Here is a 72,089-nt window from a genome sequence, read left to right as displayed (position 1 = left end):
TTTGTCTCTTCTTTTGGAATATACATTCCTTGAGGTCAGTGACTATTTTAGCCTTTCTTTATACATCCTGAACTTAGAACAATGTCTGGCATAAAGTAAGTGCTAAATAAAAGCTCATCCACTAACTGATTTAAGATCATATTCTTATCACCACATTTTAAAATTTCACTAACTTTCAACCTGTTGCCAAAGAGTTCCAATTCTTCATACTTCTGAAAATGGGTATAAGAAGAAAGGGGACAGTATATATGATTTCATAATTTTATTGAACTCTCCAATCATCTAATAGAATATTTCTTAATTGTTTAATTTTTGTCCTTGTATCACATTAAGCATTAAGTACCTAAAATATAGCATGTAGTTAATAAATGCTTGTTGAATAAATGGCATTTAGTCTTAGAGAATTACCTTGGAGTAGTAAGAGATTAAATGTTTTGTCCAATTTTGTCCAACTAAGTGTCAGTCAGCATTTGATATTATTAGCCTGGCTCCAAAGCCCATTCTTTATCCACTATGCCATAGTACCTAGATTTACAAAAAATAAATAAAATAAAAAATGTAAGCATGTACATAATTAAATTGCTTTATGAAAATTAAAAGTATATTTCTCAAAAAACTGGTGAGGTAACAGATATTAATATCCACATTTAACAGATGGGGAAAATGAGGTTCAGAATGGGAAATGACATGTCCTCGTTGACACACTTTTACTTAGTAAATGGTTAAAGCGAGCAGTCTCAAATTTAGGTTTGCTACTGCTCTTTCCTCTTAATCAGGTGGCTCTTGCTTTCTTGATGTATCGCTATATCATATATAGAATTTGATATTGTTGTACCAGAGCTGACTATTCAGTTTGTGGATTATCCAGGTTCACTACCATTTATTCTTTTATTTCATTTCACTGCTCATTAGCACTTCCTCCTGTAAGTGTACACACCCAAGGAAAATAAAAGAGAACATTTGAACTAGTTTATTCCCTTTCATCATCTCTGTTTAAAGGTCATCTGTAGAGAAGATAGAAACTGTTAACTCAAATGAAATTTAGGAATTATTTACATTTTCATTTTGGTACACAATTACTAAAAATCTATCTTTACAGAAATTCTTTTTAAAAAAACACTAATGTGATGCAAGCTTTTGGAAGTAAACAGTCTTTAATTCATACCATTATGCTTCACACTCACTGAGCTGAGATGTCCTAATTAGTGGCCCTTTAATTTTCTGGATTCTTTTGATGTTCTCACATTAATTTAACCAACTCTCAATTATCTGTGTTAATTGGGTGAAGCAGGGGTTCAGATAAACTAAAACTACTGGATAATCCTCAAACTCTTTATATTTGGCTTTGAAGTGCTTTATATGACTTGTCTGGCAGCAGATTTACCCTCCTAATTCTGTTTGGCTTAGCCTAATATTAAGATGTGTTTGCATTCCCTACACACAAAGTGGCTGTTGACAGAGGAAGGACAGTTTAGAAAGCATACTGGATGATAGGGAAAGTCAACTCTGGGATCAATAGTATGTTACAGAAAATCCACAGAATGAACAATTTATATGTGGAGAATCAAGGTTGCCAGGGGTTAAATTCTTTCTGAAAAACAAAAATAAAGACAATAGTATTGAATAGTAATCTTTCTAATATATTGCACTTACATACATGTAATCTATAAATCTGGGCCTGACTCTAAGGTAGGCCTTATGTTCAGACCCTGTTCCTTAAAAGATCAGCAAGTGCAATAGGAAAAAATATTTTCTTTTTCTCTATTTCTGTTTCCCTTCTATTTCCCTATAGAGCCCAATATAATATTCTGTTTCCAAAAATCACCTAGTAAATGTTGATGGCTCCTGTTTTCTATACAATCTTACTTGACTATCTACTATGTAGATAGTCCTACCAAGTAGACTTACTACAATGAATACGACTATATATGACCAATTCAATATTACTTGACTTAGGGAATCTGCCATTGATGCAGCTTTTAAAACCTCTATCTTTTTATTGGACAACCTTCATGACTTATACAAAGGTGTCCCTAAAATCTTACTCATTTTAAACTATTAAAGTTTAAAATCATTAAGCTATTAAGATTTAAAACTGTCATAAGACTTTTGGGACATCCTATATAGCACTTTAAGATTTATAAAGCATCTTACATATATTACCCTATTCATCTCTCACAACTACAAGGCAGATAACACAAATATTATTACCTCTATTTGCAGCTGAGAAAACTGAGGTTCAAAGACATTATATAGCGGCTACAGAGATAATTGTCAGAGGCTGGAATCAAACCTAGATCTTTTTTTTTTTTTTTTTCCCCTGAGGCTGGGGTTAAGTGACTTGCCCAGGGTCACACAGCTAGGAAGTGTTAAGTGTCTGAGATCACATTTGAACTCGGGTCCTCCTGAATTCAGGGCAGGTGCTCTATCCACTGCGCCACCTAGCTGCCCCAAACCTAGATCTTTTGAGTCCATGTCTAGCACATTATGCTAGAGGTGATTGTTCTTGTTTGTCCTTAGTTCTGGAAGAGGACCATGACATGGTCAGACAGGGGATGCCATGACATGCAAGTGAATTGGGTTTAAGGGAGAGAGGGCTGGGCAAGGTACCCTGCCTCACTTTCCCCTTCCAGAGCCCTCTGGGCCCAGTGACTACTTGTTACTACTAAATACCAAAATTTATGTTGTGTGGGTCATTTTTTAAAGTTGTGTCTAACTCTCCATAATCCCATTTTTCCAAGTTTTCTTGGCAAAGATCATGGAGCTTTTTGCCATTTCCTTCTCTAGCTCATCTTAATAAAGAACTGAGGCAAACCTGGTAAAGTGACTTCTGAAAGGTGACATGGCTAGTAAGTAAGTGTCTGAGGCTGCATTGAAACTCATGTCTTCCTGACTCTAGGTCCTGGTGCTCTATCTACAGAAGACCTAGCTGCTCTCAACAATATCAGCACAAAATAAATTATTTTGGTGATAAAATACCAATCAAGCTAGTCAAAAACAGACACTGGGTAGCCTTGGCTATATAGGCTGAAAAAATCTCATTACTCAGTGGTCAGTAGTCTGGTGATGTTCAAGTTTCTCCAAATTTAGCTAGGCTTGTTTGCTGATGACAGCTATACCTATGGTCCATTCCATTTCTGGGACTAAGTTCAAAGCCTTTCTTTTGTGGTAGGACCTGCCAGAGTTTATGTTCCACTGGCCTAGCCTTGAGATTCCAGGATCACTTTCATTCAGCAATAAGGTAGTGGAGGGTTCGAGTAGAGGTCTTATCCCATTTAGAAAAAAAAAAAAAAAGAAAAAAAAAAAGGAGTATTCATAAATCTTATCTTAAGGAGCTATAAATTACCTTCTTTAAGACTTGGCTGAAAAGACAAAGGACAATCAGGTACTTTTTACCCCCATAAATGCATAATAGCTGAATACCTGACTGATTCCCAATAGTCAAATAGTGTGTGCTTTAGAAAATTCTCCTAGTTAAAAAAAAAATGTTTTGGGTAATTTTTAACTGGAATTATGCCTACATTTTCATGATTTGCAAATTTCCTTTAAATATTAGATTGTAAGTCATAAATTTTGAAAATGTGCTTTTAGACACTTAATGACAATTTTATTTTTAAAGATGTTTGTATGGAAAATATGATTACATGTCTTGAGCAAATTTTTTAGAAAGTTGTGATCCAAAGTTTTGTGCTAGATGAACTTTGTCCCTTGTGAGATTAGGGAACATGTTGGAGATGTTCACATGTTTATTTTTATTTTTGAAAATGAAACTTGTGTTTAATGGCAACAGATTTAGGCCTTTCTATTTCTTTTGTAAGTATTTTTTTTTCCAAGTGAGCTGTTTAAAAAACAGGTAACAGCAACAAAGAAAGAAAGAAAAGAAAAGAAATTCTAACAATTTTAGTTAATACTTCCTCATGTTTCCATTTAAGAAATTTTTCTTTTAAGTGTGACTCAAATATATTTTTTAATTGGAGCAAAATGGTATAGCAGATTTAAGTTAAAAGTTTGCTTCTAGGACATATACTCACATTTCCATTGTTTTCCTAATATCACCTGGCCCTGGTAATGTGCTATAAATTACCTAAGCTACTACCCCTTAGAATTATCATGTTATTAGTATTTTCTGTAAAGAAGAAAAGAGATACATTTTTGTGAATTTTAACATGTGGAATATTCAAGCCATCTTACATCATTTGGAATAAATGTCCAGTTGTTGGGTTTTTCTTTTCTTTTTTTTTAATAGACAATAAAAACATCAGTTCGGTATTAGAAAAAAGTCTTATGAATGGATAGCCCTTTAACAAGGATATGTTTGCTCTTGGTCTTTTGTATCATGGTATTTGAAAGCATTACCAGGGAAAGAAAATACTTGTTTTTCATTTTAGTTTTTCCCTCTCAGTATTTATTTTTATTGTTTGACATCTTTTTATCACTAACAGATGTGCTCAGCTTTAAACTATCCCACACATTATTTGGTGCATGCTTTCAGTTTACAAAAGAATAATAACAGCAAAATAATAAAACAACAGTAGTGGAAAGGCCCATCTGGAATCAGATCTACAGGGAGAGATGCATTATGAAAATCCTTAGTTGGGAGGGAGGGGGTTCTTAATAAGCATTCCAGTATGTAACCCCACAGCAATCTGTGTGTGAGCTTTGCATGAACAATCATTTACAGACATGGAACAGAACTAACACATGGAACTGTCTAAATCTAACAGATGGAATATCTTGAAGGAGAATGCCAACTTGAGAGACAACATTTAGGGGCCAGGTTGGGGGTCCTTCCATTCATATTGACCCTTTATGCAGGTAGAGCTGTTAATTAGCTCCCTTGCCCAGCATTTGCTGCTAGAGGAGTTTCAGTTACAGTATTGTGGTGAATCATTTCCTTCTACAGCCTCTGGTGATCAATCATATGAGGGCCTCGGCTATATTTTAACACCAGTTTTAAGAGGAAAATTTCCTCATACTTAAAACAAATAAAAAAAGGACTAAGATTTTAATGCAAGGAACAGCATGTGCAGGGGATTAAATGCATGCTCTTACTTATTATTAGTAAACATTTGACAGAATAATAACAGTATTTAGACTATAATACAAAAATAAAGAAATCTTACTGAAGAATATGAAATATATTTCTAAAAACCTATATAAACATGGAGTGTAGTCCTTGGTAGTGATTTATGATAAGTAGTTTAAAAATCAGAAATACTGTCAAATAAATAAGAAGATTTCTCTTCCCCGTTTAATTTATAACAATGACATTCCTTCCTGAAGGCAGGATCAGGATGAGTGGGGGTTGGGTCTATTTGCATTTGCTGAGACTCACAGGATTTCACACATGGACTGAGTAAGTAGAGATTATGTGGAAATACTGGCACTTATATATTATTGCTTGTGCTACAGTGTTTTCTGATTGCCAAATCAATATCACATTGGCTGTCCTTAAAAAACACAACAGGTCTGTTTTTAATAGCTTGCTAAACTGAAGAAATTACAGCAGTTACTTAGAAAATGTTCACCTTTGATCCACTGATCTACTTAGAGAAGTGTGTAAGAATGAGTTTGTAGACTAAGAGATCATTTACAAATTAAGAGAAAAAGGAAGGGAAAACTGAGTTACAGAAATACAGGAAGTCTGAGGCTTTGTTTCAGTTGTTGAAACATTTGATATTGTTTTTTAGAAGTTTCAATTGGGGGTTCTTCTCCCCCTCCTCCAATAATATATTGCTTGTATTTAAAACACACACACAATAGCAAACACATAAGGGAGCAATACTAAAGTAAAATTTACAATTTATCATTTAATTTTGCAATGAGTAGTTTCTTAAATATATTGTTATAATCAATTTTGTTTTTTAATCTATGCAATTAATTGAAATTATATTTATTTCATTATTTTGCATATGACAGTAGTCACTTAGCTGCTGGGCCTTTTAAAGTTTTTTTTTTTTTTTTAATTTAGCAAACTTCCTTAGAAATTGTGATTATTTAAAAGTAAATGCCATTTTTTCTTTTTTTTCATTTTTATGGTGCTTTTCCTTTTTGAAAAAACATCCCCCCCCCAAATCACACAGCTAATTATGCCTTATATTGTACTTCCTGTAGGTCCCTTAGCTTTTTCCCATTTTTAGTCCCTAGACACAAACAATAGAATAGACTTAGGTAACTGCTACATAACTGAACCACAAAAAAGAGTAACTCATGCTCTTCTAACCCCTCCCCCAAACATGCATATACAAACACACAACCATGTAGGAAGCCTCATGATCTCAATCCCTAAACATTATAAATTCACAGACTGTTGGAAGGAGCCTGAGAGATCATTTATTCTAAACCCTTCATTTTACAATTGAAGAAAGGGGGACTGATAAGTCATTTGTCCAAGAATTATTAGCAGAGCTGGATATTCAGTGCTAATAGTCTAATAATCAGTCTTTTGCAGACATGTTCCTGTTTGTTGGTTTTCCTTGGTCCTTTTAAAGGTTTTTTTCTCTTTTGTTAAGGGGTAAACACTTTTTTCCCCTCCTTTTTTTTAACAAAGAAAACCAAAACCTAGTTATCTGTTTTTTTATTTCCTTGTGAATAGATATGGTTTTAAGCTGTTTGCTTATAGAAAAGCTAGTTGAAGAGATTCCACTTCATTGATTTTTAGCATGTAAATTCCAGTGTAGCATGCAAAGGCTGGGTACTGGAAAGTTTCTTTAACACTGACCTTGCCCCTTTAGCTATATGCCCCTATATAAATTCCTGCCAGGGGCAGCATAATTTGCACCTAATTCTGGTACTTTTGATGAAGATGTATAAAGGTAGAAATAACAGAAGTTCTAACACACCAAAAAAATCCATTCATAGCTGGCTCTAAAAGTAGTTTTTTATTTCAACTATTTAGATTAATAAATATTTTTAAAAGTTCAATCAAGAGATTTTGTGGATTTTTTTTTTAAGGAAAAATCTCACTTAAGTGGCCTGAAACATAGTTTAGATATTTAATAGGATTATAGATCTGGAGCTGGAGCTGGATGGGATCTAGTCTATGAGATTATGTAGTCCACTCCCTTCTCCTTCTCAAATGAGGAAATTGAGGCCCAGATAATTAAATCAGAATTACTTAAATTTTTTCCACTGGAAACCCTTTTTGTCCAAGAAATTTTTATGTGACCACAAGTATATAGGTTTATAAGATAGGTATGATATCAAACACTTACTAATAATAAATCATATTTTTGTGACCCCCCCCATATACAATTACAAGGCTCTAACCACAGTTTAAGAAATTGGAAATTAAATGACTTGCTTTAAAAACTTAACTATTAAGTAGCATAGCCAGATTTTTATCTTGGTCTTCTGATACCAAATCTAATGTTCTTTTCACTATGAGTGTTTGTTGAGTTTAATTGGAATTAACATATATATTGCCATGATACAGTTATTAATCTGGGGATTTTTGTTTCCATGAAAAAAGGCAAAATTCAATTTTGTTTTTCTTTTCCTAAATAATAGCTAAGCTAATCTTAATGGCTTGTAAAGGCAAACCTTTTAGTTTGTCATCCTTCACATTGTATTTGATTTAGAACTAGTTGACTCCCCAGAATAGTCTTTCATAACTTGGTGAGTTCTGTGATGTGATGCTCTAAGGATTGGTGTAGTTTTGTAGTTTTTTTTGGAGAGTAGATCTCCCTATCTCACTCACTTTGAAAATGCAACAGCCACTGGGAGAATTGAACTGCTCAGTTTCTCACCTAAGCTATTTTGCTCATTCTTAGGCACTCCAGTGGCTCCTTGATCAATGAGGGTCACCTTATTGGTACAAGATATAGTGCAGAGACCTGATTGTCTTGAGTTACTGCAGCTCAGAACTCCCAAGCTTCAAAAATCCAGCAGCCTCAGTGTTCTTGATAGCTGAGATTATAGCTGTGTCTACTACTATTTTTTTTATAACAATGATTTGGATGTAAATTGGAGGAACATGGGATGGTTTATCTCTCAGACTTGTAGAGGAGGAAGGAGTTTGTGTCCAAGGGAGAACTAGAGACTATTTTTGATCACAAAATAGAAAATTTTGATTATACCAAATTAAAAAGTTTTTGCAAAAACAAAACTAATGCAAACAAGATTAGAAGGGAAGTAACAAATTGGGAAAACATTTTTACAGTTAAAGGTTCTGATAAAGGCCTCATCTCCAAAATATAGAGAATTGACTTTAATTTATAAGAAATCAAGCCATTCTCCAATTGATAAATGGTCAAAAGATATGAACAGACAATTTTTCAGATGGTGAAATTAAAACTATTTCCACTCATATGAAAGAGTGTTCCAAATCACTATTGATCAGAGAAATGCAAATTAAGACAACTCTGAGATATCATTACACACCTGTCAGATTGGCTAAGATGACAGGAACAAATAATGATGAATGTTGGAGGGGCTGTGGGAAAACTGGGACACTGATGCATTGTTGGTGGAGTTGTGAAAGAATCCAACCATTCTGGAGAGCAATCTGGAATTATGCCCAAAAAGTTATCAAAATGTGCATACCCTTTGACCCAGCCATACTACTACTGGGCTTATATCCCAAGGAAATACTAAAGAAGGGAAAGGGACCTGTATGTGCCAAAATGTTTGTGGCAGCCCTTTTTGTAGTGGCTAGAAACTGGAAAATGAATGGATGTCCATCAATTGGAGAATGGTTGGGTAAATTATGGTATATGAATATTATGGAATATTATTGTTCTGTAAGAAATGACCAACAGGATGAATTCAGAGAGGCTTGGAGAGACTTACATCAACTGATGCTAAGTGAAATGAGCAGAACTAGGAGATCATTATACACTTCAACAATGGTACTGTACGAGGATGTACTCTGATGGAAGTGGATATCTTCAACATAGAGAAGAGCTAATCCAATTCCAATTGATCAATGATGGACAGAATCAGCTACATCCAGAAAAGGAACACTGGGAAATGGGTGCAAACTGTGAGCATTTTTTTGTTTGTTTGGTTTTGTTTCTCTTCTCAGATTATTTTTATCTCCCGAATACAATCCTTCCTTTGCAACAACAACAACAAAATTCGGTTCTGCACATATATATTGTACCTAGGTTATACTATAAGATATTTAATATGTATGGGAATGTCTACCATCTAGGGGAGGGGGTGGAGGGAAAGGAGGGGAAAAACTTGGAACAGAAGGGAGTACAAGGGATAATGTTGTAAAAAAAAAAAAAATTACCTATGCATATGTACTGTCAAAGAAAATGTTATAATTATAAAAATTAATTAAAAAAACCCCCCAAAACAATGATTTGGATGACAGTAAACAAGGCATACTTCTCAAATGATACAAAGCTATAAGGAATAGCTAACATGTTGAATTCAAAAGGCCCTAAAAGAATTGGACCAACTGAATAAAATGAAATCTAGTACAAATAGATGTAAAGTTCTACTTCAATTCAAAACATAACTTCACAATTCTAAGATAGAGAAGGTTCAGCTAGATAAATTCATTTGAAAAAGATTTGGGAGCTTTAGTAGACTGTAAGCTCAATATGGACTTAATATTTTCAAAGTGCAGAAAATTAAATTTCTTAATCATCATTTTATTGTTGTTATTTCTTCCTAATACCACTTCCATTTTAATCTCATATCTCTACAGATCCTTGTGAGTTAACAATGGTATTTTATAGATACTTGGTATTATATAATTATTACTTCATTTGGAAAGATTTCAATCTATATATCTACTACTTTCTTCTTAAAAAAATCAAAATAAATTTAAACAAACTACCTTTTTTTCTTTGAGAAAAATGATAACTAGAAAGAAACATATTTATTACCTCAATGTCAATCATCAGGATGAAATATTCATGAATAAATTACTCTGCTGATTGTCAGAAGCAGATTGAATCATAATTTTTTTTTAAAGCTATATTAGGTCCTCCCTTTTTTGGTAGGAGGAACTCTTTATGGAACTTTGCAGAAAGGGAACCTCTTCTGAAGATATTTATCCTAAGGTTCACTTTGATCATTATTTCAATTTTGCCATTGATTTATGAGTGATGATAAAGTGTATTATCTTATCTTTTTCTTTTTTTTAAGACATGTTATACATACATAAAAAACTTCTCCTAATTAAATTTCAGGATTTTATGCATAATTGTGCTCATCATCTTTATAAACTTTAAATATGCTATCCAAATCTCAAAAGAGTACATATAGAATAGTCTTTAGATTAAAGAGTTTTCAAATTACACAGGTAAAAAGGGAAATTTTCATTTGAAGACACTTAACCTAGTGTGTTTTCCCTTGGAAAGATTCTGTTATCATGTATTAGAATACACCAGAGGCCCATTTTTCATCAAAGTAAAAGGAATTTGCATAGGTCATTCTTATTAATGCTAATTAGATCTATAACTATAAATATATCAGGTTGGATAAGAGAACAAAAGTCCACCAAATTCTCTCTTATTTAATAATAAAATTTAGCTCTGTTAATATATGGCTTATGTTAAACAGTCCATACAATTAGAACTCGAAGGACCTACTGTACACATAATGGAAAGTATCATTAAATTACATTTGTTATAAGCATTTCTACATTCCACTTAAACAACTGGGTAAAGAAGGCCAGTTTTAATAAGCCACATAAGCTTCCATTTCACATCAATTGCATTGCAAAAGGTATATTTTCTCTATGTTGTTAAAATTTCTACCACACTATTCCATGTTGAAAATTTTATTGAAATTCATTCCAATACTGTTATTATTATTAATCTTATTAATTATTGTTCCCAATATTGAAATAATAATTTTCATTTGCATAATGCTTAAAAGTTTATAAAGCACTATGGGGGGAGCATTTATTAGAACTAACTAGAGCACTAATGCCTTAGTTTCTTTATCTTTTAAATTAAGGGGTTAGACTACTATGTGATGAAATGTATAGAATGATGGGCTTGGAATCAGAAAGACTCTTCTAAGTTCAAATCTGGCCTCAAATATTTAGGTGACCCTGGACAAGACTTTTAATGCTGTTTAACTCAATTTCTTATCTAAAATTAGTTAGAAAAGGAAATGGCAAACTACTCTAGTGTCTTTGACAATAATGAGGAGTACCCATGAAGAGTCAGACATGACTGAAAGAAGACAATTGAACAACAAAAAAGCTCAGTTAGTCTCTGGAGGCTCTTTAAGGTACCAAGCTATCAATAATAATACTACCTAACATTTAGATAAGACATTAAGTTTTTCAAAGTACTTCTTATATATTATCTCATATGATGCTGACAACAACTCTATGAGGTAATTACAATTATTTTCCTCATGGGGAAATTGAGGCTTGGAGAAGTTAAATAATTTGTCCATGGTCACACAGTTTAATAGGTATCTGAGGCATAATTAAGTCTACAGTTCTGAGCAGGACATCGGATAGCCTCTCAATTACACCATCCACAAGTATTTAGTAAGCACCTATTATGTACCAGGCTTTGTAGGTACATAGACAAAAAAGAAACCGTTTCTGCCCTAGAGGAGCTTAGATTCTATCATGAAAAATCAACATGTGTACATGTATACACATGTTTATGAATGTAAATATATAAAATAAACACAAAAATAAAGGGGGGGGTAGCATTGCATCGAGGTAATCTTGAAAGGAAGGTCTCATATAGAGAGCTGAGGTGAGTTTTAAAGGAAATTAGGTATTCCAAGAAGTGGAGATGATTGAGGAAAGCATTCCAAGCACGTGGGAAAGCCTGTATCAAGGTACTGACAGAGGAAGTGGAATGCTGTATGTGAGGAACTGCAAGAACATCATTTTGGCTGCAAAAGTAGATTAGAGACAGTTTGTTAAAGGGCTTTAAATGTCAAAGAAAGGTGTATTTAACCCTTAAGCTAATAGGGAGCCATTAGAATTTATTAGTAAGGGAGTAGGGAAATGATATGGTCAGGCAGATCTGTGCTTTAGGAAAATCATTTTGACAGTTATGTGGAGAATGGATTGGAGAGGAGAGAGGTTTGAGACACGGAGATCAATGAGGAGGCTATTGAAATAGTTCAGGCTGAAGGTAAAAAGGATCTAAACAAAGCAGCTTATAATATGAGCAAAGAGAAGGAAACAGATACAAGGATGATTTGGGGGTAGAAATGAGACTTGCCAACATTGGATGTAGTGTGGAGGAGAGTAAATACAGCAATGGAGAATGATTGTGAATTGATAATCAGGGTGACTAGAAAGATGATGGAGCCCTAGAAATAGGGAAGTTCTGAATTAGGGTGGGTTTGTAGTCTATGATCCTTAACTAGGGCAGGGCAATCAGAGCTTTGCCTTAGGGTATCAAAATCCAGACAACCAAAACTAGCACTTAGAAAGGACTGAGCTTAGCATTTATTCAACAAGAATAATTAGTTAAAAGAGGAAGTTATCCGGTGGCTTGCTGGTCAGCCACTCCCTAGGACTAGCCCAGCCCTACTCCCAACCCTGGTGAACTTCCCAGTGGCAGCTTCTTAGTATCAATCTTTTCACAAATTGGGAACTGTGTCCTGAACTCCAAGATGTCTTGTCGAAGTCCCCTTCTATCCCATGATACTTTTGTCATAGGAAATAGATGTGAGGGAGCCTTTCATGATGCCTGCCTCAAATGTATTTTGTCCCTTTACTCTGGTTCCTAAATTGTTTTCTGGGATGGAACATAAATAGGATGGGAAAATTTGGAAAGGCTGAGATTTATAGTTGCAAAATCAGTATCTATACCAATAAAAGTGCTTTAATGAATTCATCAAAGCAATCAGAACTCAGCTATTTGAGGTTCTCAATTAATTAGAATCTGTTTTCTTTTTTTTTTTAACTTTTTATTTACAAAATATGCACGAGTAATTTTTCAACATTGACTCTTGCAAACTTGCAAAACTTTCTCTTCTAAATTTTTTCCTCCTTTCCCCTACTCCCTTCCCCTAGATGGCAGGTAGTCCAATACATGTTAAATATGTTAAAATATATGTTAAATCTAATACATGTATACATATTTATACAGTAATCTTGCTGTACAAGAAAGGGAAAAAAAAAACCTGAGAAGGAAAACAAAATGCAAACAAACAACAAAATGCTATGTTGTGGTCCATACAGCTCTCACAGGCTTCTCTCTGGGTGTATATGGCTTTCTTCATCACTGAACAATTGGAACTGGTTTGAATCATCTCATTGTTGAAGAGAGCCACATCCATCAGAATTGATCATCATATAGTTTTCTTGTTGCCGGCTATAATGATCTCCTGGTTCTGTTCATTTCACTCAGCATCAGTTCATATAAGTCTCTTCAGGCCTCTCTGAAATCATCCTGTTGGTCGTTTCTTACAGAACAATAATAGAATCTGTTTTCTTCACTCATTCAAAGAAAATGGAGAAGATAGTTACAAAATAAACAGAAATCGGGGCAGCTAGGTGGCACAGTGGATAGAGCACCAGCCTTGAATTCAGGAGGACCCGAGTTCAAATATAATCTCAGACTTTAACACTTCCTAGCTGTGTGACCCTGGGCAAGTCACTTAACCCCAGCCTCAGGGAAAAAAAAAAAGAAAGAAAATAAATAAAATAAACAGAAATCCCACTGTACTATTAGGTGTTCATTTAAAAAAAAAAAAGGAACTTCCTACATACATCAGTATAGTTTACAGTCATCTATATTGTCTACTTCTGTCCATTCGATAATTCATATTCCAAACGATAGCATTATAAAAAGATGCATTACCAAAAAAAAAAAAAAAGAGGAATATTATATTTCAGAAAGATCTTCAATAAGAGTTCAGAGTAAAAGTTTTTTTTGTTGCTCTGTAATTAATAACATAATCCTTAAGTGACTATTTCAATTGAATGTGTTTTTATTAACTAATATATTAACCAAGTACTCAAAGTATTAACTAGAAATTGTTAAAAACATTTACATTTAATATTAATTGAATTTAATACTTAATGTTAATATATTTCATAATTGTATCATGTTTTTGAAAAATAAAGAAAAATCAGACTTACTAGCTGACCTAAAGACAGTGTCTTTACACTTTTTTATCTTGCAACACCTGAATTAACACATAGATTTACAGGAGATATAAAAAGGCAAGAATAAATTTTGGTACAGGTGTTAAAGCTTTTTTCTAGATAGTGTTATTTCCTGAGCCTCAAAGACAAATGCTTTAAAATTTACAAAGAACTTTACACACTTTATCTCATTTAATCCTTACAATATTTTTGAGAGTAAGGTACTACAAAATACTACTATTATTACCCCCATTATACAGATGAGAAAACTGGTTTTGAAAGATTAAGTAATTAGCTTAGGGTCCTAAATGTTCAATCACAGGAGCAAGATTCCAACAACTGGTGCTCTCCAGTTGCTATGTCCAATTAAATTCTTTCCATTATAGCTGTATCAGACAACAAATTAATAAGTTGCTGGCTAATGCCAAAGGAATGCATAATACAGCATTACAAAAGATGCAAGATTCCATTTCTTTTTCAGACAGTGACACCAAGAGACAAATTCAGAATAATGAGTTAGAATGGTGTTCTGCGAAAGGGAGCTTAAATGCTGCAAAGCTAGAACACCACATAATAGAACCAAGCAAACCTGAGTTCAAATTCTACTTGTAATGCTAAGTGTTAGTTATTTGAGTTTGGACAAGTTACTTAAACTCTGTGTCTCAACAATTTCTTGGGTTTTATTTACTACTAACTAAATCATAGAGGGAGGAATTTCCCCAAATTAATGAAATCATTAACTCTATAAGACAAGGAAGAAACCAGGGTCAGAAAAATAAATTCACCTTGCAATCCTGTACTAAAAAAATTTAAAGAGTTGGAATTATTAAAATTAAAATCTCACCTCTGGAAGATGAACTTTTAAAAAAGATTATGAAAATGGAATTATACACATAAAACATTACTTCTTTGTGTGTTCTGTAAAAAGGATATTTAAAGGGAAAGAAAAAAAGCAATTAATAGTGATCCATGACACTTGGCTAAGGCAGGACAAAGGGGATTTTGGTCTGGGTAATTTCTCATGGATACCAGTCACTCTCTCATCCCACCTTCATCCCTCTCCCATCCCCCTTCGGTGGAACTTAGGACTGTGATTTAATCACTATGGGGAACTCCCAGAGTGGAAACTCCCCAGCCTATTCACTTCAGCTACTCAGCAGTAGCTTGTAATCTTAGAAAATTGCCTGAGGGTACTGAGAGGTTAAGTGACTTGCCAAAAGTCTTTGTGTAACTAGGCAGGTTTTGAACACAAGATTTTCTCTCTCCAGGGTCGACCTTCTAAGTATTAAGCTGAGGTTAAAAATAACCTTCAGAAAAACTATAAAATCGCCATTTTAAAATCAAACATTTCATGAAATGTATTTATACTATTAGAATGAAGATTTATCAATTACAATCATTTCGTAAAGCCTAAGGAATTTCTATTCCTATTTACTAAGCCATCCAGAGGGGATAGCTTAGTAAAATGAGGCTTGAGAAAATTCAAATGAAAAAAAGAGGAAGAGAAAACAGATATATTAATAATCATATAATTTCTCTCTCATGTAAGTAAATGTTTTAGGCAGATTAAAAAAGCTGCAGGATTTCTAAACTAAGGAGTGAAAATGTACCTTTAATATACCTTTTGAATTTCATTAGTCAGAAACCAACATCAACTCAATGCTCCTAAATTTAAGGAGGCATAAATCATAAAATCATGGGCTTCCAAAGGAGCACACTCGATGTGGCATGAGTCTATGTCAGTCAAATTTCTAAACTTATATTGATTTGGCTCCAAACATCATTCCACCATCTGTAGTGTTCTCAAATGTATTAATAAAATAAATTTTTGAGAAGAAGCTGGGCCTACTTATAGACATTCAAAAGTCTTTGTGAATCTAGTCAATAATGATTTGTTAAGAGTCCACATATTTAGGAAAAGAGGAAGGAAAAACACAGCCTGTAATAACTACCTCACAGAATTGTTGTAGGTAGAGAGTGCTTTGTTAAATTTTAAAGAAATGCTAAAGAAATGTGAATTTTTTTATTGTTATTATTAAACTCCCACCACCTTCACCTTTCCTAGCCAGCTTTCTATGACAGGAAAAAAAAAAAAAAAAAAAAGGAAACCATTTCCAGGTTTCAGCATAACCATACAGGTTTATTTATTGTTAGCCAAAACATTTGTTTACTCTCCTGTGGACAAAGCCTTAACTTTTATGTCAGATTGTTCCTGACAAATGGAATGAGGAGTCAATATTTTAGGGCCAAACATAGAATGGTTTATTTGTAACACACGTTAGTCCAAGCTCTGCGGAGCTTTGGTCATACATATTCAATATCTACTTGGAAGACTGGTCTATCTATAGGACCACACCCAATGCTGTTCCACAAGAAACCTGGAAAAAATCCAGCTCCCTTGCCAAATTGTTGCTGCACCAGAACTGGTTAATCACAGGTTCCATAGAGGAAGAAGCAAAAGCTCACTTGTGGCTCAGTCCTGCAGGTGTGAATGTAATTTGGTGCCTTCAACAACTGTGAGTACAAAATGGGAGACTAACTCCTTACACATTTTGGCAAGCAGCTATTCTCCCTGGCCTTTGTCATAGCTGACTGCCCACACGCTCCAGAGCTGGAAGCAAACTTTCTGACAGCTTTCTGGATTGAGGCAGCTTCTGCTTGGCTTGCTGCATTTGCTTCTGGCACAGGTAAAGAAGCAGGAGAGAGAGAAAGGGCACAAGTAAATTTCGAAATCTTAGGCCATTTTGTGAATGACTCAGTAATTCCTTTTGGAAGAATGCAATATACTGTTATCAGAAGTCATTTTTAAGTGGTGAAGGGAACATTCAGGAGTGCTTTATGTTTCCATAATGCAACCTTCTGCTCCCTTTATTTTTATAGCTTAAAAGGAATTTCATTCAGCAGACAATATGTATTTGTTGAAAAATAAACTGTGATAAATAAACTCCCAACATAAGGAACAGGAAGTCTGGAGGAGGAAGTATAAGGGTTTGGTTTTGTTTTAACTTTATTTATATTATTACTAGCCTTTTTTCAGAGGAAAAAAATCTGCTCCCCCCAACTCCTCAATATACATCCTATGTAACACAATATGGGAATAATATAGGTGTGCTCTCCTCAGTTAGAGAATCTGACGCTCTGAATGTCTGAGAGTGTAACTAAGCATTTAAAAATCAATACCTCTAATCCAAATTTGGGGTGGGGAGGAGGAGGAAGGAGAGACAGGGCAGCACATATTTCAATTGGAGAATGTTGAAGTTTTTCTTTGTAACTTTTTTTTTTTGTATGACAAAGGATGATCTAAAGGACAATCTTGACATTTCTTAATGTAGAAAAATACCCATTCTCTATGCATTAGTCCTATGATATTCAATCTCTGAGTAGTAAACACAGAAGATGTCTCAGCTGATTCATTACTGGAATAAATGTTATTTCTCATGGTAAAGGCATGTAAATATGGTTTAATTGGTGAAGGAAGACACATTAAATCAGTAAATAAAGTTAAGAATGTAGCTGTGGCTACCTCATACTTGTATTTTCAGGCTGGTTTATCTTTCTTAAGGAAGGAAAATCCAAAATTTCCCCTCACATTCAAAAAATATAATTCTCATAATAAAGCACAACTGTTCAGCAAAGTTAACAAGTAAAAGTGCTTACTGTAGCAAAATGTGAAACACATTGAAAACAGTTTGTAAAATGTAGAGAGAAAACATGTGACTAGCCCCAGGTCATTTTTACCAAGAAAATTACACAATCAAACTTGTTGTCACTCATGTCTGTTGTGTTAGGGCAGTGCTGAGCCTGTTACTACTCCTGTTACAGAAGTCTGCCTTACCTTAATAGCAGAGGATTGTTACAGATGTTAGAAAAAGACATCCATGTTTTTCCACATCACCCAGAGTCAAATATATAGAGACAACTTAAAATAGCAATGAAAAACCAAAAGGAGAAAAAGCCAAATGGCACACGTGTACCCAACACCAAACATTGGAAGAACTTTTAATTCTATGAATTAAAATACCCACTCATTATCTTTGTGGAATGAAAACAATTATCCAGATTTCACAGCTTATTAAGATACATACTCTTAAAAAGCACTTTGGAAAAACATTTACTACAATATAATTGCTTATCCATGTTAAGGGACAATATTCCAAGGATGAGCAAAGTACATGCTTACTCATGATCAGAATGGATATAAAGAAATAGCTAAAGGAATACCAAAATTAATGTGTGTGAGTTATACTATGAGGAAATCATAATTTATCATTAGTAAAGTTTCATTCCTCTGAAACATATGACTTTCAGATTGAAGGCATTGTAGAACTCCCAGTTTCAATCAGGACCTACCTACTAGGGGCCAGGCACTGTGCTAAGTGCCATTAGGTCAGGGTATACCAGACACATTGACCTAGCTGGGTCTGCTCCACTTTGATTCTATTCCTTTTGATTCTACATATTTAAAACAAAAGCAAAAACAAAGCAAATGGACAAACAACAAAATGTTTACATTTCATTTAACAGCTACTTTTTGATTACAACTGAGGAAAAACTCAGAGACAAGATAGAGTAATTGCAATGAAGTGTTCTTTTTCAATTACTACACTGGCAAAGGCTGAATTCTCTATAGAAAGTGAAAAGGGAATGAGATAATTAAAAGAGCATGTTTAATAATCTTGGTCCAAAAAGAACAATAAAATAATTACATTTTTGACAGGCTTCATTTTTCTTCTAACTTGGATGACTTTTAAGAGGAGTTCACCTACTACTAAAGCTACAAATTTTCACACAAAGTTTGTGTGAAAATCATTTTATTTGTATGGTAGTCAGCTGCCTTGATTATGTGCTGCCAACTTCTGAGAGAAAAGGTAGTTAGAATAATTGTATTGATGGGTTCTAATTCAATCAGTAATAGTAAAGTTATTATATTTTTAATTTATGCTCCAGTTTTTAGAGATATTCTCCAAAATATATTTTTGGGTCTTTAGTTGCATCTTTTCAATACTTTTCAGTATTATTTTTAAACTTCTTTCAGAATGATAATTCCATGAGAATTATAGACCAAAAAATGTGAAAGATAACTTGAAAAATACTGAGTCCAATCAGTCATTTAAGAGAAGGGGAAACTGGGGCCTGAAAAGATGAGGTTACTGGGGACAATTTGGGAATTTTGCTTAATAATTATAATATATGCTAAATATTACAACATCTCCTCTAGTGATTTTTAATGATAATTTAATTTTTTAGAGTCCCTGGAATAGAAACATAGTGAGAGTATGAATCTTAATACAAGAACCTTCAATATTATTTTGTGCTTGAAGGGTTTTCACTTAATTATAGTGGTCTATACCACATTCTCTCTTCCATGGCATCTCTATAGATATAGTTCCAACACTTCTTCCCACACTGCTGGAAGATGCTACTCTAGGCATAACATGGTGCTGTGCACCCTGTAGGAGCTCTATAAATATTCATTGAATTGAATTAATTGAATGCTAATCTATTCTGTCTCACCAAACTTCATGCATGAAGTGGATCTGCTTTTGTTTAAGGTTTGGTCTTGATGTCTGTGATAAACCTGAAAATGAGTTATAGGCCATGTTCATCCTTCAATCTGCTTTTAAGATCCTTTCCAGAAAGATCTATGATAATGTGATTGATTTATCATCTAAATTTGAAGGTCATATTTTTAAACTTCTATGCACAAAACAAAAATAAGTTTGAAAAATAATTTTAATTGATTTTAAATTGTTCAGTGATTTTAACTCATGTATTCTTTAACAGGTACACATACATATTGATACATTTTGTTTTGATATAATAGGGACTTCACAAGAAATGTCTAAACAATGTCACTTAAATTATAACTTTTATAATATTTTCATAATTTTTGATGTTAACAAGGAAGTGAGGCATATTCAGCAGAGGGAAAATCCCAGTATTGTCTTTTAATAAAAAGAAAGGATGTGTCCTTAACTTTGGCAGTGTGGTGCTAATGTTGCCCATTATATTTTTTCAGAGTTTTGTGGCCTCTCAATAATGATTTTATTTACATTGTTATAGTCTTTGTGTAGCTTTTTCTTTTAGTTCTACTTTTTTCAATCTTCATCATTTCATGGAAGTTGTTCCATGTTTCTCAGAATTCTTCGTATCATCATTCCTTTATAGCACAATAGTATTGGGTTATTAATTTGTTGTTAATTTTAATTTGTTATTAATCTGTTGTGGTTTGTTCAACCATTTCAAAATTATTTGGTATATATGTTGTTCCAGTATCTTATCACACATTATGTTACTTGAAAATTCTTGTGTATATGTATTTTCTCTTTTGGTCAATAAGTTCCTTTAAAAAAAAAAATCTATGTATTTTTGTTTGTTATTTCTATAATAAATTGTGAACATTATTTTTTACTAATCCTCATTTGTACTCTTTCTTAATATCAAAGAGCTAAAGTAAGAAATTTATTCTATTTATTTTTTAAAGGTATAAATGGTTCTTGTTTTTATGTTGTACTTATTTCCTGAGTCCTCCCTTTTAAGTGGGAAAAACATTTAAGCAAAATTAAGTGACACTGAATGTCTGACATCATACACAACTTTAAGCACACTGCAGGCTCCCAATAGGAGAGAGGAAGTATATTTCATCATCTGTTATGCAGGACTGAGGTGTGTCATTGCAATTAATCTGCCTTTGGCTTCTTCTTAAGTGTAGTTTTTTCTATGTTTGTTTATCTTACTGCATTCCTAGCTTTGCTTATTTTTCATCAATTCATACAAGTATTTCCATGTTTCTTTTCATTCGTTTGATGATATTAATAAACTACAATTTCAACAATAAATTTAATTAATATTTAGAAATCATTTGCTATGTAAAAAAAGTATTGTTTTAAGTGATAGATACAAAGATGGGGGGAAAAAAATCTAGACAGCCACTGGATCTTAAGAAGTTTATAGTCTAATAGGGTATAACTATCCACTACCCACAAACATATACACACACATAAATATATTACATGTGCACACTATGGGGTGATGTGAGGATGGTTGCAGGGATACAAAGTTAAGATAAGTCTTTGTCCTTAAATGTATACATGTTTACATATGTAAATATGATGGGGCAAGGAGTATTGTAAGACATGTTCTAAGAAAAGTTGAAGAAAAGATTGATTTCAGCTGGGTAATCAGGAAAAGCTTTACTGGAGGAGGAAGCACCTGAAAACTGGGTTTTGGAGGCAAAGGATTTCAAAACAGGTGTAGAGGGAAGGATATTCGTTCTAAGTACCTAAGATGGAATGGGTGTATTGGTAGTGATGTAATAGGGAAGAAGACTGGAGAATTGCCGGTAGTCTAGTTAGCTGAAACTTGGAATATTTGGAAGTGAGTGAACATGTGGAGGAAAGGAATGAAATGAGGAATGAAATAAGGCCGGAAAGGCAGGCTGGAACTAGGTTGTAAGGAACTTTATATATCAGCTCTTCCAGATAATCATTGTAAACCAAAAAATGGTAAAGTAGGTGTTTTTTTTAATTTGAAAAAAAAGTCAGAATAAATACTATTATCTTTAAATATAGAAGACATTTGAATAAACTACTGGACTCCATGTCTAAGGAATTACAGTATCTAATGATGCACTGATAGACTTAAGAGGTAAAAAGGCATATCAAAAAGGTCAGCATGTCCCTTAGGACACTATCTATCAGTGTGTGGTATCAGGCTGCAGGCCAAGCTAAAAGTGGGGAGAGAGGTGGGTGTGACTAACCTATTTTAAATATTTCATGATTATTTCTCTGTATTAAGCATTGTCACATGTTGATATGGTAGTGTTTCTAACCAAATTCGGAGAAAGTTTGGTATTTTGTTATATGTTCAATTAAAAAAAGTGGAAAGAGAAAAAAATCTATGAGGACATTAGGAAAACTCAAAAAGTCAATAAGTGAATTAAAGACAATTTCAGAAACAAGTCATTCTTCATCATTCTTTTCATAAAAAATGTATATGACACATGCAATTATAAAATGGTTATTTTTTAAAAATAATAAGTTTTTGTTGGTACGTCAACATATTATTCCATGCTCTTCCCCCTTCCAGAAAGTCATTCATATGACAAGTAGGATTTTTTGGTTGAAGGAGGAAAAAAGTCAGTACAACCAACCAATAAATTGAAAAAATAAGAAAACACGTATAACGTGTTAATACTATGAACCTTCCAATTCCATGAAGGGGTTTGTTGGTGGTGTGTTCTAATATGTTTTCATTTAAGTCATATTTGATCATTATAATTTTGTTACATTTATTTCAGATTTTTTGGCAAGTCATTTATTAAGTAGCCATTGTGTGCACACTGTGGGGTGATGTAAGAATAGTTGCAGGGATACAAAGTTAAGTCTTTGTCCTCAAAAAATTTAGTCTAAAAGAGGGACTATCAATATTAATAACTACAATCAAATGATGTGAGGATAGTTGCAGGGATACAAAGTTAAGTCTTTGTCCTCAAAAGATTTAGTCTAATAGGGGGCTATCAATATTGATAACTAACAAATGATATCAGGACAATCCATCCAAAGTACAGCTGCATAATGTATAACATCACATAAAATGGTATTATTTGATAGGTACATTAAAAGGTTAAAAAAACAAGCTCCATGTGAGGTATACACAGGAATGTGTGAAAATCATTACTGACCTGAGAGAATCAAACTATGTTTCAATAGTGTTATGTTCAGAATGTTAAATAGGATTCAGGTTTCTCTGTACTTTCTTGATTAGAAAGATATCAAAGAAAAAAAATCTCAAAAATCATAACTACTAGAAAAATGGCTTTTAAAAGGTTATTACAGGGCAGATAGATGGCCCAGTGCATAGAGTACCAGCCTTCAAGTCAGGAGGCCCTGAGTTCACTTAAGACTGATCTGAGACACTTTAATACTTCCTAACTTTGTGACCCTGGCAAGTCACTTAACCCCATTTATCTCAGCAATAAATAAATAAATAAATAACAAAAAGCTTGTCTACATTATGACCAAACAGAGACTGTGCTGTGGTGGAAAGAGTCCTGAAATCAAGGATAGGAGAGATTTGAGTTTGTATAATGGCTGTGATAAAACTTAGGTGATAAAAGTATCAAACATCAATAAATGGAAATGTCTTCCTCTTCAAAATAGGGTCAATCATACTTGATATGCTTACTGCAGAAAATTATTAAATAAAGAGTACTTTGCAAGCCTCACAACACCATAAAAATATGAATTAATAAACTGAAAGAACATTGGATTAAGGATGAGATCTAGTATTGTCCTAAGCTTGGTCAATTATTGGCTATGTGAGTTTGGACAATTTACTTGGACTTTAATCTCTTTAATATGTAAAACACTTTGAAATTGACAAAGTGCTTGATGAAAACAAAGTTATTAATCTTGTCATCTTCATAGTGCTTTTGAGAGAAAAATAAAGAGTAACAAAACAAACAGAAAGATAATGAATTTATATGATTCAAAAACTAATTAAAATTCAATTATTTGATTTTTAGGTGATTTTATTACTTTGCGGTAAATACAAAACTGCTATCATTTTAAGAAGATATACTTTACAATATAAAAATAAAAAATTACTTTGTTGTTCTATATTATTCTATGATATAGAAGTTTCATGGATTTCTGTATGAATACATGGCTGAATTTGTCAGAGAAACAGAGATCCCAGTAGTATTGAGCTCTACCTCCATAAAAGAGGTCATGCTGATTAGCTTTTAAAAGAATTATCTTATCAAGAAATGAGAAGTCTCAATAGGGAGCTTAACAGAACACTGTACCAGTGCCTAATTATCTCTAGGGAGTCTAAATCCGAGCTTCCATTTATTTACAGGTATAGTATTCTGATAAATAAGGCTATATAGTTCAAATATGCAAGTTCTGTGGAAAAGAAGAGGAACAGGTCCTTGGCCACAAACTGGCATGCACTCCAAAACACACACACACACACACACACACACACACAGAAAACAAAACAAAATGGGAGAATGGAAGACACAAAAATGCTCTGGAGCAGTGGAAAGAACACTGTCCAAAAGGATAGGTTCACATACCAGCTCTGGTGCTGATTACCTGCATGACTTAGATCCAGTCATTTAACCTCTCCCATACTTAGTTTCTTCATCTATAAAATGAAAGGGCTTAACAGAGTAAGATTCTAAGTTCAAAGAACTAATTCTAGTAGACTGGGAGATAGAGACTTAGCAAACCAAGCAATCCTTTTATAAGCCCTAAAGGAAAAGCTATATTAACTAGTTTAAGTAATTTTCAGAATTTCTGCATCTGTTAAATACAATACTTAAATGAAAAATGATTGCTAATAACATTTGACATTTGACTGAGTAAATTTAAAATTGGGAAAAATTGCCAGTGTGTCCTTAACCATAATTAAATATGACAACTTTTAAAACAATGTTGTCTACTTCAGAAATTTAGCTGGTGTTTTCTCATTGTTTATAAGCAATGTTAGACTCCACCTAATAACTTTCATTTAAACAATTCACTAATAATAAGACCAAGTACAGTTTTATGAAACAAGGAAAAAACCAAGACAACTCTATTTTTAAGTTGGTGACCCCTTTAGATGTTCTGCTTCAATCTGTTATTTCATCTGGTAAATGATAATGTGAATATGACTGGGCCAACTCTGTAGTTAGAGAAAGGAAAATTCAAGCACTACAGGAAATGGTGCTTCATGATACTGGTAATTAAGTAATGTAGAACCCTTCTTTCTGAGTCAGCATGCTGCTATAGAGCTCTTTTGTTTCTGTGGTTATTATACATGAAGCTAGGGAAATCTCTTCTTCCCAACCCTTCCCCTTTTATTTTTTAACATTTCAAAATAATTTTTGACTTTAAAATTCCTAGATTGGTCATATTGACTAAATAACCAGACATACTATGGGCAGACCTGAACAAAGAGTTGGATCATCCACAAGCTTACATTTCAAGGCCCACAGCCCATTGAAAAGAGTTCTGAGAATTCATAGAATTTAAAAGGCTCCCTTAATCTTATCATACAGTAATATACTTTTCAAAAAAATTTTTTTAAAAGGAATCTTATATAATTATAAAAACATCTTCTATAAGATTGCTGAACAACAAACTAACTTTAATTATATAGGCAAACGGGTGCACTTGATGAAAATGTGGTAATGAGATAGTTACCAAGCCAGCAGTAAAGCACATTCTTGGTGGGGGATGGGTGCCTGTATTTCCACATTCATGTTTACTGATCATAAAGAAGGTAGGAAGAGGCCAACTTTCTCCTAGCTTCTTTTGTTAGTTTTCAAAAAAAAAAAAAAAAAAATGCGCTGTTATGAGCACTTTGTCTTCATTCAGTAGATTGGATCACACAAGAAAATACTGTTAGAAATATTCAACCAGGGGACTAGCTAAAAATTGTCTATGTCAGTAGCAGACATTTCCTGTAAATGTAGTAAGTACTATAGTTATGCTAACAGAGGCTTAAAGCTGAGAAACTTTAGCTGATCTAAAATTTTCTTGGCTTTGTTGAGGAAAGAACGCTGTTATTTGTAGATTTCAAGTAAAAGTGACTCAGAAAATGTTGGGTACTTCTACACTGAGGATTTTTACTTTCTTTTTTCAATAGAGCAAATACACTGACACATACATATGTGTGTTTTTACCATTCCTACTAGATTAGTTATTTCTGAAAATCCATCTGTATTAGCCCTGGAGGAGCTTACATGGAAGATTCCTTTTTTGGGGAAGTCTACCTCATTAATTTGATTTTTGCTGACATACCACGATGCATATTTAATGTAAAGAGAACACAAAGAAGGAACTCTTAAAAAAAAAAAAAGAACCAATATTAAATCTAGTATCTAAAAATCCAACCCCAAGGATTTTTAAAAAGGTATTGTTTTTTAAATATGCTAATTCATATTTTGTTTTCAAAACATTAATAGCACTTTCAGTTCTGAATGGTATAGGAGATGATACTTTTATTTACACTCACTCCTCAACTATTTTAATCCATGTGTTAACATGGCTGTGTTAAAATATTTACCAAGAGCAAGTGGGAACAAAAACATATTAATTTAGAAATATTTTTAAAAGGACATCAGATTGCTATTAGCAAGAATGTGTCAACAATATGTGCAAACCACGTTTAAAAAAAATCTGAGAAAGCAGTGGTGCAGAAGAAAGAGGAATGGATATGGAATCAAAGGATTCAAGTTTGAATTTTGATTCTGCTACTTATCATTTATATGACCTCTGGCAAGGCACTTAGCAACTCTAGCCTCAGCTTCCCCTTCCGATAAAATTCTGTAATGATCTGATGATCTCCAAATTGTTTTCTAGCTCTAAGTTCTATGATCATTTTAACTGACTGGTTAAGATGAAATGTTATCCTAAGGAAAGACATACAGAAGAATATGTTAAATACTATATATCTTATATAGTTCATGTGATAGAATAGGCTTATGTAGAGAAGTCATATATCAGCTTTAAGCCCTGCAGCTAGAAATTATTACTTTTTTTGGCTGTCTTCCAATAAATTATATCACATTATAACCTTTCTGCTTTATATGCATGTAACTATACAAGTACATGCATTTTTCTTCATCAGAATGTAAACTCCTTTATGGCAGAAATTGTTACATCTTTGTCTTGGTATCCCCAATGACTGGCACAGAGTAGGTAGGCACTTAACAAATGCTTAATTGAAACTGAACAAAAGATTTCTTTCATGATCATATCCTTAATCCTAAATTTTTCTGATTTTAACTGTACCAGTCTATTTAGTGGAACCAGTGATATGCTCATGTGTTAATTTTTTCAGGTTACTTTTTTATTGAATAATAAAAGGGACAAGAGAACCCAAAGTATGAACATTTGAAATTTGAAAGAACAAGCTAGAAAATGACATTTTTTTAGGATCCAATAAGTGAATTTTTGCTATATCGTTCAAAGAAGGAATAACTGAATAAAAAATATTTACCCTGTCAAGAATTGACACTTAGAATATTAATATAAATGAAACATCAAGGAGATTTTATTCTAATATAGGAAACCAGCACATCTAGGGGAATTGTGGCCAGGGAAAATATTTTGGTTTGGGAAGTCAGGGATGCTGAGTAAACTCATGGGGGAATTTGATTAACATGCCTTTTCCAATAGCATGGGAAGAGCAACAGAGCAACAATGGTAATTATGCTCACGTTGTGTAGTACAGAATCATAAGATTTAAAGTGGAATCATTGCTTGCATATTGGCTGGCACATAGCATTTAATAAATGCTTGTTAACTTGATTTTAGAGATCATTTAGTTTAACACTCATTTTACAGATAAGAAAACTGGGGTCCAGAGAAGTTGTGATTTGTTCAGAGTTTATGCATAGTAATAGAGTAAGAATTCAAACACAGGACTTCTGATTTCAAAGTCAATGCTTATCAAACTTGACTGTTTTCTGTCTTCCCCAGTCCCCTATAGTTCTGTCAATCTGCCGAAAACTCAGAGCTTTGTTTTTTCTTCTTATTTTTACTTTTAAGATGGGAATTGAGCTTTTCTTTCTTGCATTTTTTTTTTTTTTTTTTTGGCTATTATTATATCTGACCCAGTAAACACATTTGTGGTTTTCTTGGCAAAGATACTTGAATGTATAAGGCTGGATTTGAACTTATGAATCTTTCTGATTCCAAGCTCAGTGCTCTATATACTGTATCTCATATTGTTCTTACAAGTCCTAAAAAGATGTTATTTCACATGTTACTTGGCATATAGCTTTTTTTTTTTTTCTTGCTGAGACAATTGGGATTAAATGACTTGCCCAGGGTCACACAGCTAGGAAGTGTTAAGTATCTGAGATCAGATTGGTCCTCCAAACTTCAAGGATGGTGCTCTATCCACTGCACCATCTACTTCCCCTGCATTTTTTTTTTTTTTTTTAAATAAAGAATCCAAATCTCTGCTCTTCTCTTAATATAAAAGTAACCCAAAAGATTCAATACACCTGAAGCGTTTCATTTAAAGCTGGGTGCTCTGGTCTTGTAGTGGATGGAGTATTAGAATAAGGAAGACATGAATTCAAATTTTCTTTATGACATTTAGTATGTGACTATGGGAAAATCACTCAGTCTCTATGATAAGCCATATCTACATTGGTTGGTGGAAGTAATTCCCACCACAGATGTTTTGATGTATTAATACATCTTATTTACTGTGGTGCTTATTGTGAGTGCAACTCTTCATGGCTCTATTTGCGATTTTCTTGTCAGAAATACTGGATTGGTTTGCCATTTCCTTTCTCCAGCTGTTTTTACAGGTGAGGAACTGAGCTTAGTAAGCAAGGTGAAGTGACTTTCTTAGAGTCACAAATCTAGTTAAGAGTCTTAGGTCAGATTCGAACTGAGGAAAATGAATCTTCCTGACTTCAGACCTGACACTCTATCCATTGCAACATTGACCTATCCTTACTTACTTACTTAAATAAAGGGGAAGTGTTGTTGGTTATTATTTTTAATTAATCCTTTTTTGTTGCCAAGGGTAAGTTTTTTGAGGACAGGTCCTTCTTTTATAACCTACCCCCATATATTGCCTTTTACAAAAGAAGCATTAAATAAATATTTGGATGTTTAAATGGACATAATGAGTATGTGTGTATGCATATAATTCTAATTATTCAGATGGAGTAATTGAGATAAAAAGTCAATAAGGATAGTATCTTTTATTCCTGTTGGGGTATAGCCTGACGTGGTAGAAGATGTATTGGATTTTGACTCGGCAAAGATCTGATTTTAATTTTGCAATTGGAAGGCCAAGGACTATTTACCTAATCTCTTTGGTTCCCAGTTTTTTCAACTGTAAAAGGTGACAATAATACTTAACATAATCTATATCACTGGGTCTTTATGAAGATCAAAAGAAATAATGTATGTAAAGTACTTTGTAAGCCTTAAAGTACTATAAAAATATCAAGTATTATTGTTATTATTTGTTCTATAATGATATATTTAGCCCCCAAACTTACTGCACTCTAGTCACTTTTTGGATTGTAGTTCCTATGTGAACAAAAAAGGCTTATTGATTAGCTTGTGAGAAACCAGAACAAAAGATGATCAAATCAAACTTAAAGGGGTGGGTCAAGAGGAGGTGGGGGAAGAAGAAAGGGGAGGGAAAAGTTGTGAAATAATCACCTGCAAATGATTTGATTCACAGTGGGTCACAGGATGAGAAGTCTCCTGATTTGGAGGCCACTGTTTTCCAATATTTTACATCAGTAGTTCTTAACCTGGGATCTGTGAATTTTTTTGTTCTTAAATGTTTTAAAATATGTTTTTAAATATAATTCTTTTCCTTTGTAATCCTGTGTATTTTATTTTATGCATTTAAAAACATTATTCAGAAAAGGGACTCAAGACATATAAAAGAGGTTAAGAAGTCTTGTTTTACATAATGCAGAACCACCAGCCACAGGATAAGTCAGTAGGAATCCTGAACTCTAAGAGGAGAGAATGTCAGATTTGTTTTGAGCTTATTTCCAAAATGTTGGAGAAACATATGTACTCAGAAGCATCACTTGTGAGTCACTATACATCAAAAAGTTATTTCCCCATATGGTCAAGTAATGTTTTATCTGTTTATGAGACACAATTGTGTAAGTATTTTTGACATATATATTTTTTACCTCCCCAAAGAGACCCAACTGCCATCAAAGAAAAAGTGTTTAATACAAAAGAATAAAAATTTCCATCAATTTTCTCAACATCATCAATTACTCTAATTTTTCTGTTTGATGTTTGAGAAACCACTGATTTAGGGAGAGGAGGAAGAAAAGGATTTGTTCCCAGAGGGCAATAAATTGAAAAATTGGATGGAATTATAAGATTTAAATGGTTTATGTTCAATATTTCTCTATCAGTGTCCTTTATATACTATTTTGATAATTTAAAATTAAACCAACACAATCTATTAAAAGCAAATAATCCAATTAGCATATTTAGTGCCTACTTAATGTATTTATCCGGTAATACATAACTTTTTCTTTGAAAGTTTTCCCCCTCCCCATGATGATAAACTATTTAGGCAGAAACTGTGCATTTCTAATGATGATAAACTATTTGGGCATAAACTGTGTATTTCTATCTTCCTTTGACAATAATATTTAATTTGCTTATTTAATTCCAAAAGTGCTGCTATTTGAAAGGGGATAGGGACTGGTTTGGAGATTTCATTGCCATAGGGAACTCCTAAACAAAGAAACTTCCTCTCATAGGCAGGAACCTTCTTTGAAAACTAGTCTTTGAGAGAATTGTCTATAACACAGAGTGATTACATTACTTGCTTAGGATCATGCTGCCAGTTTGTGTCAGAGAAAAGTCTTGAAATGGTCTTACTGGTGATAAGGGATCCTTATCTACTATATAATAGTACTTCTTCGATCCTGAAAAATCAAATGATAGGCTCTCCTCTCTTCATTGGTTACATTTGTGCTAGTAAAGCAGTGCTAGTATCTAAATATTAAGAATCCCTGTGACTTTTTAGGAATACACTAGTGTCCTTTAAGGTGTGAACTTAGTTCTTTACTACTTGTTAAGTGTGTTAAAGTTGAAAGGCAAACTCTGGTCCCTCCCTTTTTCCTTTGCATTCAAAGAAGCTGCCCCTGGATGTCTTTTCTTCCATCTGCTGCATTGTTCCTGATACTGTTGTTGTGAGTATTTTGATTTTCCTTACTTCCAAAGATATTTCCTTTAGTTTATATGTATATGTGTCTGAGAGAGAGTGTGTGTTTTATAGAAAAGACTTCCAGTAAATGTTTGTTGAATGATTGGATGAAGGAGAAATTTGAAAAAAAAGGCTTTAGTGGCTCTCAATTCCCTTGTGTCCCATTTGTTAGTCCTGTCCTATTTTGGTGCATTCTGCTAGGTTAAAGGGTTGTCCTTGTTTCCTTCTCAAATCTTCTTTGTAGTTTTCAAACACTGGCTGGGTTTACCTAAGTTTCCATTTTGCTTTTTCTATTTCTCTTTGCTGCTTTTTAGCTTTTTCTATTCTAAACACTGACTTGCAAATTCTGTTCCTGTTTTGGCTATGTCTAAGGACTCTAAGGATTTAAACAGTTTCCAAAATATTTTCTGTGATGCTTTCATCACAAATTAAATATGTTAATATGCACACATGAGATTTTGTTCAAGAATGTAGTAAATTTTAAACGCAGCAAGTGGGCAAAGGCAATAATATTTTTTTTTAGATCCCAGCTTCTGTTCTATTCACTGCCTGGTGAGAGAACTATTATTCTAGCTAACCTAGGTTGCTTGGTATATCACAAGGGATAAATCACAGTAATGATGTGATTTCATAATCAACCCACATGCTGAAGTATGTCTTTGGGATTGCTTGTCTGTTATGAGTATTATGAAAAATTAGGGGAAACTGATACTTAAATCACATTTAAAAACAGAAACCCTTTTTACAGTAACTTCAGTAATTTCACAAGATGATAGAACTGGAAGGAACAGCTTAAAGATCTAGTTTAACCTCCCATTTTTATCAACAAATAGAAGCTTAAAAGGTTCAATGACTTGTTCCTTCTACACTAAACATTAGGCTTAAATGGTATTCTCTTAAAAAATCTCTGCCCTAATATCAGCTTTTTACTTCCTCAAAAAGGAATACTGACATTTTGCCATTTGTTCTATTTCTAAAGTACATATATCTGTTTATGTAGTGTTCCTATGGCATGCGACTGGTTTTAGAAACAGTATGGAAAGATTGACTATTTCAGTAAGGATTTATATATAATAGCTAATAATAGCTAACATTTAAAAAGTGCTTTAAGGTTTGCAAAACCCATTTATTTATATCATCTGGTCTTAAATAGCTCAATTTCCATTTTGTAAAAGAATAATGAAATGGGAATTCTTAGCTTTTTATGTTAAATTCTGTTTGGGGGATTTAATCTTAATTCTCATCATTAATGTTAAATGTTAAATCAATAATCATTTAAATTTGTGTTTAGTGAATCATACATTTCCAGATGCTGGAAGAGGCATGTGTCTTGAAAACTACTCCAGACTAATTGAGTTCTCTTTATGTCAGGAATTTGCTACTCTTCAGATACTGGCAGCATTTTACCATGATTTTCCAGTTTTATCAGGCACTACTCCCAAAAGAAGGCCCTTGGTGGAATGATATGGATCAGTAGAAAAAAAAGATAATTCTATTGATATGATTAACTTTCTATTTTAAAGGTCAAAAATCACATATATACATGTATTGGGGGGTAGGAAAGGTAATTTTTTAGTTACTAGGAAGACAAAAGAGTAGTTTAGGGAAGGGATAAAGAAAACAGAAGTGTTTTGCTCAGAAAACAGAAGTTTGGTTTTTATATTTAAATCATCTGTTACTTTATAACTGAAACAATTATTGATTACAAATCTTAACTCTGAAAAGTTTTGACTTGCTTTTTTGCTTAATTTTGACACCACAGTTCTCAAATACAAAGCACTGTTGTTTACATCATTTAAGGTTTCAGAGTTCAAAGGTTAGCCATTAATGCATAAAGTGCAGGTACACTTGTTATTATGTTAGGCCCAGTCTTGTTTCCCTTGTTTTTCACTTCCTTATATTGTAGTAATGCTTGTAGTTATTATTTTGGTAAGGTATTTTAAATCTCCATAGAAATGTTGTTCAAGCCAAATATCTTGTTCTTTCTGAAACTTCATATGACTTCATACAAATAGCAGCTTTAAGAGTGTGACTTCTAAGTATATTTACCTATGTAATAATTTTTATAATATAGTAGAGTGGATAGAAGTCCAAATTTAAAGTTGGAAAAATCTAGATTCAAATCTTGTTTCTGACATTGGGCAAGTCTTTTAACCACTAAATGCTGTAGGGGACTTTATTACTAAAAATTACAGAGAATCTACTTTGGTAGATCATTTCACTCATTTCACGAGAATTCCTTATATCAGTGAAATCATACATAGGCTCACTGCCTATGTTTCCCTTGTTTTTCACTTCCTTATATTGTAGTAATGCTTGTAGTTATTATTTTGGTAAGGTATTTTAAATCTCCATAGAAATGTTGTTCAAGCCAAATATCTTGTTCTTTCTGAAACTTCATATGACTTCATACAAATAGCAGCTTTAAGAGTGTGACTTCTAAGTATATTTACCTATGTAATAATTTTTATAATATAGTAGAGTGGATAGAAGTCCAAATTTAAAGTTGGAAAAATCTAGATTCAAATCTTGTTTCTGACATTGGGCAAGTCTTTTAACCACTAAATGCTGTAGGGGACTTTATTACTAAAAATTACAGAGATCTACTTTGGTAGATCATTTCACGAGAATTCCTTATATCAGTGAAATCATACATAGGCTCACTGCCTATACTTGAGGCTCATACCACAGTAATTGTATTACTCTAATAATGCCATTTTGAAGATTAAACAAGTGGAAAAGGACAATAGAAATTTTCACTGTATATAAAGGTTAATCTACTTAATCAAAGTATTTATAAAGTGACTATTTATGGGCCAGGTGCTGGGAATAATAAAGCGAAACAGTCCCTGATTCCAAGTTTGTAATGTAAAAGCAGAGATAAACATGTGCCTGTAAAAAGCATATAGAAAGTAATTTTTGAAGGGGAAAAATACTAGCAGCTGGTAGGGGGGGAGGGGGGAGGAGTTAGGAAGGCCAGTAGGAGATATCTGGAAAGAACTTTAGTAGAAGGCGGTAATTGAGGTGAGTCTCAAAGGAAACTAGAATTTCTAAGTGGGGGGAGGAGGAGGAAAGGCGTACATTTCCTCGATGGGCAGGAGAGATGAAGTGTTGTATATGAAGGAAGAGTAAGAAAGCCAAGTGCGGCTGGAAATAATACGGATAAAGCTGGAAAGGTAAATTGAAGCCAAGTTGTGAAGAGCTTTGAATACTAATCAAAGTATTTTACATCTGATCTTAGATATGATAGAAATTCAATGGAGTCTCAGTTGGGAAGGGAAGGATCTGAACCCAGTTTTAAGAAAACCATTTTAGTGTCTGGACGGATTGGAATGGGACAGAATTAAGAATCTAAGATATAGAACCTAGTCTTGGCTCTGTTACTGATTAGTTAAAAATAAGCCATTCATTTGTTTACTTTCATAAAGGCCATTGCAAAAGGTCACACCTAGCAAATCATCCTTTTGGGAAGAAATAATCTGTATTTTCTTTTTTACTTAAAATAATTATTTTCTCTTTTTCTGAGGCTTTTGAAGTTCTCTTATTATGAATGCAGAGTTGACAGAAAAGGAAAAGGTTTGTGTCGTGTAGTCGTTGTATCATCTCGTTTTTATCTGTTTTATCTTTGAGATGAAAGAAATGAGTGCATAGATTTAGAACTAAGTGGGGCCTGATCTAAAACAACCTCCCATATTTTTCAAACTTGATTTTTTCCTAGATCTTTACTTAAAAAAAAAAAAAGTTGTGCTCTACCTGGTTTGGCATTTTTATACCCTTTTATGGTCTGTAAAGCGCTTTGGTTTGTAGCCCATTACTTGGAAGCGCCTTTAAGGAAAACCACTATTAAGGCTTTTCACGGAGGCATCCCCAAGCGCCCTGCTTCACACAAGTTTGAAGAACTGAATTGAAATAATTAAATGTCTCTAATAAGAGATAAGACAAATGCATTCAGGCAGCTTGACCGCTGATGAAAAATCTATTATTTATAGCTATGGCAATGCCCAGAACACCAAGTCGGGAGTCATTAACAATAGTTTTTTTTTTTTTTTTTTTTTTTTTTTTTAAGTACTCAAGTCCTGGCTCTTAATTTTCCTTTTCCCTTCTATTACCCATCCTAATTCCAACTATTGACACACCTTAACAGGGCGGGGGGGGGGTGGGGGAGGGAGAGAAGGAAAGAAAGGGACAGGTCCCTTTTGAGTCTGCGCACTGACTTTCCGTATCCCCTTCCCGCTTTCTCTGTTCCCTCCCCCTTCCCCCTTCTCCCGCCCCTGTTTCTACCTGTCACTTGAACTGCCGGGGCGCGCGCCAGGTCTCGTTGGCGCGCGCGCTCCGGCTCCCTTTTCCCCCTCCCCCTTCCCTGTCCGCCCTTAGAAGGTACGAACTCGAGAATGTGTGCGCGACGCCGTCCCGGCCGGCCTTCGGGACTCTGGGGCGGGCCGGTGTGGAAGGAACGCGCTGGGGTGGGGGGGTCGCGCGCGCGGCCCGTCACGTGGTGGCTGTGGGCGGGGCAAAAAGCAGGGGGGAGGAGAAAAAAGGGGAGGGGAGGGGGGACTTGGGGAGAGGAGGAGGAGGGCGCTTGGGGAGACTGAGGGGGCGGAGCCTCGGCTTGCCCAAGCTGGTCGGAGGAGGGGGAGAGGAGGCGGGGTGTCGGGGGTTGGCTATCCAGAGTGAGGAGGGAGCAACAGCTGCACCGTAACAATTTACAAACAATCCTCAACTGCAATGGAGAAGCTCAGTCTCCTCCTCCTCAGCAGCAGCAGCAGCAGCAGCAACAGCAGCAGCCGCCACAGCAGCCTCCTCAGCAGCAGCAGCAGCAGCAGCAGCAGTAGTTCCAGCAGCTCCACTAGCTCCTCCTCCTCCTTCACCACCTCTGTCTCCTCCTCCTCCTTCTCCTCCTTCTCCTCCTCCTCCTCCTCCTCCTCCTCCTCTTCTTCTTCCTCCTCCTCCTCCTCTTCTTCCTCCTCCTCCAGCCCCCGGTCCCCGAGTCCCGCTGCCCTCTGGCAGTAGTTACGAGTGGAGAATTAGGGGGCGCCCTTCTCCCTGCCCCGTGCACTCTTCACACACTCCTCCCCAGGCGTCCCCCACCTCAGCCCAGCCCACCTTCGCTCTCCCGCCTGAGGTGAGCCTGCCCCAGGGGAGGGGGCGGGGGGGGTGCGTGTGTTCAAGGGACCCCCATTCTTTCCCCCATAATTTCACCTTCCCTCCTCTGGCAATTTGGGGAGGGGGCGCTGGATTCGGGGATTTCGACATTGGGGTAAAGGCAGTCCGCTTCCCCCCCACACCTTGTGAGAAGTTGCGTGTATATATTGGGGGTCTTTTAGGGGGGGAGGTGTCAAGGGATGAGTCTAAGGCTGCCCAGGGGAGAAAGGTGGCACCGGGGGCAGGGCTCTCCATGAGGTGTTCGCACAAAAGGCAGAGAAACTCCCTGTCTTCCCTCCCCTCCCTCCCTCCTTCCTTCCTTCCCCCTCCACCTCCTCTCCGCCCCCCACCCCCTGGCTCCTCATTCAAACCCTCAACTCGTGTGGTGTCAGTTTAATCCTGGCCGCCGCTGAGGGAGGAAATGGCAGAGGGGCAGGAGCGGCAGGTAAAGGGGGGCCGGCCAGGAGGGGGAGGGGTGGAGAGGTTTTCTGAGGGGGGGGTGAGATGGGCAGGGAGGGGGGAGGAAAAGGGAGGGGAGAAGAAATGGGGAAGAGAAGAAAACATTTCCTCTGAAGTTCACTGTCTCTGATTTTTTTTTCCTCTCCCCCTCCCCCCGCCATTGCCTCCTGTCCCTGGCATCCCCCCCACCTCCAGTCATCCCCACGCTCCCTCGTATTATACCTCTCGGGTCTCTCACCCAACCCCCACTCAAACCCCCATTTGATACCATCTCCACTCCCCATTTTTTGTCCTTTTGGTGCCCCCTCCAGTTTCTAATAGCCAAGAAGATTACACTGTCTAAATGAATGTATGCATTAATAGTGTTTGGATAGCTATGTGTAAATACATTTTTATACACGCACTATTTTAAATATTCAAAATGGCTTTTTTTGGGGGGGGCGGTTCGTGAGGGATAGTTAACATTTCTTTGTAAGGAAGATGCTGATCTTAGGAGGGGTTAGTTGTGTGGCTCGTGGGGGGGAGCTATTAATGAAAAGTTTATCGATCCGTTGTCAGTTTTTTTTTTCTTTTTCTTTTCTTTTTGTTTCACTAGGGTGCTTTTATTTATTTTGATGAGGTGGTGGGGAGTGTTTTGGAAGTTCACCCACCTTCTGATCGTCTGTGTGGCTGCGTTTTAATTGTGGATGGGTAGGAAGTTAGGAAAGCAAAACAATAAGCCCTAACAAGGCGTTAGCAACAACAATAGAGAGCTCTTTAAACAAGGAAAAATGAAATGCTCAACTGATTCCAGATACATCTCCGTCATCTTTTAATCTATGGAAAACCTCGTTGGGTTATGCTTTCTATTGCTCTTTGGGGTGCTTGTTTCTGAAGATACTGATATCTTCCTGCGTGTACTTTAATGAGCCTCTGTATAATCTCTTCTGTGTGTGACTCCTTGTAAGTATTTGAATTGAAGTAATAGTTTTGAAGTGGTCTCCAGTACATAGCTATGCGGGTTATTGATTTACTGATGAAAGGCGTTTGGAAAAGGTTTCGTTTACTGTATGTGTGTAAGCAGGTTTTTAAGGAATCGCATGTTTTCTTTTTAAGTGACCTTGAGAGCTTAAAGAATAACTTTATAACTCTAGTTCTAGTGGAAAGAAATGGCAGAACTAGCAGAGTTGATAGAGTTAAGCTGAAAATAGAAATGGGAACTTTAAGGGGTCGAAACAGTGAAATGTTAGCATAAAAGTGTGCAAAAAGGGAAGTCTCTGAGGAGGTGAAGGGTAGATGAAATAACGTAACTTAAAATAAAAGATAAAATATTCATACTTTGCTAATCCTCCAAATACAAGTGTGATATGATCTGGTAGCTTCAGAGAAGAAAAACGTTTAACTACAAGTTGAATAGCAGGCAGTGACTTGCTGACCAATGATGGCACACTGTTGTTTGTTAAAGGTTTAGTTTTATGTTTATCAGAAGTAGTAATAGAGGGCTTGGACAATGGTCAAAAATGTTTTCACTTCACTTTTGGGAAAGTTTCATCTTTTGAGAAATCTGGAATAAGCCAAATTTTCGAGTTTGAACCAATATTTTACGATTTAAAGGGTAGGGCCAATGAAGTAGGGTAAACTGCATTCTTCCGCGGGTAGAAGGAGGGGTGAGGGTGGGGCTGGGGTTGGGAAAGCGGGGGAGTTTTTCCTAAAAGTTTAGTTACATGAGTAAGAAAGACCTGCCAAGTGTGATGTGCCAGTTCTTACTTTATCAATAGACTGTTTACGATAGTTTTAGCAGCTAAAGAATACTTGAAGATAGTCATATTTAGACTAAATATTTTGACCTTCAGTTACATTATAAAATTGTAAGTCTTTTTCTCTTTTGGAAGTTAGCTTGTAAAGAGTTGAAGCTTTTCTCCTTAGCTTGTATTAAAAATGGCAATCATGGATTGATTGACTAATTTGGGATCAGTGGATGGGTTTTTTATACGTATTAAAATATTCTATTTAATATATTTCTAGGTATTTTGGAATCATTAAACTGTATATAGCTATTTAAGAACCATAGATCTGATTTAGTTCAGGTTGATTCAATTATGTCTTCATCGCTTTTGAGTTGGTTGAATGACTTGACATGAGATTAAGCACAACAAAAGAAAAGGCAGGGTAACAACAGCTGCCTTCCAGTCCTGGAACACTAGTGGTCTTTGCTAGAAGGCCCTTTTACCTTTTCTTTTGTCTGGTGTCAAGTAGTAAGTTTAAATGTTCATATTATACTGTACTTTGTCATGTAAGGGTGTGCTATATTGATCTTATACATTATTTAAGATGTTATACTTTTAATACGTTGAAAATAAGTGAGCTATTTAATGTTTTAAAATGTTTTTAAAAAAGGGAAAAGACAAGTGCACAGAAATACCTAACAGCTTTTTTAGTCAAAAAGTTGGACAAAGTCACCACTAGTTTGTACTTGCATAGTTAATGTGTGCTAAGTACATTTAAGGTGTGTCCACCTCATGGCTGCTTAAGTTTTTTTTTTTTTATTTTTTTTTCCTTTTGAGTAGTCATGCTATTCTAGATTCTGTTTTATTTAGTATTTAAGGCAATTTTTTTGATCTGATTGTAATGGAAAATTCTTTTCAAAGTCTTGAAAAATGAATTTGTTGCTCTTTATCAGTTACATGTGCTATTAGAGTTTCTTAAAAGGCAATGCTTTGCTTAAAATAAGTTCAGTTAATAATTACATATATATATATATATATATATATATATATATATATATATATATATATATATATATACCCAAGTTCATTATGTGAAATAGCTGAAAAAACAAGCTTAATGGCTTTCTGTGTATTTGGATTTTGAATATTGGTTTGGAGAGGAAGACAGCCTTTTGAAAAGAATTGCATGTCTATTTGCATGTAGGAGGAGGAAGTAGGAAAAAAAAGACTGACTTTATAGGTAAAGTACACATACTTTTCCTTTAGTTTCCAACTTCATTTAATCCTTTTATCTTTACACCTTTCCTACCCTAAACCTTTGCTTGTCTTTTAATAACTTTTAAGTTAGAAATTGAAGGCTTATTAATTTGTATTTTATGTAAATGCCTTTCACTTATGTTCAAAAAAGGGTAAGGGGAGGAAAGCATCTAGAAATTCTGGTTAGAAGAATTTTTTTTCTTTTTAAAGAAATCTCTTTAGATACAATTATTTTTTCAGTGTTGGGGAAGACATGGAGGAAGGAGATTGTTATTATTAACTTAATAGGCTTGTAGTTCCTTTAGCACATAGGTATTTCATGTTTGCCTCCCTAAATATTTTAAGTTTGACTTGTCCTTTTTTAAAATTAGGCTTCTTGAATGACAGGGTTATAGTATTCTATCAAGTCTCCTAATATTAAGTCTTTTCATTTTCAGATGCTTGATTCCTCGTCCCTCTTTTAAAACAAAAGAAATTGACAACACAAATCTTTACATTAAAGAAAAAAAAAAGATTTAATATATTGATATAGTTTTGACACCCCGCAGGGCTGTTCTTACTTAACCTTGGAGCTCTCTTAATTCTAAGATGCTTGATTAGAACATCAGGGGACATTACTATTTTTTTCCCTTTTATAAAATTGTTATCCATAAGTTGTTAAAACAAAAAAAGCCCCCAAAACCATTTGGTTGAAAAATGTACTTTTGAACAACTTTAATGATTATTTAAAACAATTCTGGCAAAAAAGAATTTACTTATCTGGTTTGTTTCCTAAAGTAGATAATTTTATGTTCTGAGTAAAGCTTCTAACATTGTTCTCCTTATTCACATTTCTGGTATTTAAACTTCCTAGTTAAAGTTGTCACACCCACTTGAATGAGTGATGCCAGGGCACACTCTAAATTGTGATTTTTTTTTTTTTTTTTTTAAAGAGTTGTTAGACAAAGTTTGATTAAATGTGATAGTACCAACTGTTTAGCATATTCCTAACTTTCCCATTCAAGGTTAATCTTAGCATATACCTAATTTTCCATTTAAGGTTAATCCTTTAACGGTATATTTTACAAGTGGACTAGAAAGATATTGAGACAAGTAAGATGAAGACTACTAAATTTTTTTGTTGTTTTTTTTGGGGGGGGAACTAGATTGTGAACACCTTGGTGAAGATAGGAAGAAAGTTTCTTTAATCTTTGCCTTTTCCCTAGCTTTTAATAAGGCACTTTTCCTTTAGTAACTTAAGTGCTACTTAAGTTTTCTTTTCCATTTCACCCAGTGAATATGGCAATAAGCAAGCAGTTATTTAAACCTATGGTTTCAATGATAGGAAAATAAGAACTGACTTGCATTAGTTTTCAAATTATTATAAAACAACCTTATCCCTTCCTCATTCCTTTCCCTCCCCTCCCTCAGCAAAAACAAAAAACAAAAAAATCTGGGAAGTATAGTATGGTTTTTATTCTGAGAAAAAAATATTGTTATACCTTTAGCATGAATAGAGCCAGTGAACATGTAGCTACTAATGGTAGTTAATTTACACATCTTATCTCAAAAGACAAAATCTTTTGTAACTAGGGTAAATGTAAATTGTCATTTAGCTGGAATTTTTACATTTTTGCCTATGGCTGCACCAAACATGTACTGCACATAAGAATAACATTTTCTGAATTTAGTCATGGGAGAGTAAAACATTTGTCATATTATGATTTCTGTTTTGATTATATATGAGATTTCAGTGTTTAAACTGTTTACTGAAATATAAATACAAAATTGTAACAGTTGGATAACATTGACAATTTCCCCCATTTTAGTGTAAAACATCTTTTTAATGAACAACTTTATATGATCATGCAGGGCAAAGAGGCTTTTAAAAATCAGACTTCTGGAGGATATAGAAAGCTAATGTTAAAGAAATTTTTTAAAAAGCAATTCTTTTATAAAGCCCCACCAATCCATCATGAACAGGTTGACTTCCTCTGCAATAACACTGAATTGTTACTGAGTAGGGGAAGTCCCATGAATCCAGTTACCATCAAAAATTTTTCTCCTTAAGCACTACTAGGATGTTCATCAAGATAATTCTTCATATTAGATAACTTTTGTTAATTTAATATTTTAAACATTTCTATCATTTCCATTCAAGGAGAAGAAGACAAAAGAAAGGTTCTTGGAAATTTTGGTCCATAATTTGGTCGTTCATGCTAAAGTTGTGTAATAACACTACTATTACTTAAAAATAGTTTAAGCCATACAAAAAAATTAGACATTTGCCTAATTTTTCCTTATTTTTCATTATGTCTTTGGAGGCAAATCCATATATTTTTATTTCAAAGTGGTAATACAGAGGCAGATGTCTTTTTTCATTGCTAGATTTGTGTTTTGGCATTCACATTCATTAGTTTTCCATTTTGCCTTCCCCCCCTCCCCAAGGAATGTCTTGATAGATATACTCATTGGAGATAGAACCAATATCAGTGTATTCATTTCACTAATCCCTTAGGAATAAGGGTACACTTGATACTATTTAAGGTCAATCTCATATTCCAGTTTCACCTCAAGGTAAACAGACTAAAACTAAATGTGGCAACTAAAGGTGGATTACCTATATTCCATTTATATGGTTAAGATAAATATGCATATGAATATTTTACATATTTAAAAGAACTTTTAAAAGATATTTTTTCTTGTTCCAATACACACTATTTTAAAAATTCCAATAATTACAGTATATTTTAAATTCTCCTTGAAGTTTTTTTGGGTGATAATAAATTTCTCTACTTCCATTAGTTAAGTTTCAGTTCTAGTAGACAATAATGATGCCGGTAAAGGGGAGAGTGATGATATTTTGTAATGTGGATCTTTTAAAAATAGTTCCCATTTATTATGTATAGTAGAGGAATGACATTTTCAGTATTGTGTACTATAAACTTACACAAAATGTTTATCATTACCTTCAATAATTCACATGAAAGGAGACTCACATTTTTCAAAATGAACTAGTTAAAAAGGGGTCAGGAAATTTTCATATTATTGCAAACCCTCCCCTCCCCCCCAACTAAATGGAGGAACTTTTTGAGACTTAAAAAACAAAACAATCTGTATTGGTGATGAATACTGTTTAAATAGTAAATAAAGCTGAGATAACTGTTACTGTTGCAAGTAATCCTCTTGTCTTCTGGAAAGGAATAGAGCCATGTTATGAAAATGTGAAGTTCATGAGTGTCAGTTTTAAAATTTTTACATTTTGTGATTTGCTTATCATTTGAATTTTATTTCTGGTGGGGAGAGAAGTAAGTGTAGGGTAGAGCCATTTTAAAAATTACTATATTGTAATGTGTTAAAATAGCTCTTAGGTTTTAATTTACTTTAATCCCATTCAACATCCCCAATTTTTTAGAGTAAACAAGTTAGAGGAATATCTTATTCCCAGAAGTGTTTATCTAATTTTTTACTTTTCAGTGACTTTATCTTTTATACTACTTAGAGATTTGTGTTTTGAAGGAGAGTTTCAAACAGCAATTCTGCCCAAACTATGTAATTTGCAATGTAGTTAATAGAAAATAAAATTAATGTTTAAAATTAATTCAATTAAGGTCAGATTTAAATTGGCAGTGAACTTCATTTACAGTCTAAATATATAAATTCTGACAATCTCTAATCTTACAGCTAAATTTTATTAGCATGATTACAGGAAAAGAATATGCCCTCTAAAACTTTACAACTGAAACTTATTTGCATGTGGTTTTAAGAAAACACGTTTTCTGTAGAATTTTCTTAGTTCTCCATTAGATCTTGTAGAATAAATTATAATGTCCTATATTAATTTTGAACTTCTTCATTCTCTCTCTCTCTCTTTTTTTAATTCTAAGTATTTTGCTTTAGCTGGCTACATTAGTTATGTGTGCTTGCCCATTTGGCCCATGGATTGTGACCTTGGTTATTTCCTTGAAATAGTGATGAATGATTTAAAGTTACAAATTTACTGATTGCCACTATAGATTATAGAGATGTTTCTCCACTTGTCAGACTGAGAAAAATATGTACAGTACATTCTAATGTCTTTCAAAAGTAGGAGACAACTTTTGGAGAAGCTGCAAACTGCATAACTAGAACTTGTATTTTTACACTCTGGCTGAAAATTAGATAGTTGGGCAGACAATGACAGTTTGTTAAAAGTTTTCAAGTCTAATCTGAAATGCATGCTATAGTAAAAAAATTGGGTATATAAAAGTCTCTCATGTCCCAAAGTGATAACTTATTTTTTCCTACCTTTTGGTAAATAAAGTTTTGAGTTAGTTTTGTGATTCCCCCCCCCCCAATAATGCATTTTTAGCCTTGTCAGTGATTATGAAAATACAGACTGTATTTTCTTAGTATTTCTAACAGGAGACTAAATTTGGGGTGTTTATGGATAGCAATTTTAAAAATACATCTTAAAGTAAAAAATGTTTAATACAGTGTTCTGCAAATAAAATTGCAGCACATCATATCTAAGAAAAGAATTGGAAGAGTATTTTAAAATAAATTTAAAGAGAAATATCATCTTAAAACATTCTTCTGAAAAAAACAATTAGTGTTTTTATTAATACTAATAAAACCTTATGTCTATATCAAGATTGGGAAACATTCTCCCCATCATAGAAATGAAGATATCCCTGTTGTAATTTTGTAACTGGCTCTGGAATTTATTAAGTATGATAATTTTTTATGAAGTTTTATTCTTTGAATTGGAATAAATTGGAGCATGTTTCAAATGTAAGAAATTTAAATGTCTAGTGCTACTTTTAATTAAAAGTAGATGGAAAAACATTAGAAAATTTTTTTAAATGAGCATTATCTTATGTACTTAGCATATTTGAAAACAAGCACTTATTGGCCTATTCACTAGGCTTTTTAACAGGTGTCAGTTCCAGTCTTAATAGTATAAAAAATAGATTTTCATTTATTTTAGGATACAGAATGGTAAGGGAAAAAGAGGACTTTGGAGTTGAGAAGACTAGGTGGTTCATAGCTGTTCTCTCACACTCTTTGTTACTTTAGGCAAGTCACTTACTTTCTTTGAGCTTTTGATTACTCAGCTTCCAGTTCTAGAAATTCTGGATTCCAGGAACTTCAAAATAATGATATCTTGCATAGCAATCTGAATTAAAATCACAGATTTGAATTTTTCATGATCCATTTGTTTTCTGATGAAAAGGGACACATGAGATTTGTTTCTTAATAGAAAAAAAATGTAATTGTATTTAATAGCTCATAAATCAATTTCCTAAGTACATTTTGAGTAATAAAAGCCAAAATGTATGGAGGGAGCCCAAAAGGCTTTGTCAAAATATCAGTAAGACTTCTGGGACACCCTTTTTAGTATTTTTGCAACAGTATTTTACATAATCTCATTTATGTTACCACAACTTGGTAAGATAGGTACTACAAGTGGTAATATCATCATTATGTAGATGAAATAATTTAAGGTCTAAAGAAGTTAAATGACTTGCTTAAACAATCTCATAATAAGAAATTGTCAGAAATGATTTTGAACCCAAGGTTACCTGATATCAGTTGCAAGGCTCTTTGCATTACCCTATGTTCTAAACTACCTTTCTTTTTCTTCCTTTTCATTTCATCTGTTTAGCTGTACTTCAGAAATACAGCAGGTGTCAGCAATGTGCCAATCAGATTGTTATACTAAGACCTGCCCAAATTGTGCTTTTCATCAAACATTGTGCAATCTTACATTTGTTGATTTTAAGATCTTCAGATTCAGAATTACTGGTACTATATTTAGTAATACACCAGTTTATGAAGAATCTAAAAGATTTATTTTTCAAATACTTATTAACATAAGATTTTAAAAAATTTTGACAAGTGCAAAATTTTGTCTCCTTTTGTTTATGTTGGGATTTTTTAGGTAAACTCTTGTTATGTATCATAGTATGCAGTTATATTGGTTAACCATATTCCTTGGGTGGTGTCTAGATATAAGGCTGTGAAGGTCATATGCCTTTGTTTTCTTGAACCTTATTTAGAATATGATATAATTGGATGTTTTTCTTATGTTTATATTATTCAGCAAACATTTATTGACTTATATGCAAGTCACCATGGTGATAGTTTTGTCTGCCTATAAGCCTAAATAAGTATATAGAATATTTTACATTGTGTTTTTCTTTTCCCCAATTATTTAATTATCCAAAAATTCCACTTGGCTTATCATGACAGACTTGTGCAACTTAAATTACATATTATACATGTGAAAAACCTACTTAATCTGGAGAAAGGTAATTGTAATACATGCCACTATTTAGTGGAACATTAATTGTATGTATTTAGAATATAATTTTTAAAAAATTTTTGTCTTAAAATATGATCTTCATATTGTTAAAGATATTCAGTGTCTTGATCTTTTTGGCACACATCAGTGGTATGAAATTTAAAGTATACAATAACTAGTATATATGTACAATTATAGACTAAGGGATGTGTGTTTGTGTGCTTTTTGTGAGATTGGGAAGGAAGGACAGTTGTCTCTATGAACTTGATAGAGTGCTGATTGTATAACAGTTTTAGAGTATGATTTACTTTTCATAATCTAGGAATAGCAAGTATCAGATGGTAGCCCCAAATAGCAAAGTAAGATACCGTATTTTAATTTATGGAAACTAGATTATTTAAAGTTTTATAGAATATTAGAGGTAACGTTAAAGATCATTTTGTCCAATTTCTTTATTTTTTGTATAGCAAAATGAGGCCCAGAGAGTAGAAGTTACTGTTACCTTATATCATTACTAGTTAATTAAGGAATTTGGGTTGGGGGAGCTTGCAGCCCAGGTTCCATAGCCCAGTGTTCTTCCCTTTATGGTCTCTCCTCTCTCTCCCTCAATTTATGATGTAAGGCAACCAAGATTTTTATGCAAAGCTTTTCCTACCTATTCAAGGTTTGATATCCCATCTTTTTTATACTACTTTTATGTAAGTGATCTTAATTATATTAACACAGATTTTTGAAAATATTGCTCTATGGCTTGAATATGCCCAAATTATACTCAGCAATACTGTGATTTCATTGTTACAGGGAAATATAGGCTGAAAAATTATTTCTTGTCTCTTCTAGTCACTTACTTAGTCTAGAGTAAAGAAGTCAAAATGATGAGATACAACACCCCTTGTAATGTTGGATCAAAATGTAATTGGGAGATAGTTAACAAAAATAAATAAAAATAAAATAGAACATAGATAAACTTTAATCTGGTTTTCTAAGTCTCCAGCCAGGGATCCTTGGGTATGATTTAGTGGCTCCTATTTCTATTTGAACTTGATGCCACTGACCTAGAGCCCTGATAGATTGTGTCTCACCAGGGTTTTAAGCATCCATTATGTGTCAGGTTATACTTGAACCCAAGTTTTCTGGTCCTTCTAGCCCTCTATTCACCATACCAAATTGCCTCTTATAAAATAAAAACATCCATGTCATAATAATTGTTCTTTTTTAAAAGGATTGAGTCTGAAGTATTGCTTACATAAATTCTTTACATAAAATATTTATGGGGAGAGTAAGAGTAGTGGGATAGGAGTTCATTTTCTAGTTCTGTTAATAAACTGTTACTATAGGTAAATCATGTAATGCTTCCAGTCTCTCTTGCTTTAAATTGTGTACTAATACTTGTATTCTACTTCTTTCAGGGTTATTGTGGGATAGTTTAGAGGGCTGGAACTCTGGAGAAATATGCTTGAAACAAGGATACTTATTAACAAGGTGTTATCTCAGTGGAATTGTTCTCTAGTTCACATATATTTAGTACTTAGCATGGTGATGTAATGGTTCTTGAGTTCATACATATACATAGAGTGCTGTAATGATGTACTGATACCAAGGTACTTAAGGGCTTAGAGGACTAGAAATGAGACATTTCATCTTTGAGCATCCTCCTGGTGGCTCTCCTGCCTCCTGCACTAAGGATCAAGACTGGGTTAGAATGTGACAGACTGAAGAAGACTGTGGACCTCCAGAAAGCTAGCTTGAACATTACAGGATAGCATATTAGTAATAACCTTAAGGTAATACATAATTGATGATTGTCCTGGTTTAATCTAGGGAGCTACTGCAACATGGGATTTATTGGGGAGATTACTACAAAGTACAAGCTGAGGTATGGAGTTAGATATTTTTAGTTTAGTAAGCATTATTAAGGATTGTAGAGTATGCTGTTCAAGGCATGAGGGCAATATAGAATAAATATCATATAGTTCTTGTCTAGGAGTTTACAGTTTAGTAGGTTAAGGTACTCATAATAATATTACAAGTTAACTTGTGATTAATGTGAAAAAGAGGTCAAACATGGGTGAAAGATTAGAAAGGAGAGGGATCACTTGGAGCTGAAAGAGTTAGGATTGATGTTTTTCCACAAGGAAGTGACATCTGATTTGGAACTTGAAGGATTCACTGGACAGGATATGAAGAGACTTATTGTATGAAGCCTGGGAAGTATATACAGTGTGTGGGAGTGCAAATTCTGTGAAATAAGTTTGGAGGAGTAGATGGAAATCACATTGTGAAGGGCTTTTAAATGCCAGGTTCATATTTTGTCTTGTGCCATAGAAAGCTGCTAAAGATCTTTGAGGGAAGGAAATGATAGTATTAGATTTATTCACTAGAATTAAGACTTTTATTTGAGAAGTGAAGAGGAATTTGAAACCACAGTGGTAGAAGTAGAAAGTTCTGATGGAAATAAAAGTGGCTTAAATGGAAAAGGGATGAGTTTAGTCTTTGAGACATTCAGGTAAAGGTATCTGGCAATTGGAAATGTGGGTTTTGAACTCTTAGTTAAAAGTGCAGACTGGGAGTTAATTTTGTTTAAGAAGAGATAATTAAAATGGAAGTGTACTATAGGGTTTAGAGAAAGAAGGGAAGGCTAGGCTAAATAGATAGTCTTGGGAAAGAGGGAGGAGAAGAAGGGAAGAGGAAAAAGAATAAATAAGAGTAAGAAACTGTATAGGAATAAAAAAGTCAGACTCAAAATCCTAGCAAAAGAGAGGAGTGTGGTCATCTGTGTCTAGGGCAGATGAAGGCTAACAGAATCACTGCTCAAAAAAGCAAAGAAACAGCCGTAGAAGGAAGTACAGTAGAATAGGAGTCAGAAAGGAAAGTTTTTCATTTGGAATGACTATTGTAATAATCTATAAAATTTGGAGAGAATTAAAATTTTTTTTAATATCTGTAATATAAGAATTGAATCATTAGAATTGAATTTATACAGTAAAGATTAGCTTAAGCCAAAAGTTTCATACCTTAAAAAAATTTCCCCATGCCAGTGTGTAACATGGATCATGTAGCTTTTCTAATTAATAAAGGAAAAGTGAACAAAATTTGATATGTGAATTATCATATAACATTTTATTTTAAACATATTTTATACAATAATTTATTTGACAACTTGTCTGTAGATTTACTAAAGAATCTCTAATAACTGCTTACCTAGAAAAGTTAGTTGTCACTTTTCAAAAATAGTGTCATTTTAAGTTCTGATTATCTCTTAATTTGTTTTAGTGCCTAAAACTTAATATTATAATAGGGTTACCTAGTAGCATGAATTAATAATAGGCTTCAATTTGATCAAAATAGGTAAAACTACTTAGTTTTTTTCCCCTTCACTTAAGTGGAACCTTTGAGAAAAGGTGATTTTTGTACGGAAAACAGGTACTGATATTCAATATTGATCAGTCACTCTACTGTGCAATCAATTAATTGTTTACCATGTGGTAAGTATAGGGCTAGAGCAGGTTTTGGATCTAGATTTCTTTTGCTGTACCTCAGAAATGAATGGAAAGGGGCAGGGTGATTTTAGGACTGGGCTCCATCTCTCTACCAAACAAACTGAAACTGTTCTACAAACAGTTCTGGATCCAGAGAAGGCTCCCCTGGGCAAGGTCTGGGTTTGACTTATTTGTAAAGTATAGTAAAACTAAGCATCTGATTTTTCTAAATAGTTTAGGACTAATTATAGGGGACATTATTCAAGGATAAACATTATAGTCCAGGCTTGTTTTTCAACTCTGAGCAGCTCAAAACACAGCTGATTTTCCTTCCTTCACTTTTATCTAAAGCAGTATGTGTAATCACTTTAACTTGTTGCATCATTTAAAATTAATTTGTTATTAGAATCTAGATTTAGTAACTTCCTTATGAAATTTTTACTAATGGATTATAGTCAGAAAGATAATATTAATTGGTTGAATAAAAAGGATTATGAAACCATAATTTCAGTTATATATGTATATATCATATAGTGTCTTGCTTATATGTAAACAGAGTAGAAAAACCCAAACCTATTCTCATATGATAAAATGTATAGATTTCTAAAGTAGCTTTGAATTTTCTGTTTACTTTAAAAAAAAAAAAAAAAGATTTACCTAAACTAATGTTTGTGTTTCTTTTCCTCTTAATAGGAATTAGAAATTCTTTATCAACCTTGCTGGGATTGACTTCTCCCTGCTCAACTGGATCATTCAAATTCCATGGAGGCATAAATAGAACTAATTTTTATGCTGATTTGATACAAAACAAGTTTGAAACAGTCTTAGGAATCTTTGTTTATGGAGGTAACTTGACTTCACCTACATCAGTGATTCCTCTAGCTTATAAAAAATAAGCATAAAATTGATTGTGGACATTTGTAATATTTGCCATAATACTGATACCTAGTTTAGGTTATATGTCATAAAAGTGTCCTTATAATAACCCCAGAAATTCCTTGAGGGAATTTTGACATTATTCCTCTTAAAATATAACTGAAAAGTGGCAGAAACATGCCAACTCAACCTCTCTTAGCCTACATTGATGGGCCAGATGTTATAGCCAGTACAGTTGATTCCCGTATGGAAATTAATGATGCATCAATATCAATAAAAGGGACCAACACAATTTCTTGCAAAAACCTGCAGGATAAATTTTTAATACAAGCAGAAGGATGTATGCCTTTGGACTGTATGTTTTGTGAACAGACTTTTAAACATCCAGAAGATCTTAGTAAACATGTCTTAATGCAACATCGACCCACCCTTTGTGAACCAGCAGTTCTCCGTGTTGAAGCAGAATATCTTAGCCCTCTTGACAAAAGTCAAGTGAGAACAGAGTCTCTGAAGGAGAATGGCAAAGAAAATGAAGAATTTAGCTGCGAAGTCTGTGGGCAAACATTTGGTGGAGCTTTTGATGTAGAGACCCACATGAAAAAGCATAAGGACTCTTTCACTTACTGGTGTAGTGTATGTGGAAGACGATTCAAAGAACCTTGGTTCCTTAAAAATCACATGAGGACACACACTGGCAAACCTGGCTCCAGAAACAAACTACAACAAGGCTTAGATAGTCCAATAACAATAAATGAGGTTGTACAGGAGCAAGTAGCTGAAATTATCACATCGCCTTACAAAATCTGCATGGTTTGTGGCTTCCTATTTCCAAATAAAGAAAGCCTAATTGAGCACAGTAAAGTACACACCAAAGAGTCTGTTTCTACTAGTGAAACACGAACTGTTGACTCTTGTGAAGGAGGAATGTCATCTCAGAGGGAAGAATTTCTTCAATTTCTAAACTTGAGACCAAACCCAACATCTGAAAAAATTAAGAAACCTGCAAAATGGATAGCTGAGCTAGATCCATTTAATACATATCAAGCATGGCAGTTGGCTACCAAAGGCAAAGTTGCTGTTGGCCGTGGAGAAGTGAAAGAACCAGGACAAGAGGGAAGTACAGACAATGATGATTCATGTTCAGATAAAGAAGAACTTGGAGAGATTTGGAATGCCAATAAAAGCCATAATGAAAGTACTGGGAAGTCCAAAACAAATAAAAACAGTTGTGCGGGAATTGGCCTCTCACAAGACAAAGAAAAGATTAAACACACTAGTGGTGAAGTGCCTTCAATGGATGTGGATCCCAAATTAACACATAACAAAGAGAAACCAACACATTGCTCAGAGTGTGGCAAAGTTTTTAGAACATACCATCAGCTAGTCCTTCATTCAAGAGTTCATAAAAGAGAAAGGAGAACTGATGCTGAATCTCCAACTTCTATTGAGGGAAGGCAACATAGAACATATTCTCCAGATTTAACTACAGCTCTAGATGAAAATGGAACAATAGATCGAGTGGAAGGTGGTTCTGAAGATGGATCAGAAGATGGACTTTCTGAAGTACTTCATTTAGGTAAGCAGTAGTATTTAATGTTTCCCTACTCCAAATTATTTTTAAAAGTTATTATTTTATTTTGAGGATTAAGTACCATAGCATAATGAAAATTTCAGTAGAGACCGCTCTTATTAGCTGGTCATTACTTTCTAATATCTAAATTTCTTTTGTTAAATGATCCACTTAGGATTAACCTTTGATTTCTTCCAGCTTTGACATTTTGTTTTTCTTGTTGGTATACAGAGGATTAAAAGCATGGATATGATAAGTGTCTAGTGGGAATGGCACTGTTATTTGAATTTTCTAGAATTCATGATTTAGAGGTTTTTTTTTTTTTTGTTTTTTTTTTAAGAAATAATCTTTTTATTAGGTTCTTTAGTTAACAAATTACACATACAGTTCCAGCCAGTTGTCCTATATATTAGGGGGAAAAAACCCAAACCCAAACAATTTAAACCCTAGCACTATCCTTTGTATGTGAGGAGAAATATGGGAACTATTTGAAAAGACCTTTCTATATTACAATGTAACTAATATTCTGAGGTTGATTTCTCTAAAAATAATGAGAAAATGTATAATGAGGATGTGAGTTTGTCAGAAATACTGCAATTCCAAACTTTCATATTGGTAGAAAAATCTTTTGTGTTCTCCTTCACTGTCTTAAGTTATGCAACTAAAAAGTATGTTAACCAGAAACAAAATTAAAATATTAAGAGCCTTTAAACCATCAAAAGACAAGTACATTTATCAAGTACATTAGTGTATCTTGGTGACAAATTTCCAAAATAAAAGTATTCTTTAGGTCTATGAACCATTTTTCTTGCAGTATTATGTGATTTTTAATAATGAGGTAGAAGATGTCATAATTTATAAATGTCAGTGGCAAGCTAACTAATAAGGGAGTATGGAAGAAAAATTTATCTCATTAATATTTATGATTACCTTGTGAATTGGATACTACTTTAGAATTAGAAGACTTTAAAGCTGGTTTTGGTTCTGCCATTGGCTTGCTTAATAACCTATGGTAAGATTTAATATTCTTGAATCTCAGTTTCTGCAATTGTAAAATAGAATTAATGATACTTGAACATTTTGCTGTTTCATAGAATATATGAAATGGTATAAATAAAGTGGTTGAGTTCTAAAAACTAAAAAATCAAAACTTTATAAACAGTGATATTTTTAGTTCAAATATCCAGTATTGTCTTTTTAAAATTTTTAAATATTGCATATTCAATATTTGGAAACTTGTATAATTTATAAGAGAATGGAATGTATGGTAAGTATAAAGTCTGTCACACAGCTTGAAATGAGAAATTGCAAACATTTATCTAAGATAATTTCATGTGACACCAGTGAGGATTAGTAAATTGACTCATTCAAATTAAGGGGCTTATTCTTCAAAATGATGTTTGTGGCCATATCACTTCATTCTCTAAGAAAGTCTTATGATACTAAGTGATGCTTTCATTTATGAGTCTTAACTGAAATACCAACTTGTGATTCATATGGTCTTTTCTAAGACCCAAAGTATATTATAATCTTATGTGTTATTTCATAGGGATATTCATTTCAAGCTGGAAGGGACTAACTCCTCATTTCACAAATTAGAAAACTGAGACAGCATATTTAGAGATTATTGGTTCAGGGTCACAAAAGTAGCAAGGAAATCAAACCAAAGTTTCCTGACTCTAAGGCTCTTTCCATTACATCCTAAAAGAGTTTTGAGTGGTATTTTAGCCTAATTCCCTCACTGTTGCTTGATATTACTTTAAACAACAAAATATTTTGGAAATATATTTTTGAGTTAAATATTAAGAATCTTTTCAGTCAGGTGTATAGCAGAGATAAGACATCAAAGAAATTTTCTTCAGGCATGGACAGTATAACTTGAAGCGTGGCTTAACCTTAAGGGATTAGGCCATCATTTGTTGTGGAATGTTTATCAGTTTGCTTAGAGCCCAGAAATTGTTATAAGGAGAGAAAAAACTGTTATATTGGAATTGATCAGCCTTGACAACTTGATTTTTATAATTGATGACATTTCTTTGTATGGCATGCCTCCCCTTCAAGATGTTACTATTTTTAAGAAGCATTTCCTTGAAGGAGAAAAATAAGCTTAAGTTTTTTGTTTGACTATTATTTTGGTCCTACAGTTTAATATATTGAAAATAAATTATTTAAGTTTAGAGACTAGCATATGGTTTAAAAAGGGATATTTTGTGCAGATCAATGCTTATTAGATAATATATTTTTAAAATTTCACTTAAATTTTGTCCTATCCTGCTTAAAACATTTTAAGTTTTTCTTTCTTGTTAAAAGTTAAGTTGCACTTAGTACCCCCTCTAGTGGTAATTTGTTGGTTGTCCTAAATGGATTTCTGTATCTTGAGAGAGAAAGAATTGGTAACTTATTGGTATGACTTTCTAAATTAGTCACTTTGAGGACACATGAGGAAGACTACTTCAAGAATTTTAAAATCCATTAGTTAATACATACTTATGAAAACACAAAAAATCATTTCTTTTCTCTTATGTACTGTTATTGTACCAATAAGTACACATGTACACACATATAAACACATAATTTCCCATAATGTCAAAATATGTTTAGAAAATTTTGAGTTTTTCAATAATTTATTTTCATTAAAAATAATTCTTTCATTAGTGACAATTACCAATAATAGCTAGAACAGTTACTTGGTAATTTATCAGCGTACTTGATTCATATGCCTCACTGTTTTATTACTAATATAAATGTTTTTGTTTAAGATAAAAATGAAGACGGCTTGGAAAGAGGAAAAATTAAACATCTTGCTTCATCCAGAGAGTGTAGCTATTGCGGAAAGTATTTCCGTTCGAATTATTACCTCAATATTCATCTCAGAACTCATACAGGTAACAGAATTTTCTTTCATAGACAATCCAATCAATTAGAACTTTTGGTAAAAATAGCATATTTTGATCTAGTTCTCTTACCACTTTTGCTATAAATTCTTTTTTATTTTTTTGCTCTCTAAGAATAAATATTAGCTTAATTTTACCTTGCATTTGAGGGGTCATTAGTCCTTCCTTTTTAGTATGATTACATGAACTAATCTGTATCTCCTTAAAGTATTTTGAAATTCTTTTACAACTTCATTAAATCTGTATCCCAATTCTTACCCTCATTGTTTTCTATTTAAAAATTTTTTTTTCTCATTAATGTTTTCTAATATCCTCAAACCAAAATGTTTCCTTTTGTGGCTTGTAGATTAATACAAAATGAGAATAATCTTGCATCCTATTTCTAAATTGTTACTTTGTTCTAGATTAAGCTAATATTCAGTTTCAATTGCTTAACTAAAATGTTTCATTTTTAATAATACTAGATAATTCAGATTGGAAGGAAAGGGCAGATATACACATGTAACTTCTTTACCTGTCCTCTTCTTGATATTATTTCTATTTGAAGGTTTTATGCAAGTTCCCAACTACTCAAGGTAGTTGACTTAAAAACAAAAATGAGATAGAAAAACTTGGTCTTCTGGGGTATATCTAAGTCAGACCAAATTCTTATTGAATAGAAGAAAAGTGGTAGCTGTTGTCTTTTTTGAACCGAAAACTTAACTTTAAAATACGATTCATTTCAAAATGTGTTTTAAAAGTTTCTTTTTTATTTCAAAGTTTTTTATTATATTGATAATTTAAAATATTGTTTCAGGTGAAAAACCATACAAATGTGAATTTTGTGAATATGCTGCAGCTCAGAAAACCTCTTTGAGATATCATTTGGAGAGACATCACAAGGACAAGCAACTTGATGTTACCACTGAAGTAAAGAATGATGGCAAAAGCTCACTACTGAGTCGAGAAACTGAAGATATGCTATTAACAACTGATGGTGCTCAAACCAAAAATTTGAAAAGGCTTTTTGATGGTGCCAAAGATACTAAAGGCTGTACACCTGCAAAACAACATAAAGAAATGCCTTCTGCCTTTCAAAATGTTTTGGGAAGTGTACACTCAACCATAAACAGGGATACTCAGGATTCCAGTAAAAACACAGTTGATGACAGTGCTGATAAAATGAACAAAACTATAGTCACTCCATACTTGGACAAATTGAAAAAGAAATCGCTAATTGAACCTCAGGCAAATAACCCTGTTCGTAAAACAGAGAAGGATGTTCTTTCTGGCAGAGGAGATACTATCCATGAAAGTGAAGTAAATAACATAGATGAAATAAAAGAAAGTACTCCTATCTGTAAACATAAGCCTCACATGGATTTTGAAGAAAAACCTTTGAATTTATCCATTGGATCTACCCAGGAATGTGCAGCTGTGTCTATCAGCAGAGGTTTATTAGCAACAAGCACCTGCCCATTTTGTACTTATAGAACATTTTACCCAGAAGTTCTGATGATGCATCAGAGATTAATGCATAAGTACAATCCTGACATTCATAAAAATGGTAGAAATAAGAATTCAATCAAAAGTAGGCGTACTGGATGCCCACCAGCTTTACTTGGAAAAGATGTGCCTCCCTTATCTGCCAATTCACATAAATCTAAGATTACTCTAGCAACTCAGTCAAAATCATTGCAGCCAGAGAAAGCTAAGCAGTGCCCACCCTTGCCGAGCAAAGTTCCACTTTCTTCAGGAATAGACTCTAGCACTTTAGCCCCAAGTAACCTGAAGTCTCACAGATCACAACAGAATATTGGAGCTCAAGCAGGTATGATCAGACAGCAGTCGGAAATGCATTCTAAAACCAATGCCTCTCCAGTCTCTGACAGAATAAAAAGACCAGAGACAAAATTAAAATCTCTGAGCATATCTCCTCAACCTGGCATAGTAGGCAATAATGTCAATGGTTCCTTCGACTATCCTCTTAAAAGTGATTCTCCATGGTCTAGTAATCAAGGAAGAGAATATTTCTGCAATCGAAATGTAGGCAATGTCAATGTGGAATTTGGTGAACCATCTTCAAAAAGAATGAAATCTAATGTAGTTACTCTTGAACTTGACTCTGCGACAGTAGCCAATTACAGAAGAGAATATGATATAAACAGATACCGTGTTGCAAACAGAATTGCAAATTTATTACCTCAGGATTGTCCATGTCCACCTGCATCAGTGTTGCCAACCAAGCAAGCGCTCCTGAATTCAAATGAAGTTGATTCTCCAAATGTACTGACTGTCCTAAAGTCCTATGAGCCATATGGTCCTGGACCACTTTATAGTTCTTGTGGATCTAGTGGTAGTCAAGCATCAAGTTCTTCAATAGAAGGTATTGTCTGTAGAAAGATAAATTTTTTCCTCTTCCCCCTCCCTTTTTCTGTTTCTGTAAAGGGCAACATTGTCCTCCCACTTTCAGTGGTTCCAATGTAAGTGTACATTGTAGTGGGGTTTAAAATGGGAGGGGGTGGGGACAGGTTATGAAAGGAACTGACTATGAAACTGAAGATTTTGTACTGATCTTGGTTAAGGGAGCTTGTGGAGTTTATTGAGTTGGGGAGGAAGTGGTGACAAAGGAGGAGGAATCACACTTTAGGAAGGTGATTCTGACTTCTGAATAAAGGAAGGACTAGAATGCAGTACAAAGAGCAACTAGTAGCTTATTGTAGTAATTCAGGTTTGTACTAGGCTAATAGGAATGTCAGGTGAGAAAGGTATATGTGACAAATGTTATAGAGGTGTAGTCATCTAGGGTTGTGAGTCTGATCAATTAAGAGAATGGTGGTACCCTTGAGAATAATAGGGAATTTAGGAAGAGGGGAGGATTTTGTGGGAAACAGTCTTGTTCTGATTGTAAACTTCAGGTTTCAAGGAACTTCATAGGTCATGTAGTCAAATACCACTCTTGTTTTACTAAAGAGAAAATTGAGGCATAGAAAGGTAAACTTTGTTCATAGTTAATCCATTTAGTGAATCAGGATTTGATCTCAAGTTCTGATTACATATCCAGCACTGTTTCACTGTACTAACCTGGGTTCATGATACTTAGTCACATACTACCTCATAGAGTAAGTACTTTATATGTTTCTCATTTTACATCTTACACTAAAGCCAGAGAAGGTTCTTATTTTATAGAACTTTATTTTGAAAAGTACTTTACATGCAGTTACTATTGAAAACATATTTGTTTCAACAAATACAAAGTAACTTTTCACTAATGTGTTCTTGTAAATTATATTGAAATTTCCCTAATGGTAGAGGTGTTTTTTTTATTTTTTTTGTGTGTGTGTGAAATTTTCATAGCCAATTTTGACTGCCTCGTTGCAGCATTATAGACTATTGAACCTGCTCCCATAGTATCTTAAATGAAAGATCAGGATATCATTGGGTCATGTTCCAGTTGGTAAACTTGATTGGTGGTTTCTGTTATTACATATAAATTCTACAGATCTGTGCTGCCTTGAATAGACAGACCCACTTTAAAATCTCTCACTTCGTATTAGTTTCAAATTAAGACTATCGAGTCTTATCTGACACCATTTAATTTGGTGGAGGTGGCAAATTAAGAGCAATTACTTTAACACACTACAGTGACTTGGTTTTTAAAAATTCTGGTGAAATTGCAATTTAATTTAAAGCTTCTACTCCTTTTTATTTATTGTTTAAAGTAGATATGAAAGAAAAGAGTTCCGCTATGTAGTTCTAAAACAGAATTCACTGTCTTTCTCTCCCCACTCTTCCTTATTCCTATCCCTTCTTTATTTTTGTAGAGGGCAATATCATCTTCCCATCTCCAGGATTTCAGCCTAGGATTCATCTTGGATTCCTCATTCTCTCACTCTCATTTTCTTCCCCCAATATATAGGCTATGGTAATAGCCTGTTGATTACATTCTTTGCAAAATCTCCTGAATATGGCCCTCCCTTCTGTCCTTTGACATTGATACCACTGGTGCATGCCCTCATCATCTCATACCTTGATTCTTCTTGTAGTCAAGTCAGCTGGTGGGTTGGCCTTCCTAAGGCCTGTCTTGACTAGAATCCATCCTTCATTCAATATTCAATGGGATTTTCCTGATGCACAGATCTGATCTATTTATAAAGAAATTTATTTATTACTAAATAAAAAATTCCAGTGGCTCCTCCCCATCACAACCAGGATCAAAAATAGAATGACTATTGCTTCAAAGCTCTCCCTTCTCTGCTTTTTACTAGTGACCTCCCTGACTTTCCTTCTGAACAGTTCCAATTAAATTTTTTAGCTTGTATAGGAAGTTTTCTGAGCCCTCTTAATTCTATTGTTTTCCTTCTGTTAATTATTTCTTACTTGTCTTATATATGGTTTGTTTTGTATATATTTGTTTTCATATTGTCTTCCCCATTAGATTGTAAGCTCCTTGAGGTCAAGGATTTTTTTTTTTTTTTTTGGTCTTTGTATTCTCAACACTAGGGCACATAGTAAATGCTTATTAAATGTTGTTTGATTAGCCTGTTTAGCCTGTCTGCCACGATGGTATTACTAGGATGTGGCTTGTGTGCATGGGTACCACAGGTGAGAGCTCTGTGAAGGTGGATGAACCACTTTCAAAAGGGTTTGGCAAGTTTCCCATCAGGGTATTAGTCCTGCCTGGACACACTACATACCCAAACACTCAAAATTGCAGAAGTAGGATAACAGGATGAAGAAGGAACTAAGAGTTGGTTTTGCATTAGTAGATTTCATTTTACAGCAAGGTGTATGGAATGATTTAAATTTTTTCTTTCCTTGTTCATAATACTAGGAGAGAATTAGCTGTATTCTAATCACTATTAGAGGCAGTAAGGTGATTCAGTAGATTATGCAATGTGCTTGGAGTTAGGAAGACCTGAATTCAAAAGTGATTTTGCACAATTGTTAGTTTAAATCTCTGCTTTAATGCACTGGAGAAGAAAATGACAAAGCACGTCAATATCTTTGCCAAGAAAATCCCATGGGCAGTATGATCTTAAGGGGTCACAGAATCAGATGTGACTGAACAACAACTTATTGCATTCTTACATATTAGGTGAGGGAGTTGTATCATGAAATAATATCTAGTATTCCATTGTTCTGTATATTCTAACTGTTTTACTAACAGGAACTACTGAATATTGAAATTAGATAATGTTCCTTATTTTAAAAATCATGTTCTAAAATCACTTTTTGTTAATTTTTTGTAGTTGATTAATATCTATAATTTAGTAATGTGTAAACCTTGCTTTCATATAAGTTCTTTTTCATCTCATTTGCTATTGAGTTATATATTGCATATTTGTACTAAAAGATTTTAAAACAAGTTTTATTTTTGGATTTTGTAATTCATGCTGATGTTAACTTGAACCTAGTAGACTTAATTAGCTTTATCATTTTTTAAATCTAAGGAAAAATGAAATTTTTGAAAGAGATTCATGTTAGATGTTCTAAAAGACTTTGTATTTTGTGTTTCAAGACTACTCTTTTAGTTCAATAAATTAGTAACATCAAGTATAAAGGATGCAGACTTTTAAAATAACTCTTACTTTTTAAATACTTTGAAATTTATGAAGTGTCTTACTCATAGCTAATTTGTGAGATTTTGTAGATCAAATTTGGTGCCATTTTGCAAATGAACAAACTCAGCAATCTTCTGAGATATGAAATGTTGGAGGGAGTCTAATCTTCTACCTCTTCATTTGTAATACTATTGCAAATGTATGGAACTGGTTGATCAGTATTATTTTGAAATAGCCACAAAATCTGTTAACTTAGAAGAGAATAAACCGTCTTAACTTTGATTCTAAGTGCCTTATCAAACTTTTTTCTCAATAGGAAAACGGCCCATGTCTTATCAACAGTTATCTAACAGCATGCTGCAAAAAAGAAACTATGAGAATCTTATTACTAATACACATTATCGAGCAAATGACAAGAAAACTTGATTTTGTTGGAAAATAAGGTAAGCATATATTTTAATTTACATGCACTTTGATTTCAGCATAAAATTCAACATGATATGAAACCCATTTGTAATTATTTTATGTTAATTCTAATTAAATAACATTTATTTTTAAATTAAATAATTGGATCTTAAGAAATAAAGCTAAGAAACAGGACTATCCTGGTCCCTGAACATTCTGAAAAACATTGTCAACACCTCTCCTTCAATTTCACCAGCTCTTTACTTATTTCTTTAAATTAAACCAAATAATAAAGATCATCGTGTAATGTAGATTAATATGTAACTTGAGAGGTAATTTTGTTCTTAGATTGCATTAATATTGATTAATAATGAATGTTGCCTGTAAAAGTAGTCCAAGAGCAACCTCAAGTGGTGTTTTATTAAGGCAGATGCTATATTTTAGGCTTCTTAAGGATTTCTTAACAGTGACCTGAATGACTGAAGAAAGTTGTGTAGAGAATAACCTTATATTATGACTTATTATACAGATGTAGCTAAAGCATCACCTCATGAAACATACTCTATTGTCAGTTTGATATGTTTAACCTTTGAGGAAAATGATTAGCTTTGTTCTATGTCAGAACAGTATTTTACTGTATCCAGCAGCTGTTTGGCCCTATTTTTCAATTCTAGAAAGACTTGTAGAAATATTAGTTTTTAGTCATTCTGTCTCTATTCTTTCTTCAAAAAATTATATCCAAGTTCCAGTTTTTCCTTTAATGTCATCAGTTCTAATCCATCCTACAAATTTTGTATCTTCAGGCCTGTGCCTTCAAAGTGCACTATGGGGGGGCGGTAATTGCATATTTCCCTTGGCTTTGTTTAGCCAATATTTTCAGCATTAAATGCTTATCCTTTCTTTAGCCATTTAAGTAAGTAGTTGGTGAAACAAAATTCTTCAGTACATATAGCTCCACTACTATATTACAAGTTTCTAAATGTATCTTGCATTATTCATTTATAAGAACCTGGGCTTAGGTTGCCATTAATTTTTTTTTTTTTTACTTAGTCTTGTTCAGTTTTAGATTTTTCTCTATCACTATAATGTAATTCCATTTTAATCAGTTTTCTTTTTCTACCCTCCAGGTCTTATAAGGACATAAGTACATATTCTCTGTGGAGTTACCTTCAGCTCATCCTTTGAGAAAATGAATGGTGAAAGCTACTGAAATAAGCTGTGATTGTACTGTATATATAAAGAACACTACAGTTTTATAATGTTGGTTCTGTTTAAAATTTGTACCAAATAGCAATAAAAATTGTAGTTGGAAAGTTGGGTTGTAAAAGTGGAGAATGTATATCTCTATTTTGACCTTGAATAATATTTTTTTTAGAATTGACCAAATATTAAGTAGTTTTTTGAATACTTGAGCGCTGCTGAAAAGTAACTGGGGGAGGGAGGGAGTATATAATGCTTGCACCTCAGGTAAAATTTTGTAAATATCTGTTGGAAAACCTACTTGTTAAAATACTGTGGTTCTCTTCCCCTTTCCTTCCCTGCTCCTTCCAAGGTAGCTCAGCATTTTGAGCAGTTTCTGATCTTATGCTTTTTCAGTTAGGATAAGTTTTATTTTAAAACAAATTCCCAATGATCTGTATGATATCAAATCTTAGGCAATTTAACATTGTTGTCTTTATGCAAATTGATGTGAGTACACCTAACTGAAGTATTGACCCTCTCTACCAGTTTGTGCTGCATATTATAAGATCATTTCTGATTTTTCAGTTTCCTTTTATTGCAAATTATTTCAGCATGTTAGCTGAGAGATGTTACTAGCTGTTTCATGATTTGTAAATTGTCCTGAAACCACCAGACTACTTTATTTGGTGACTTTTTTTTTTTTTTTTTAATTGATGGGGTGTGGTGGTTATATGGGATTTTTAAGTATGTCTCTACCGAGAACCCTTTGCTCTGAGCAGACAAATCTTTGCTAATAGTGAACAAAGTAATACATGGAATTTATTTAAATTTCTTTTCTATCAAACAAATCATTTTTTAAAAAATTGACATGTCTTATATTTACTCAAATTGCTAAAGTTTGAGTACAAAATTATAAATATCTTATAATATAGGGAAGCAATTTTAAAATAAAAGACTTTTGATGTATCTTATGTTTGTATTTAGAAATCTCTTGGTGTTTCTGGAATCTTAGTTAACTAAAGACACATTGAAGTTAATTGTAGACACATTGATTCTGAATAAGAAATTGCCCACTGTGCAGAGGGGGAGCAGAAGGGATTATCTGTTGTTTTCCCTTCCTCCATCACAACCCTACCCCCATCCTTTTTTGTGTGTTTTGTTTGTTTTGAAAGACAAGGTTTTTCTCTATGCTCATTCAACTTGGGTTTTAAAAGGAGGGCAGCCACCAGCCAGCAGACTGATTTATTGGCTATTTTAACTTTTGCTCATAGTTATCTCTATTTGTAACCTATAGCTGAAGATTTATTACTTCAGCATATACATGACTTTGGCTTCCATGTTGTTTTTTTAGTAAGAAACTGTTTCAAATTTTTTGCACTGTTAGGTTTTTTTTACCCTGCCCTTCTCTTCCACATCTAAAGTGTAAATGTCCTATAGTAGCAAAACCTAGAAATATTCTTGTTTTCATTATGCAACATAAGACATTCTTAATGTATGTCTTAACTCCTGTGTTAAAGGGGACCTAATTGAGATCTGTCAACTGGCATTGTAATGAAGTGCTGTGTATCAGGAAATTGTACACTATTTACCTTTTTTCCTGTTCATAAGCTGAGCCATATGTACATAATCTAGATTTTGTTTTCATAGTTTTGCACTTTTTTATAGCCTATTTTTCAAAATGAACACATTTGGAAGGTGGTTGGCCTAATATTTGCCTGATTTTTTTTGAGTCTTACAGAATGCATGCCATAAGGATATTTAAATCTTAAAGGGTTATGTGACAGAGGGCTGAAATTTAAACTTGTTTAAAAAAAAATTACCAAATCTATTTGAAAACAATCAATTCTTGTTATGCTGCAATTTTCAGGGGTTTTCAGAGTTTTCCTTTTTAGCCACATTTCTTAAAAGCATAACAAATGTCAATAATTCCACAGCCCTGTACTTCAAAGTACTCTTTTGCCCATCAGTATTAACTATTGGGATACTACTGGTTTTGTATTTTTTTCCTTTAAGATAACAGTGCATTTATATAGAGGTACAATTTGTTGGAAATTTGTTTATATTTATTTCATTCCAGTTTGATTTATTTTAATTGTTAAAACTTAAGTTTGTCAAGCAGTAGACATTACTCGTTTAATTTATGATATATTTCAGTTTAGTCAAGGTATGTTATTGTATGTGGATGTAAATATAGATTTGGTGTTTTGCAATTTTGGCTTCTGGTCTTTATTCAGCACTATTTGAGTTCTCTCTCTTTTTTTCTTTCTGAATTTCCATTTAAAAAATAGTAGATCAGGACCAAGCTAAATCTGGCTTTATGTTTGAATCAGCCTGTGATGAAAGAGAATAAACAGAAGAACATGCAAATCAAATAATTCAAAGATCTATTTTACCAAACTAGCAGATGACATATAATTGGGAGAGATATATAACTTGAACGAGGGTTAGAATCCAGAAAGATCCTGATAGACTAGAATGACTAGTTGAATTTAAATAAAATGAAATTTACGTAGGCATAAATATAAAGCTCTACACTTAAAAATACCCCATGTATAAGTTTAATAAGGATCTGGAGATTTTAGTTGACTACAAGCTCTACATGAGTTAATGTGACATGGCAGGCAAGATAGCTAACCTACATTGCTACCCTACATTGAGGGACAGGGATGTAATGAAACATACATTGATGGCACTTTGAAAAAGCAGAGGCAGATTTGTTTCTTATAATTTTATGATCATATTCAAGTCACTCTACTGTTTCCTCATTTACATAATGACTACTTCTGTTGTGTCCCTTAAAGGTTGTTGTAAGGAACAAATAAGAAATGTTCAAGCCTTAAAGTGCTACAGTAAGGTTAACTGTTAAGATTATTATGTTTAGAAAAAGCCAGGGATTCTTGAATTAGCTTTGTGACTAGATTTTGAATGCTCTGTTCATTTGTGGACTTCTTATTTTAGGAAGGGTATTGCTAAGCTGGAGGATAGCCCAATTGTTGAAGAGCCTTGAGAACAAGCTCAACAAAGATGTTTTGATCTGGGGGAAAAAAGATGGTTTAGACTTGTTCTGCTTAATATACAGTATTATAAATTTAGAGCTAGAATGAATTTGAAATGTTACTTGGTCCCAACTTTACAGCAAAGCAAATAGATCAGTGAGGTTAGGGTGCCTTTCCCCAGGTTACTTAGTATCTGCTATGTGCCAAGTATTAGGCTAGATGCTGGGATACTGCTTAGAAAATAATACAGAGCTGAGATTTCAGCTTAAGTCCTTGACTCTAAAACCAGTGTTCTTCCCACTCCACTGCACCATTCCACCCTCATCACTACTTTTTTCCTGAGGTCAGGATAGGGCAGATTTATAGTTAACAGAAAGGAAAATTGACAATTGTTATCCACCATTTTGTGTGACCCCATTTGAGATTTTCTTGTCAAAGATACTGAAATGGTTTGCCATTTCCTTCTCATTTTATATATGAGGAAACTGAGGCAAATAGAATTAAGTGACCTGCTCAGGGTCACAAGGCTACTGTCTGGGTCTGGATTTGAACTAAGGTTTTAGTGATTCCATGGCCTGCTGATTTACTGTGCCACTTAGCTTCCCACAACCAACAAAGCTATTCAAAAATGAAATGGGCTACCTAGTGAGTTTCCTCTCAGTGGAAGTTTTCAAATGAAGATGGATAAAAATTGTATTGGGTACTAATACAGTGGCATAAAGTGTCTTTAAACCCGTAAAGTTCAATAGAAAAATGAGCTATTATGAGGACACAGAACTTTTTGGAAAGATCAATCTGACATTGGTGAGTAGAATTGAAGGTGCTGAAAGCCAGTCTAATAATTATACCAGTCTTCCATTTTTGGTAGAAACTTAGATAAAACAGTACTTGAAGTCAGGTAGGCTTGAAGAAAAGCAAGGTTGATGTCTGGGGTAGATGAAATTATGGTATTTAATGTGTAATTCAGAGGATGAGTTGGCATCTAGTAGGCAAAAAGGTGGGAGGAAGGATCTTCAAGAAATAGGAACTCTGCAGTGTAACTCTCTCTGGAGGCAGATCTCCAAGCCAAGCCAATCTCATTAAGGCCCCATTTTAGCCCTAGATTAGTTGGGATCCTTAGTTTACAGAGAGGCACTTGTGGCCAAAGCCAAGCCGAGGAGGAAAGGCCCTAGACAAAATACAGTCTTGCTTCCCTTGAAGCTTGTAGGAGTTAAGCATCAAGGGGGAAGGACTCCTAGGTGTGAAGAGAAAGGGTCTGGTGACAAGAGGGAGCCCTCTATTTCCTTTAAAGGAAGGATCTACTTTGGCCCACTCCTCAGGTCCTGAAGGTCATCATTCAGTTTTGGACTGTGACCTAGGCATAAACTCTACCTCTGAATAAATCAAGAAAAACTGACCACCACCATGACAACATAACCTTGATTTGAAAGACATCCAGGGGGCAAAGAGGGAGTGATCCCATAAAAGCCTCAGAGAAAAAAATGAATCACAGGAATTAACAAAAATACCTAGAGGAAACAAATACAGGGTGGAAAAACTGGAAGGAATGGCAAGGAAATTTTACACCTTAATTCAAAGAGTAGTTTGAGACACATTTTCAAATATATGGCCAATGAAGGAATTTGCTTACCTATATGCATTTGTTTTTCTCAATGTATAGGGGGTGTTGGAGGAAGATAAAGCAGAATTTTGTTCATTAAAAAAAGGCAGAACAGATGATGGAAATTTTCCTATAGGAAAATGCTTTAAAAAGTAAAAATAAAAGGGCTGGACATAACCATGACTCAATATAAGAAGTATCAAAGCAGGAAAACTAGGTGGTGCAATGGATGGAGTACTTCCTTGGAGTTATGAAGACCTGAGTTCAAATCTAATCTTAGACACTTAATACTTCCTAGCTGAGTGACCCCCCCAAAAAAGGAAGAAAAAATATGAAAGCAACACTGAAAAACTGAAAAAAAAAAAAAGATGAAAATTTAAGAAATTATGTTTAAAAAAGAAATGACCTGAAAAAAGTAATTAAGAGACTCTGAAGAATTTCAGACACAGAAAAGGAAAATTATATATGTTGGAAGGATTCTAGGAAAATAGGCACATTGATACACTGTGTATATAATATGGAAAGTTGAAAGCAGTTTGAAATTACATACAAAAAGTTACCAAACAGTGCATGCCATTTGACCTAGCTATTATCACTGGTAAGCCTAATAAGAAAGAGATCAAAGATAGGAAAAAAGATCTTTTCAAATACAACACATTTACAGCAAAATTCATTTTATGGTGGAAAAAACCTGAAAACAATATGTCTAATGTAGAATTAAGTTGTGGTATATGTATGTGAAGGAGTATTATGCTGTAAGAAATAAGAAAATAGATGATTTCAAAAAGACAAGGAAAAAACTTGGATGAACTGTTGCAAAATTCAGAACCAAAAGAATAATTTGTAACTAATTTCAATATGATAAAGATGAACAATTTTGAAGAATTTTATAAATTTAGGAAGAATAAAATGAGCAAAACCTAAAGAGCACTTTATAGGACTACTGCAAAGAAATAACTTTGAAAGCTGAAAAAACTTTGTTGCTGTACTAACCATATATGATTTCAGAGGACATGTTGAAGCATGTTATCCATTACAGAAAGGTAATAGTTTTAACGAGGAATGAGACATGATATATGGATTAAATGAATTATATGAAGATATGAAAAATATCTAGCAAAACCAACTGTAAACCTACAAGGGAGAAAAGGGATCTTGAATGGATTAGGTTTCCATGCATTCCTGAGGAAAACAATATTTGAATTGGTATTTGCATATGAAAATGCAAGCACCAAAAGAACCAGAAAGCCACTCATGTGTGTAATAGGGACTATGGGAACATCAATTATTTGTAAGTTAACATGGAAATAGGAAATATACTTTAGAATTTTTAAGGGCCATAGAAAAAAGCTAAAATGGGTGATTTTGTTTTATTGGTCTTAAAATTCTAAACTGGGGTTAGAACTACTTTGAAGGAAAAGGAGGGAAATTATTGTTGTAAAAATAGAAAATTATTATTTGCTTAGGATAAAAGGTATACACATGTATACACACATATATATTTTGTGCCATGGTGGAAAGGTGAGGCGAATACACATCTTTTGATCCTCAATTACATTTGATGAGTGTAAAAAGAAGCTGAATACAATTATACAGAGATCTTGATATAGAAATACATCTGCAGAACAAGAAACAAAGGAAGGGTAGAGGGGATTCCAAGGAGGGAGAATAGGTAGAATAGTAGATCAGTCAATTAGCATTTATAATGATTAGGATATAAAGGATACCCAAAAAAAAAAAAAAAAAAGAAAAGAAAAGAAAAGCGAAACAAATGGGAAAACTTCCTTCTCTCTTGGGACTTCCAGTCTCATGGATAGATAGAGGAACAGTCAGAAACAAAGTAACCTTGAATGATAGAGGGAGCCCTGTAAAGAAGGACTTAAAAGGAGAGGAAGGAAGCACTGGAAATTAGAGTTGGGGAAGAGAAGAAAAGATTTGTAATAGAGAAAGTAGACTATTTTATAAGATCACAAAAAATGTCAGGCAAGTTCAGTCTTTTCTATCACTATTTCTAAAGATAGAGGCAAGAGGAAGGAGAAAAAATATGAAGACAAATTGGAGGATAATACACAATTAACTTTCATAACTCTGAATGTAAATAGGATTAACTCACCCATGAAAACAGAAGAGGATTGAATTAATTAGAAAACAATTCAGCAATATATGGTGTACAAGAAACACCTGAAATGGAGATTCACAGAGTTTACTCAACAGTTAAAATGAACAACTGGGACAAAATCTTGTTTCCTTTTAATTTTAAGAAGCAGAGTTAGCACTCATGCTCTCAGATAAGACGTAGTAAATGTGGAAAAAAAAATAAAAGATAAGCAGAGAAGTTATGCTAAAAGGTAATCTATCTTTTCCATTGCGCCTTTCTCAAATTGGGCAGCAACAACAACAAAAATATCAAAAAAGTAATATCCTTATTATAAACACACAAAGCTATGCATTATAGACTAGGGGGAAAAAATTCTCACATTGCTTCTGCTTTAAAAAGCCACTCTGAATTTTAACTTAATCACTCTTTGGCAAGAGATGAGCTGCATGTTTTATCTTTAGTATTCTGGATTTTTAATTAGATTTCATTAGATTGGAAATAATTCCAATTGCTTTCCAGAATGACTGTATGATGCTACAACCCCAACACTTGTGGATTAATCTATTTTTCTGTAACCTCTCCAATGTTTTGTTCTTTTTCTTACCAATTTTGGTAACATCGTTTGTCTCAATTTTCTCAATTGTAAAATGAGTTGGAAAAGGAAATGCCCAATATCTTTGCTAAGATCTCAAATTGGGGTTAGGTGTGTGTGCCAAAATGTTTGTGGCAGCTCTTTTTGTAGTGGCTAGAAACTGGAAAATTAACGGATGCCTATCAATTGGAGAATGGTTGGGTAAATTATGGTATATGAATGTTATGGAATATTATTGTTCTGTAAGAAATGACCAACAGGAGGAATACAGAGAGGCTTGGAGAGACTTACATCAACTGATGCTGAGTGAAATGAGCAGAAGTAGGAGATCATTATACACTTCAACAATGATACTGTATAAGGATGTATTCTGATGGAAGTGGATATCTTCAACATAGAGAAGAGCTAATCCAATTCCAATTGATCAATGATGGACAGAATCAGCTACACCCAGAAAAGGAACATTGGGAAATGAGTGTAAACTGTTAGCATTTTTTTGTTTTTCTCCCCTTCTGAATACAATTCTTCCTTTGCAACAACAATGACAACAAAAAAAAAATTGGGTTCTGCACATATATATTGTACCTAGGATATACTATAAGATATTTAATATGTATAGGAATGCCTGCCATCTAGGGGAGGGGGTGGAGGGAAGGAGGGGAAAAATTCAGAACAGAAGGGAGTACAAGGGATAATGTTATTAAAAAAAAAAAATACCTATGCATATGTACTGTCAAAAAAAAAAGTTATAATTATAAAATTAAATTTTAAAAAATGGGGTTAGGAAAAGCCTAAAAACAGCAAGAACTTGAACTGAAGAAAAGAAATTCTAAAAATTAAAGATGAGAAGAGAATATATTTCAGGTGTGAGGGATAGCCTCTTTCTTCAATGGAGGACATAGGTGATAAAAAATTGGGGAAAAAGAAAGGATGTCACTTTCATTGGACTGTTGAGACTAAAAAAGCGAATAAAATATGTAATAATGTTGGAAGGGCAAATTAGAGCCATTTGTGACAAGCTTTAAATGTCCAACAGACTAGTTTGTTTTTGATCTTAAGAGGTAAGAAGGAGCCACTGGAGTGGGGAATTGAGTAGGGGAATAACAAAGTTACTTTAAAAATCTGTGTCTTAAAAAATTCAGTTTTACAACTGTACAGAGAATGCATTGCAGGAGAGGTGAGCAAGCAAATACATTAAAAGGTAATCATACAGGCTAGAGGTTTTGAGGGCTTGAACTGGGGGAGAGAATGTGGGAAAAATAGGCTGTGAAGAAAAGATTGAGGTATCTTTGGATGGAATTAAAATAATTTTACTAGCTATGTGATAATACTAGAAGAATAAAAATGGACAAGAAATGAGAGCTAGAAAGAAGAAAATTTGCTCAGACAATAGATTCCTTAAAAGTGAGAATGAAGCAAATGATGTCTCTGTGAGAAAATAGAAAGGATTTCAAAGTCAAAAGACTGAAAAAAAAAATAGTATGTAATGTATCTCCTACTACAAATAACTGACTTGGACCACAGATGAAAGAATGATAATTTAAGAATCACTGGTGGATCTGAAAGCTATGATCCAAAATAGTGCCCAGACATCTTATTTTTCCAAATACATACAAAAATTGTTTTCAACATTCATTTTTGCAAAATCTTGTTTCAAATTTTTCTCCCTTCCCTCCCTTCTTTCTTTCTCCTTCCTCCCCCCTCCCAGACCACAAGCAACATAATATAACAATTTAATAAGCAGTAAATATAGATTAAACATGCAGTTCTTCTAATCATTTTTCGATACTCGTCATGCTGCACAAGAAAAATCAGAAGAAAAAAACATGAAAAAGAAAAAAAAAAACAAATAGCAGCAAAAAGGTGAACATTTTATTCTTTGATCCACATCCGTTTCCATTATATTTTCTTTCTGGATGTAGATGGCCAGACATCATAGATTTCAAGAAATCATAAAAGAAAATGCTCATATATTTTAGAAATAGAGGGCAACTCGAAAATGGGAAGAATTTACTAATGGCCTTCTGTAAGAAACTCCAAAATAAGAATTCCTAAAAAAAATTATAGCCCAAATCCTGAAAAAAATACTGAGCATAATCCAACAGAAGGAAAATGGGCCTTTTTTGAAATAGGAGACTTTTAAGTCTTCTTGATGAAAAAATCAGCACTGCATAGAAACTTTGAATTATAAACACAAAAGTCAAGAGAATGAAAATGTAAGCATGAGTGAACAATCATAAGAGACTAAAGAGGGATAAAATGTTTACATTCTAACTTAGGCAGATGATAAGCGTGTCCCCTCCAGAACTCTTTTATCATCTGGGATCATAAAGGGAATTTAAGAAGACTGTAGGACTGGGAGTGGTTTTGTTTTGTTTTGATCATCACAAAAAGAAGAAAGGAAAGGGAGGAGAAAAGGAATAGACCAGAGGGGAAATAGAGAAAAGTGGGGAGGAGAGCAGATAAGTGAATTGGACATGCAAACACCAAAAACCAAACCAACCAACAACCAAACAAACAAACACCCCTCTCCCCCTCCACCACAACAAACTGGAAAATCAATGAATTAAAAAGCCTTAATTATGTACCAAAATAGAAATAATTGAAAATGAAAGAACAGATTTAAAAGAACTGAAAGCAAAAAGAAAACACTGAACTAATAAATACAGTTAGACCCAGGCTTAAATACCAATGAAATGAATAAAGCATTAGTTATTTTTAAGTAAAGGAAAAAACTAAATTACTTTTATAAAAATTTAAAGAATGAATTAATAGTCAACGAAGAAGAAACAAAAGTAATTATTAGAAACTATCTTGCCTAATCATATACCAATAAAACTGACAATCTGAATGAAATGAATACCTACAAAAATAGAAAATGCTCATGAAAAGAGAATAAGAAGTAGAAATTTAAATAATCCAATTTCAGAATAAGAAATTTAACAAACCATAAAGGAGCTCTCAAAGAGGGGGTGAATAAAACTGCCTAAAATGATGGATTTATAATGGTATTCTATTAAACATTTAAGGAATAATTGATTCCAATTCTACAAAAGCAGTTCTTAAAAAATAGGGAAGATGTTTTGCACATTCCTTCTATGCTACAAATATACCTAAAGCAGATACCTAAACCAGAGAGAGTCAAAACAGAAAAAGAAAACTATAGACCAATATCCCTAATGAATACAAGAATTTTAAATAAAATAGTAGTGAGAAGATTATAACATTGTTACAAAGATTATTTACTATTACCAGATTACACTTCTCC

At 33.7% G+C, this 72,089-nt stretch overlaps 1 protein-coding gene across 6 annotated transcripts; it reads left to right on the top strand.

Annotated features, from left to right (window-relative positions):
• The first annotated feature begins 30,695 nt into the window (after positions 1–30,695).
• On the top strand, positions 30,696–63,745 carry ZNF217 (zinc finger protein 217). 6 transcript variants are annotated; one of them, XM_074288629.1, is made up of 6 exons: positions 30,696–30,743; positions 49,759–51,517; positions 54,271–54,396; positions 55,202–56,770; positions 60,265–60,391; positions 61,481–63,745. In XM_074288629.1, the coding sequence occupies exons 2-5, from the start codon at positions 50,119–50,121 to the stop codon at positions 60,372–60,374; spliced, it is 3,204 nt and encodes a 1,067-aa protein (XP_074144730.1). In that variant the 5' UTR covers positions 30,696–30,743; positions 49,759–50,118; the 3' UTR covers positions 60,375–60,391; positions 61,481–63,745. The 6 variants fall into 6 exon arrangements, with proteins under 6 accessions (XP_074144730.1, XP_074144727.1, XP_074144726.1 ...); XM_074288626.1 differs by lacking the exon at positions 30,696–30,743 and adding an exon at positions 35,453–35,879; XM_074288625.1 differs by lacking the exon at positions 30,696–30,743 and adding an exon at positions 36,199–36,344.
• Positions 63,746–72,089: the final 8,344 nt, after the last annotated feature.

Source organism: Sminthopsis crassicaudata, chromosome 2, assembly GCF_048593235.1.
Source record: "Sminthopsis crassicaudata isolate SCR6 chromosome 2, ASM4859323v1, whole genome shotgun sequence".
Lineage (NCBI taxonomy): Eukaryota > Metazoa > Chordata > Mammalia > Dasyuromorphia > Dasyuridae > Sminthopsis > Sminthopsis crassicaudata.
The sequence above is the reverse complement of the archived record's forward strand: the minus strand, read 5'-3'. Positions and strand labels throughout refer to the sequence as shown.

Coding starts and splice junctions, on each gene's coding strand:
- ZNF217 (XM_074288629.1), top strand. CDS start 50,119: ATGCCAACTCAACCTCTCTTAGCCTACATTGATGGGCCAGATGTTATA. Junction 51,518..54,270: donor TTCTGAAGTACTTCATTTAG/GTAAGCAGTAGT, acceptor TTTTTGTTTAAG/ATAAAAATGAAGACGGCTTG. Junction 54,397..55,201: donor TCATCTCAGAACTCATACAG/GTAACAGAATTT, acceptor ATATTGTTTCAG/GTGAAAAACCATACAAATGT.